The following is a 71,122-nucleotide window of genomic DNA, read 5'->3' on the forward strand; positions in this document are numbered from 1 at the left end:
GATCCTATGACGGATCTTCATTTTTTTTCTGTAAAGTGCACTTCTCGTTTTTTAAACCCATCTATTGACAAGGTCTCCATTGGATTGGATGACTTCCATCACGCCCCTCCCAGCTTCAGTCTCGCGGTGGCTGCTCACCTCCTTCATTTACGTAGCATCTCCTTAAATTTACTCATATCTTTATTATTTATACAACTACTTTAGCTTAATTACAAGCAACACTAGCAAGAACTTCAAGTTTTAAGATGCAAGTTACCTATCCTTTAAGGCTGCATTAAAGCATTATGTAAACATTAACGATGCTCTGGGCCACAGGGATCACTTTGCACACTGCAACTGTCACTCAGCTGATCCCTAGGAAACACTAACTGCCTTGTTGCTGTGTTTGGCGGTTTGTTTTTATGTTTTAGCATTCCATAACAGCTTTATCGGGGCACAATTCAATACAATAAAATCCACTCATTGTAAGTTTACAGCTCAATGATTTTTAGTCACTGTATACAGTTCTGCAACCATCACCACCACCCACTTTTAAAACAGTTCCTTTGCCAGAAAAATTTCCTGCATCCCCATCTGCAGCCAACCCTGGCTCTCAGCCTCCAACCTAGACAACCAGTGATCTGGTTTCTGTCTGTATTGATCTGCCTTTCCTGTAAATTTCATATAAATTCCATTCATATAAACGATATGAGTGGAATTGCTATGTTGTAAGTTTCACTTTGCTACACCAAAAGGTTAAGCATAGGGTTACTACACAACCCATCAACTCCAGTCCTCGGTATATACACAAGAGAACTGAAAACATGTTTATGTAAAGAACTGTACTCAAATGTTTACGGTATCATTGTTCATGATAGCCAAAAAGTGGAAACAACATAAATGTCCATCAATTGATGAATGGATAAACCAAATGTGTATTGAAGCAGCCTCACTGTCTGGGATAATACTCAAGGTTCGTTGTCTCATGGTCATGGAGATCAAGGATGTGAACACACAAAGAGTGAGATTAAAAGCAGAAGTTTTGTTTTGTTTTGTTTTTGAGATGGAGTCTCACCCTGTCGTGCAGGCTGGAATGCAGTGGTGCCATCTCAGCTCACTGCAACCTCTGCCTCCCAGGTTCAAGCAATTCTCCTGCCTCAGCCTCCCAAGTAACTGGGATTACAGGCGTGTGCCACCACCCCCGGCTAGTTTTTGTATTTCTAGTAGAGATGGAGTTTCACCATGTTGCTCAGGCTGGTCTCGAACTCCTGACCTCCTGCCCGCCTTGGCCTCCCAAAGTGCTGGGATTTCAAGTTTGAGCCACCACACCTGGCCAAGAGCAGAAGTTTAATAGGTGAAAGAAAGATAACCACTCTCTGCTACAGAGAGGGGTCTCAGAAAAATGGGCTGCTGGATCCACAGTGAAATGCAGGGGTGGTTACTGATGAGCTGGTGAGGAGGTGGTGTCTGATAAATATCGGGCAAGAAAAACTGGGTGGACCAGGCATGCCATTTGCATAGGCCACGAATCTCTGGTAGTCCCCACCCTAATCTTTTATTACGCAGATGGGTTCTCTGCCTGAGCTGCGCCATATTGCCCATTTCTTTTTTTTTTCTTTTTGCTAGTTTGTGTAATAATTTTACTGCATAAGAAATTACAGAGATTGCATAAATCATTAGGTCAACAGCATACAGAGAAGAACAAACAAAACATTGTTTGGATCAAATAAAAAACAGCAGGAACAACTCAATTCTTAAAAATACCATAAATGTGGCTCCATTTGAGAGAAAATTTTGCATTTTCTGGATAGAGTAATTTCTGTAGTTTCATTAAGCAAAACGGAAAACAGCTTTTCAGTTAAAAACACTCAAAAGCAACTTACACAGATGTGTTGCCCTCTTCACCTTGGATGTAACAAACATAAAGATGTGAGGCTGCCTGCCCTTGCCTAAAGCATGGCTTGAACTTTCTATTGATAGTAATCGATTATGTAAAATATTACATTACATAACCTCCTATGTATTGAAATTGCACAAGTCAGAGCATCCAAAACTACTGCAAGAGTCCATTTCTTCCTGTGGGGAAGAGCATGTAGATGTACTACACATTAAAATTTCCATTCCTCATTCGATTATTTGCCCTACTCCAAACATAAAAATACAAATAAATATTTTCTTACAAACGAAGCTCATAGTATATTGTTTTAAAAAAAGAGATTAAAAAAACAAGAATCTTAGTTTGCTTTGTCATTAAATAAGAATGCTAACATATAGACACGTTCAATATTGTAGGAGTCAGTCTATCCTTTCTTGGTCATAACTGAAGTTTAATAGTGCTAGTCCATACAGGACAAGGCTCAGATCCCAAATGTACATTCAATTCTACTAAAAGTTGCTCGAGATAATTTTTTCTCTTTTTCTGTTTAATTTAAAAAGACAGTTTTGGAATTTTAGAATTACCTTTGAGTTGTCTGAAAAAATACAGTTTCAATGAAAAATCATATCAAGCATTCAAGAGTATATTACTGGTGCTATCATCTTTTGCATGTCTTTGTTTTCATTGAAAAAATCAATAAAATAACATGTCTAAGACTTTTAAATGGTTAAATGTAACCACATACTATTAAAGATATGCCTTATGCACACACACACTCAAACTCAAAACATGAAGGAAAAAGGATCAGCGTCTTTCTTTTGCATTTGCGCTAGCTTTCTTCTTAGCAGGCCGTAATTCTCCTTAGTTCCTGATGCCGTGGGGTCAAGCTGCAAGGAGATTTCATAGCGTTTCTTGGCCAAGTCTAGATGTCCCCAGCGATGATAAAGCACAGCCAAATTACCACGGTAACCTGCAGCATTTGGATTTGCTTTAATTGCCTTGAGGAGTAAGGCTTCCGATTCCTTGTATTTCTGGGATTTCCCCAGCACGTTTGCCAACAAGAACGTGAGAGAGTGATCATTAGGTATTAATTCCAGTGCCTCTCTTCCACCTGCTTCGGCTTGGGCTACATTACCTGTGTCGTCGAGCAGAACAATCACGTTGTTCCAGGCCAGGCTGAGCGCTGGTTGCAGCTCCATGGCATTTTCCACGCATTCAAGGCATCCACGTGGCGATTGAGATCAGCATGCAGACGCCCGAGGTTGTAGTAACAATCTGGGTATTTCCTTCTGTTTAATCGCCGTCGGGTAACTTTGCTCGGCCGCTTCAAAGCGTTTCAGGCTCTTCTGCACTATGCCTAGATTCACCCACGCAGCAGCAAAGTCTGGCTGTATTTGAACAGCCAAAGACAGCAGCTCCTCAGCTTCCTGTAACTCATTCCTTTCTTTTAAGATATTTCCAAGATTATTCACGGCATGAACATACTTGGGATTTAAGCTTACAGCTTCCCGGTAGTATCTGATGGCGGCTGTCTGGTTGCCTTTACCAGCCAGGTTTTTGCCGATGTTGTAGTGAACCTCAGCATTGAGGCGACACACAGACACAGCGCCTCTGAAAAGCTGTCCCTCGCTCCGGCACTCGCCGCCGCGCACCACATCTCAGCATCTCAGCATCTCCGCATGTTGCTGAGTAGGATTCCCAGCACGCTGGCAGCAGCGATGCGCTTCTTTTTCTCGGTGTGTTTGCTCAGGCTCCGAAACCAAAAGCAGCAGCACACAGTACCCCACGCTGGGGACCACGAAGCCCACTCGGAAGAACAGGTTACTTGCGGGGAGAAACGGGATAACGAGCAATCCCAGGCCCAGAGTAAGGACCCTTCTCTGGTGGCCGTCTGCACAGCACAGGGCTTGGCGTATTAGGCCAGTTAGGCAGAACCAGAGCGCTGCAAATGCAATTACCCTCCAGTCGCTGACGGACTTCAGGAGCGGGCTGCAGGCACTGACCAATCAAAGCACAGCCACCAGGGACGCAGCAGCATCCAGGCATTCAACGAATAGCAGTAATTGTCGTTTACGGCCCTCGCCAGTACGCGGTCAGCAAAGGAGGCCGGGTTGTCCACCTCGGTGAAGGCCAGCGGGCCCGGACCTATGATCCTCCAGCGCACGGAGAGCATCCCAGCCCCTCCGGAGGTGAGCAGGGTCATTCTGAAGAGGAGGCCCCGGTTCCTGAGCATGCCAAGATTCTCTAATGACTTGTCCTTATGTGGTACCTTCTGGACAATTTCCAGAACATTGAATTTGCCTCTCACCAAGATGTCAAACACCACATTCAAACCCAGCACGGTGATCCCTTGCTCTTTGCGCAGCATGGCCACTGCTCCCAGAAAGATACTCAGCAGCACCCAGAAGGTGGAAGAATGTGCTCCCTCCTTGTTACTGTCTCTAAATGCTTTACAGTAGCCACGGAAGGATAACAAGAAGAACAGCGTGTTGCCCAGGTGGAAGAACGTGCTCCCTCCTTGTTACTGTCTCTAAATGCTTTACAGTAGCCACGGAAGGATAACAAGAAGAACAGCGTGTTGCCCAGGTGGAAGAACGTGCTCCCTCCTTGTTACTGTCTCTAAATGCTTTACAGTAGCCACGGAAGGATAACAAGAAGAACAGCGTGTTGCCCATTTCTTTATTACTGTACATGTGGTAACCAAAAAAGGGAGGATGGAGCCTCCGTGTGGGACACGTCTGGCCCTTTTCTACTGGCGCGGCTGCCAGCATTCCCCTGTGCAGGCTTCCAGCTGGCTTGTCTCTATGTTTCAAGCTCTATTTTTCAGGCTGCTCTTTGTTAGAAAAGAAATGATTTTGAAGGCTGCTTTTTGTTAGAAGGGAAATTCTGCCAAGGACTCTTTTGCCCTCACTATCTGCTTAAATAATTTCTTTCTACCTCCTATATCAGTATATTCACACGATGAAATTTTTTTTTTTTTCTTTTTGAGAGAAGGCCTCACTCTGTTGCCCAGGCTGGAATTCAGTGGTGGACTCACAGCTCACCACAACCTTAAACTCCTGGGCTCAATGTTCCTCCCACCTCAGCCTCCCAAGTAGCTGGGACCACAGGTGGGAGCCACCACACATGGCTATTTTTTTAATTTTTTCATAAATGCAGTGTCCCCCTACCAGCAGGCTTAGTGAAATAAGCCTCTCCAGTTCCCACCCATGAAGGGGTCAAAATCAAGGGAAAAATCTCGTCTCATCGGCAGGTCTGAGTTTTTTTCTCAGCTCCAAATTAAATCAGCCCCCTTTGCGGGTGAGACTACTGGTTTTCAAGGCCGGCCCAGCCTGGGATATCAGGGCAGGGTGCCAGAATGGCAGCAGCTCCAGGCAAGAAGGCTGCAAAGTCCTGCTGTTCTAACTAGAAGTTCTGGCAGCTTTTTATTATGAGTATATGTTTCTCCTTTTGATGATTTGCCTTTGGTCAATTTTGAGAGCTCTGAAATGATTGCTCTCAACAATTTTGTCCCATTTTATACTTTTGGGTGTGGGAACAGATTTGCCAGCTTCTGCCCTCTGCCATGCCTAGAGGCCCACACTTCACTTATTTTTGAGTGTATAACGTGGATAGAACATTTGCTGTGTACCCACACCCTAGTGATCACATTTGAATTGTTTCCTTCCAGGTTTTCTATACTACGGTGATGTAAGGAACAACCATACATTTCTTGGAGCATATATATAGATGTTTCTGCCATGAAAGCATAATCTTTGAAACATTAACAACACATATACATACCGTGTATCTCATCAATATGTCATGTACTTATACAGCAAACATACACAAAAGGGTATAGCTCATTGATGAGGGAATTGTCAGAATGGTGAGTCTGAGTCATGGGGAGTTAGAGAAGTGGGGTTATGCACTCAGGGAGGAAGAAGGATGGATATAACTGCTAAGTTTGATACAAAACAGGTTAATAAATTCCAAGGCAATAAACCTGTAGCTGCTGGGCTATCTTTTATACACAACAAGAATCATTTAGATCTCCACCACACAAGGCTACACCTTATCATCCAATGTCTCAGTGAATTTTAATAAGTAGTAAACAGCAAGTCACAGAAAGCTACCTTCCCCTGTGGCTGAGGTTCTGCATGCAGCAGCAGCATTTCCTGGGAACTTGTTAGAAATGAAAATTCCTGGACCCCAGCCCAGACCTAGTGAACAGACTCTGAGGGTGGAGCCCAGAGATAGGCATTTTTATTTATATTTTATTTTTTTGAGACAGGTTCTTGTCTGTGGCTCAGGCTGGAGTGCAGTGTCACAATCATAGCTCACTGCAGCTGTGGCTAAGTTTTTTTTTTTTTTTTTTTTTTTTTTTTTTTGTAGAGAGTAAGGTTTTCTCTTGTTTCCCAGGTGAGTCTTGAAATTCTGGCCTCAAGGGATCCTCTGGCCTGGACCTCCCAAAACGCTGGGATTACAGGCGTGAGCCACCGCACCTGGCCTGAGATTTTAAGTATCTTAACACACTCTCAGCCAGGTATATGGCTCATGCCTGTAATCCCAGCACTTTGGGAGGCTGAGGCAAGTGGATCACTTGAGCCCAGGAGTTCAAGACCCACCTGGGCAACATGGAGAGACCCCAGTCTCTACAAAAAATACAAAAATTAGCCAGGTGTGGTGGCAAGCAGCTGTGGTCTCAGCTACTGGGGAGGCTGAGGCAGGAGAATTGCTTGAGCCCAGGAGGTCAAGGCTGTAGTGAGCTGAGATGGCAACACTGCACTCCAGCCCGAGGAGAGCCCACTGCAGTAGGGAGGCGGCTGTTGCAGTAGGAGGTCCATCCTTTGACAGCAAGAACCCCTGTCCCAGGCTACAGAAAGGGCTTCACATTTGCAGGGAGGCGTCAGCAAGGCTAGAAAGACCGGGGCAGGTGGGGTGGGATGAGCAGTGACTGATGGGACATGCATCAGGGAGTGTTCTCCTGAAATTGAGATTCTGAGGAGGGGCTGTTAGAGGGGTTCCTATGCTGCTCAAGGTGGGCCGAGGTCACAGCCTGCGGGGAACCAGGAAGCCTGACTCAAGTATGGACAAGTCAACAGGCATTTTATCCAGATTGGTCAGTGCGGACAAACAGTTCAGCTAGTCACTCATGAGTTGAAGACTGGGAATTTGGAGGGTCTGGATCTGGCCTCATCGTTGGTCAACAGGGGTTCACCATCCTGCCTTATCCATGTGACAGGGGAAAGGCCTACAGAAGGGTGGGGCGTTTCTTCTATTTTCTTTTTAATAATTTCAACTTTCATTTCGGATTCAAGGGGTATATATGCAGGTTTGTTACCTGGGTATATCGTGTGGTGCTGAGGTTTGGGGTATGAATGATCCCCTCACCCAGGTACTGAGCATAGCACCCTATAGTTTTACAACCCTACCCTCCCCCTTCCTCCCTCCCCCCTAGTAGTCCCCAGCATCCCTTGTTGCCATCTTTATGTCCAGGACTACCCAGTGTTCAGCTCCCACTTATAAGTGAGAACATGCAGTATTTGATTTTCTGTTCCTTCATTAACTCACTTAGAATGATGGCCTCCACTGCATCCATGTTGCTGCAAAGGACATGATTTCGTTCTTTTTCACGGTTGTGTCGTATCCCGTGGTGTATATGTACCACATTTTATGCAATCCACCGTGGACGGGCACTGTGGCTTCGCTGTTGTGACTAGCACTGCGATGAAAATACAAGCGCCATGTGTCTTTTTGGTGAAACAATTATTTCTTTTGGATGTAAACCCAGTAATGAGATTACTGGGTCAAAGGGTAGTTCTAAGTTCCTTGAAAAATTTCCAAACTGCTTGAGAGGATGGAGGATTTCCTAATAGTCACTGTTTCCCAGGAGCTCAAGGCTCAGGTGGAAGTTTACTATTGTCAGCATCACACCTTGTTTATCCATTCTCCACAGATGAACACTGAGGAAGTTTCCAGTTTGGATTTCTATACAATAGAACAGTGCTGCTGGGAAGGTTCTTACACGGGTTCTTACACCCCACCATAGTGGGGTGGATGCTGTGACGCCCCATGCAGATCCCTCCACCCAGACCAGACGCGCCCCTCGATTGGGAGCACAGCCTGCACTGAACCCCTCTGTAGGCATTGCCCTGGGGGAAGGGAAATGCCTCACCCAGGGCCACGCCTCCTCCCTGGAAGCAGCCAGAACCCAAAGACTGATTGGAACCGGGCACAAAGGCCAGGCCCTTCCACCTCAGCGTCACCTCCACTGGACGTTCCTGCAGGCTCCTCCCAGTGGCCCTGGGGTGGGCTGAGGCCTCAGTGGTAACTGTCTTGCCGCTCATCTCCTCCCTCTGCCCAGTCACGCCTCCCTCCCTCCCTTGAAGATGCTGATCCCAACAGCACTCCCCCAAAACCTTCCTGCACATAAAGCTCTGCTTCAAGGCCGGGCACAATGGCCCTTGAATCCCACAACTTTGAGGGGCCAAGGCAGGTGAATCGCTTGAGCCCGGGAGTTCAAGACCAGCCTGCACAACATGACAAAACCCCTTATTTACAAAACAACAACAACAGGAAAAAAAAAAAAACACAGAAAAAAATATTAGCATGGCATGGTGGTGTGCGCCTATTGTCTCAGCTACTCGGAGGGCTGAGGTGGGAGGATCGCTTGAGTCTAGGAGGAGGAGGCTGCAGTGAGCTGTGATCGAGCCACTGCATTGCAGTCTGGACAACAGAGCAAAACCCTTCCAAAAAACACAAACAAACAAAACAAAAAAACCAAGTCTCTGCTTCAGAGTCATCTGCTGGGAGCCCAACCTAAGGGTCGGGCGTGAGTTTCCAGTGGGCATCATGCAAGTCATGGTGCTGGGGCATTGTTTGCGTGAGGTTCCCACTGTGGGTCGTTAGAGCCAGACCAGAACATGCGTCCAGGTCAGCCCCAGCACACCCGAGGAGCCTCGGTGTCTTCACCAGTAAACAAGACAACAGAACCTACCGTGCAATGACCACGAAGAGTCTAGGAGTTGGCACCTGCCGGCCCAGGGCACAGTAATTCAGGATTGCTGGGGTTAAGTAGCGACACTGTCTGGCAGAGGCAGGTGGGTGTGGCCACGAGGGGTGCCTGCGGGTGAGGGGCACTAGTACCTGAGGGTCTGTCTGGTGGGACCCTCCCACTTCCTACCCTGCCTGGTTTCCTCATCTGCAAATGAGCTGATCATAGAATCTTCTTTCTAGGTCTGGACTGAGGGCCAAGTGCATGGAGATTGTGAAGGAGTGTGCAGAACCGGGTGGGCCTACTGAGCGCTTGGAAAGGGCGGCTTCCTCCAGGGCAAGCCTGTCTCCCAGGGTCTGAAGGGCCTCAGGGCTGCAAACCACCCCCTCAAATCAGCCTCCTCTGATGGGCTCGGGAGGCACCTAGTGCTCCACCCAGACCCGGTCTTCTGGGAGAGGGGTGAAGGGGGTTGTTGGGACCCCATCTGCCAGTTGAAAAACTTGAAAAATATCAGCCTACAATGAAGTCTTTGGGGCTCAAACTCAGAAGAGATCATGTGGCTGGTGGAAGGCAGTTGAGTTTTGGAGTCGAGACACCTGCACTTGAATCCCACATGTATTTGTGTCACCTCTTAGCTGTGTGACTACAGGCAAGTTAAATGCCTCTATCAAGGGTACAAGGATAATGAAGCCTACCACATGGGGTTTAGTTAAGATTAGAGTTTGGAAGTTCACGGTGAATGCCTGGCGTGTAGCAGGTGCTTAAATAAGGAGCAGCTAGCGCTAACAAGCATCAGGATTTTTTTTTTATAGGATGTAAATTTTCAGATCCAAATGCCAGCACATTCATTCTGGCCAATGGAACAAAAGCAAAATATTTTGCATTGAGGCTATACTACGAAAGCCAGGACACAAGGTCACAGGGATCTGCCAGGGGCCACAACAACTTCTGAAAAAAATAAGTTTTTAAAGAGCAGCCCTTACATTTGGAAGCTGGCGTGGCGCTCACAGTCGCACCGTGCTGTTCTCCTGCTGGACATAAGCAGCCCCACAGAACGCCAGCCCCAGACAGAGCTACCTGGAGACAAAGATGAAAGGAGACCAAGCCAGGCCACTTCATCACCGCATCTAAGCACAGATGGGAGCAAGTTCACTGCACCACCCACAAAGCAGCAAACACCCACTCCCAGCCAAAACCTGTGGCTGTTACGTCTTTGCCAATTATAGCTTTATCTTTCCCCTAGTCTTCCCTTCTCATAGGTTAGATATCATTTACCGAGACACCCAGTCATGGAACCGCCCTCACTTTCTAACAGCATCCAGTTTAAAGCAAACTCAGACCCTGCCCGCAAATGCCCAGCTAAAGCCCAAATCCTATTAATACCTTCTAAGACCATCTTCCCGGGAGACACCCACAATTCCCTGAAGTGTGTGTTCTCCTTCACTGCAATGAGCAATAATCTTTACTTGTTCAACTGCCTGTGCGTCCCTGGTGGTCTTTGGCTGGAGGCTGCCTGTGCATCCCTGGTGGTCTTTGGCTGGAGGCTGCCTGTGCATCCCTGGTGGTCTTTGGCTGGAGGCTGCCTGTGCGTCCCTGGTGGTCTTTGGCTGGAGGCTGCCTGTGCGTCCCTGGTGGTCTTTGGCTGGAGGCAGCCTGTGCGTCCCTGGTGGTCTTTGGCTGGAGGGCATCGATAGTTTCTAAGCTTTGGGAAGTATTATATGTTCGCTGCTTTTGATATCCCTTATCTGTTACTCATTAATGATCAGTTGTTCAAAATGAAGTTCAAACAAGCCAGTGGGGTGGGGTGGCACATGCCTGTATTCCCAGTTACTGCTTGAGCCCAGGAGTTAGGGTACAGCCTGGGCAATGTGGCAAGACCCCATCTCTAATAATAAACCACAACCCCTCCTTACTCAGTGAAGTCCCATAGACTTGTCCAAGCACTGAAGAGGCTGTGTCCTCTCAGAAGGGTGGGCTGCAGCTTTAGAAAGAGACAGAAAGGAGGCGGAGCTCCTACAGACACCCATGGAGGCGGGCACAGCAGGGATGCCCCGGAAGCAACACCCAAGGAATCCTAAGGAAGGAATGACGGATCTGCTGCCCCTGCCTGGTTCCTTGCATGGTCTTCTTCATCACTGGACATTCCTGTGAAATTGCACCAAGTGACCCATCTAAAACTCGGTCACAGCCTGCGGCTTTTGTGGCAGCCATGATGAACGACAGGCAGGCTCTAGGGGTGCAGTGGTGAGCAGACAGGCCAGGTCCCTGTGGTCATAAGCTTACAGTCTAAGGGCAGGAGACAGTAATGAACCAAGTGTTACAGTTTAACTTTATCACTGTTAAAAATTAAGGGACGGCCAGGCGCAGTGGCTCACACCTGTAATACCAGAACTTTGGGAGGCCAAGGTGGGCAGATCACTTGAGGTCAGGAGTTCAAGACCAGCCAGCCAATATGGCGGAACACTGTCTCTACTAAAAATACAAAACTTAGCGAGACGTGGTGGTGTGCACCTGTAATCCCAGCTACTCAGGAAGCTAAGGCAGGAGAATCTATTGAACCTGGGAGACAGAGGTTGTAATGAGCTGAGATCACAGCACTGCACTCCAGCCTGGGTGACAGAGCGAGACCCTATCTCAAAAGAAAAATTAAGGGACAACCTCAGTGAAAATATTTGCAACATACATAATGATTAGGACATAATATACACATTACATATAAAATATAACAAATGTCTGGAATAAGTAAATATTTATATTTATATATTAAACACATGTAAAGAACTTCTAAAAATTGGTTAAACCATTAAAACCTCCATGGGGGAAAGTAGCAAAGGATATGAACCGGCAATTCACAGAACAAAATAAGTGGATGTATAAAAAATACACTCAATTAAAACAATAGTAAGACATTTCTTGCTTAGCCAATTGCCAATGTTGCAATGATTTATAGAATCCACCAAGGGTAAGGAATTGGGGGCCTAGCACCCTGCTTGTGGGAGCACAAGGGGCTCACCTGCTAGAGGGCAGTTTGGGAGGAATTATAGACATGAAAGAAATCTTCCTTTTACACCAGCCTTCCAGGGCAAGGAAAGTCTTCTGAAAATCCCGGTACAAAGAAATCTGCACAAAGATAAGCCTACATGTATTACTAACTGTAATGACTTTGGTCCTGGTGCAGGAAGAACCAAGAAGATTAATGGAGTGGAATCCACAGAAACCGCAAAGAGACCCAAATGTGTTTGGGAATTGAGCACATGGTAATGGTGGAGTTTCAGTGGAGAGAATAGAGTTACCTATGTAATACAAAACCAAGTCAAAAGGAAGAAAAATTAATGGTGAAGATAATTTTGTGGTTACAAAAAAAAAAAAAAAAAAAGGAAAGTGGAACTGACTGCATGGGACTGGAGGGAGAGGTGGGTTGGAGCACGTTTGTTTTTTTTCCCCCTTTCCCTTGGTCAGCAAACTACCCTCAGGCCAAATCCAGCCTGCAACCTATTTTTCTACTGCCCACTGAGCTAAGAACATTTTTACACTTTTTACTGGTTGAAAAAATTAAAAGAATAATATTTCATGACATGTGGAAATTAGATGAAATTTGAATGTTGGTGTCTGTGAGTCAAATCCCATTGGCACACACGTCCCACTGGCACACACGTCCCATTGGCACACAGCCCCTCCCTCTCGTTATGTGTCACTTTTACTGGCTTTGGCACCAAAAGGGCAGACGTGGGTACTTCCGACAAAACTGAAAAGATTCCGTACGTGGCCCTTGCGGAGAAAGCTTGCAGACCCATGCTTTAGAGAGAGGAGGTATGAGATTTTAGGCTTTGGTGTGGGTGGCTGGGGAGGTCCCCTGGTTCAGGAAATGGTGATTCCAAGGGCGGTTGCTGTCTGGGTGCCGGTGCTGTCCTCCTCCTCTGTCCACCCCATACCTAATGCATTCTGAGCGCTCGCTGGGCAGTCAGTGCAGGGCGGGACAACAGTCACGTGTTGCTTCCCAAGACATACAGTCACGGGCCCCTTAACAACAAGGATGTGTTCTGAGAAATGGTCATTAGGTGGTTCTTGGATGGTGAGCCTCATTTACCCCTAGGCTGGGTGGCATAGCCCATCGCTCCCATGAGTGATGTCTGTGCTACGACAGCACCACGGCTATGACATCACTAGGCCATAGGAGTTTTTCAGCTCCACCATAGTCATGGGACCACTGCCATGCATGTGTCCCTCCTTGCCTGGAAGGTCACTGTGCAGCGCATGACAGCACTCCCATGTCAGGGCGTGCCTTGCTGGACCATCTCCTGCCACTGCCTACTCTGTCTGCCACCTTCCAGCAGCTCCCTTCCCTAAAGCCATCCTGATGCTGTTTTTCCACCATTTCTTCCTCTGTGCACTACCCAAACTCTGCGGGGACTACCGCTCGCCCAGCATGCATTCTGGAACCTTCTGGGATCCTGTCCCAGTGCTCCTGAGCAGAGGTGGCAAGCAAGGGCCAACTCAGCCCAGGCGCTGTCTCTGTCCAGGCCCTCTGTCTAGGTCGACAGGCATCTTCCCCTCCCCAGGGGGAGTGCAGGCTCCAGATCAGTTTCTGTCTCCCCAGCTGAGAGCCTTTGTCTGGGTTCGGGTTGCTATAACACAACACCATATGCTGGGCTGCTCTAACAATGAACATTGATTTCTCACAGTTTTGCAGGCTGGAAGTCTAGATCAGGGTGCAGCACAGTGGAGTTCTTGGTGAGGCTCCTCTTCCTGATTTCCGCCCAGCTGCCTTCTCACTATATCCCCGCCAGAGAGGGAGAGGAACCAGCTCTCAGGCTCAGTTCTGTCTCCCCACGAATCTGAGAGTGCACTGAAGCTAGGAATCTTTGTCCCCAGGCGCAGCTACTCCAGAGGCTGAGGTGGGAGGACTGCTTAAGTGCAGGAGGTCGAGGCTGCAGTGAGCTGTGACTGCACTCCAGCCGGGGAGACAGAGCAAGACCCTGTCTCAAAAGAAAAGAAAGAAAGAAAGAAAAGAAAAGGAAACTTTCATGCCCGCTGCGGTAGCATAAGGGGGCACGGGAGACCGGACGAGAGGGTGTGGCAGCGACCGCAGGGAGAGGAGACGGCGGCAGCGGAGCTGTCCGGGGTTGACAGTGGGCTTGGGGGTGGAACAGCAGGGACGCGCTGGCACCGTTTTCTGAGAGGGGACATTCAGGAGAAGCTGCTCGGGGAACGGGAGGCCACGAGTTCGGGCGTGGAGATGGAGCTCCAGGGCCTGGAGAAATGGGAGTGGAAATGACAGAGGAAGTATCCGTATCGTATCCTCGGTTTGCCCAAGAGATGTCTGTGCCGCCACGTTTCCCGCAGCGCTGTTCACAATAGCCCAGATGTGCGAGCAAAGTCAGCGGCCGTCAGTGAAGGAGTGGGTGGAGCCAACGAGGTGGATGCGCACAACAGAGCACCACTCAGCAGCAAAAACAGGATAATCCTGTCATTAGTGACAACAGGGACGAGCCTGGGGGACATGTTAAGTGACATGCCCCACGACCTCACTCCTATGTGGACGCCAAAAAGTGTAACTCACAGAAGCAGAGAATAGAATGGTGGTTGCCAGAGGCTGGGTGGGGAGCGAGGGGTGGATCCGGGAGATGCTCAAAGGATACAATATTTCAGTTAGGAAGAAAAAGCTCAAGAGAGATCTATTGTGCAACATGGTGAGTATAATAAAAACATTGTATTCTTGAAAATTGCTAAGAGAGTAGATTTTAAGTGTTCTCACCACACATACAGACAAATAAATATGTGAGGGAAAGGAAGAAATAAAGAAGGAAAGGAGGGAGGAAGTCAAGTGACAGATGGGAGACGCATGGATAGTCTTTGCAGCCGTGGTGGTGGATGATGCCGCCCAGGGAGAGAGTGCGCGTGAGAACAGAGATCAGGTCCATGTCTGTGAAATTCCAACATTTAAGAAAGGTAGGCCGGGCGTGGTGGCTCACGCCTGTAATCCCAGCACTTTGGGAGGCCGAGGCGGGCGGATCACGAGGTCAGCAGATCGAGACCATCCTGGCCAACACGGTGAAACCCCGTCTCTACTAAAAATACAAAAAATTAGCTGGGCGTGGTGGTGGGTTCCTGTAGTCCCAGCTACTCGGGAGGCTGAGGCAGGAGAAGGGCGTGAACCCGGGAGGCAGAGCTTGCAGTGAGCTGAGATCACGCCACAGCACTCCAGCCTGGGTGACACAGCGAGACTCCGTCTCAAAAAAAAGAAAAGAAAAGAAAAGAAATACCGGAGGCTGTGTAATTGATAAGAAAAGAGGCTTAATTGGCTCCTGGCTCTGCAGGCTGTGCAGGAAGCATACCGCCAGCATCTGCTTCTGGCGAGGCTTCAGGAAGCTTCCAATCATGGCAGAAGGCAAAGAGGGAGCAGGCACATCACATGGCGAAGGTAGGAGCAAGAAGTGGGGGGGGGTGCCACACACTTTTTAAAACCGTATCAGGTGAGAACTCACAATAGGGAGGACAGCACCGAGGCCGTGGTGCTAAACCATTCATGAGAAATCCATCCTCATGATCCAATAACCTCCCACCAGGCCCCACCTCCAATATTGGGAATTACATTTCAACGTAAATTTTGACGAGGACATAAATACAAACTATATTACTACCCTTAAACAATTGGAAATTGCTTTGTTTTTGAGAAATAAAAGAAACTGCTGAATTCTATTGCTTTGGTTGTACACTTTAGTGAAAATTGAAAGGTTATGTTAATTTCTGAAGAATTATAATGATAAAAAATGGTGCAGATACAACCTTCACTTTGCAAGCATTGCAGAGTTAAGTTTTTTGGGGGAAACTATAAATAATTAAATCGTTTCCCAGTGAGCTCAGCCAGCCATTCAGGGCAGTCCCCAGACATATGCTTGTGGCAAACTCTAGCCAAGCAACTTACCTACAGGAGAAAAAAAGACTCACTGTTTCAAGATGAGCTGTGGTGCTTCTCTCCTTTCTCCTCTTTTTCTTTTATAAACTCTACATTCACCTGTATTCAAGAAAATCAGCCAACTAATTGGTTTCTATGTGTTTGCGTTCAAGTGAGCATCCACATTCACTCAGCTGTGCTGTGTCTCTGAGCTGCTCTCTGACTCTGCAACTCTCTCCTTTTAAATGGTTGCACTGGACTCTGTATTCTTTGGACTGGCTGCATATGGGTAAAGGCAAAAAGTGCAAGCTCAAAAATGAATTGGAGTGGATATTTTGTAATATATGATAATTTTAATGTGGCTGTGTAGGAAAAGGTATCTTATTATTATTACTATTATTTTTGAGACAGAGTCTCACTCTGTCCCCAGGCTGGAGTACAGTGGCATGATCTCAGCTCACTGCTACCTCCACCTCCCAGGTTTAAGTGATCCTCCTGCCTCAGCCTCCCAAGTAGCTTGGATTCAAGCATGCACCACCACACCTGGCTAACTTTTGTATTTTTAGTAGAGACAGGGTTTCACCACATTGGCCAGGCTGGTCTCCAACTCCTAACCTCAAGTGATCCGCCCACTTCGGCCTTCCAAAATGCTGAGATTACAGGTGTAAGCCACGGCACCCTGCCTGTATCATTTTTAAAGATGCTATACTGAAATATTTAGGGACGAAATTATATAATAATTATATTTATTTTTAAACATTTCAGCAAAAAATATACATGTAAAGCTAAATTCACAAGATTTTACTGATTGTGAAATATTGGTCATTCATTATACTAACCTCCATGTCACTGATATATTAAAAATATTTTAAAACTTTTATTTATTTATTTATTTATTTATTCATATATTTATTTTGGAGACATGGCCTCACTCTGTCACCCAGGTTGCAGTGCAGTGGTGCGATTACAGCTCACTGCAGCTTTAGACTCCTGGGCTCAAGCAATTCTTCTGCCTCTGCCTCCCGACTAGCTGGGACTACAAGCATGCATCAGCATGCCCAGCTAATTTTTTTTTCCTTTTTTTGTAGAGATGGGGTCTTGCTAGGTTGCCCAGGCTGGTCTCCAACTCCTGGCCTCAAGTGATTCTCCAGCCTCAGCCTACCAAAGCGCTGAGATTGCACAGGGGGGCCACCATGCCTGGTCTATTTGAATTATTTTAAAGGATAAACAACTTTTATTTAATTTCTAATTTAAGCTATGGTGTTTGAGGTCTCTTTGTAACAGCGGTTTAGTTTGTGCGGGAGTGCAGTGGCACCATCTTCCTCCCAGTCTGAAGCAACCTCTTCAGAGACTGCAACCTCTGCCTCCCGGTCTGAAGCGATCCTCCCACCCCAGCCTCCCAAGTAACCCGAGGATCTGGGGCCACAGGTGCACACTACCATGCCTGGCCAATTTTTTATATGTTTTGTCGAGATGGGTTTTTCTATACTGCCCAGGCTGGTCTTCAACTTGTGTGAGCTCAAGTGATCTGCCTGCTTCGGCCACCCAAAGTGCTGGGATTACAAGAGTGAGCCACCATGTCTGGCCTATTTGAAATTTTTAATTGAAAAGCAAAAATGAACAAAAAAATAATTTGGGCCCACATATACACAGTTATTTGATTTTCACCAAAAGCACCAAAACAATTCAATGTGGAAAGGAAAATCTTTGCAACAAATGGTTCGGAAACAACCGACTATCCATAGGGGAAAGAAATTAACATTAATCCCAACCTCACACCAAAACAAAAAATTAATATAAAATAGAATTTACACTAAAACATAGAAGCTAAAATTTAAAAGTTTCAGGGAAAAAAAAAACCAGAAGAGTGTCTTTTTTTTTTTTTTTTTTTTGAGACGGAATCCCACCCTGTCACCCAGGCTGGAGTACGATCTCAGCTCACTGTAACCTCTGCCTCCCAGGTTCAAGTGATTCTCCTGCCTCAGCCTCCCAAGTAGCGGGGACTACAGGCCCAGGCCATCACGCTCGGCTAATTTTTTGTTTTTATTTTTCATACAGATGGGGTATCACAGAACTCCTGAGTTCCAGGGATCTTCCCTGCCTCAGCTTCCCAAAGTGTTGAAATTATACAGTCTAAACCATTCAGTTCTCTGTGTGTGTGTGTGTGTGTGTGTGAGAGAGAGAGAGAGAGAGAGACAGGGTCTCACTCTGTCGCCCAGGCTGGAGTGCAGTGGTGCGAATCTGGCCCACTGCAACCTCTGCCTCCCAGGCTCAAGCAATCCTCCCACCTCAGCCTCCCCAGTAGAGTAGCTAGGACTACAGGTGGACTACCAGGTTTTGCCATGTTGCCCAAGCTGGTCTTGAACTCCTGAACTCAGGAGATCCGCCCACCTCAGCCTCCCAAAGTGCTGGGATTACAAACTGAGCCACTATCCAGGCCAGTTCTTTTACTGGGGGTGGGGGGGGGTTGTTTGTTTAATGGACAAAAGATTTGAAGAGATACTTCACAAAGGAAGATAAACAAATGGTCCATAAACACATGAAAACGTGCTCATCATCATCCCTCATCAGCTAAATGCAAATTTAAACCATAGAGAAACGCTACATACCTACAAAAATATCTAGAAGTTAAAAAAAATAATAATAAGTGGACAATACCAAATGTTCCCAAGAAGGTAGCAACCAGAAGACTTGGACATTGCTGATGGAGAAAAATAGTACAACCACTTTGGGCAAAAGTTTTTTTTTATCCAACTAAACATACACATCTTCTGCGACCAGCAGTTCTACTCCTAGGCATTTACCAAGAGCACATATCCATGAAGACTTGTGCACAAATGTTCATAACAGTATTATTCATAATTGCAAAAAAAAAATTAAAACCTGGAGCAAGCCCAAATATCTACCAACAAGAAATGAATGCAGCCTGGGGCCTGGGCAGTATGGTGAAACTCCATCTCTTAAAAAAAAATAAAATAAGAGAGAGTGGTCACCTGTAGTTTCAGCTAATCAGGAAGCTGAGATAGATCCCTTGAGCCCGGGAGGTCAACGCTGCAGGGAGCCTTGATCCTGGGCGCTGCACTCCAGCCTGTGTGACAGGGTGAGAACTGATCTCAAAACAAAAGAAAGAGAGAGAGAGACAGAAAGAGAAAGAAAAGAAAAGAAAAAGAAAAGGAGGGGCCGGGCGCGGTGGCTCACGCCTGTAATCCCAGCACTTTGGGAGGCCGAGGCGGGCGGATCACGCGGTCAGGAGATCGAGCCCATCCTGGCTAACACGGTGAAACCCCATCTCCACTAAAAAACACAAAAAATTAGCCGGGCGCGGTGGCGGGCGCCTGTAGTCCCGGCTACTCTGGAGGCTGAGGCAGGAGAATGTCGTGAACCCGGGAGGCGGAGGTTGCAGTGAGCCGAGATCGCACCACTGCACTCCAGCCTGGGCGACAGAGCGAGACTCCGTCTCAAAAATAAATAAATAAATAAATAAATAAATAAATAAATAAATAAAAATAAAAGGAGGGAAGGAAGGAAGGAAGGAAGGAATTGTGGGATACTATTCCGCAACTAAAAGGAACAAACTTAATCCCAGCTACTCGGGGAGGCTGAAACAGGAGAATCGATTGAACCCAGGAGACAGAGGTTGCAGTCGCTCCAGCCTGGGCGACAGAGTAAGACCCCATCTCAGAAAAAAAAGAAAAAAAAAAAGACGGTGGGGGCGGGGACAAACTGCTGGTAAACTCAACAACGTAGAGGAATCTCAAAAACATCACGTTGAGTGAATGAAGCCTTATGCCAGAATAAGTGGGAAGATAAATCACTATAAATTGGTAATACCTTTCTGGAGAGTAATTTGCTGATGTGTATCTTTAAAAGTTACAGAATTAAATTTTGACCCATTAATTCCACCAGACATTTCTCCTAAGGAAATCATTATGATGTTATACAGAGATTGAGCCACAAGGATAATCTTGCAATATTATTTACAATTGGGGAAAAAAAGAAAGAAAAAAAACCTGGTAACAATCCAAATGTCCCACAAGTGGCTGCTTAGATAGGTTAGAGTTCTTCCAAACAATAGAACAATAAAAATGGTGTTGTAGAATATTTCGTTTTTCATTTCCACTCCAATTTCTCCAGGCCCGCAAGCTCCGGCTCCACACCCGAACTCACGGAATCCCATTCCCCAAGCAGCTTCTCCTGCACGTCCCCTCTCAGAAAATGGTGCCAGCGCATCCCTGCTGTTCCACTCCCACGGCCACTGTCACGTCTCTCTCAGGTCGCCCCTACACCCTCTCTCGGGACTCCCACGTCCACTTATACCACCACATCCGGCGTGAACACTGCCTTTCCTTGTTTCTTTCTTTTCTGTCTTTCGACACAGCGTCTTGCTCTGTCTCCCAGGCTGGAATCCAGTGCTGCAATCATAGCTCAGTGCAGTCTCCACCTACAGGGCTCCAGCCATTCTCATGCCTCACTCAGCCTTCCAAGTGCTGAAACTTCCTTTTCTTGTGCGCTCATACCCATTGCCAAGCTCAAAGGGACCCACGGAAGAAGCTCAGAATTCTCATGAGAAATAAAATACCGCCGTGTGTCGTGACTAATTAAGATGGCAAACAAGAATCAAGCCGGTTTCCGTAGTGTAGTGGTTATCACGTTCGCCTCACACGCGAAAGGTCCCCGGTTCGAAACCGGGCGGAAACAGTTCTACTTTTCACTTCATTGCTTCAAATTTATTACACCGAAGACTAGCCTAGAACACCCCACCGCTGTCTCCACCTGGTTAAGGAGAAAAGGCTATCAAGGGTATTTATACCGTTGCCTTTCCGCCGCAATCATTGGCACCTGGCACTTGCTGTTGACACCAGCGCGACGAACTCCCCACAAAGCCCATCCAGTGGATGGATGCACAATGCCAAATGGAATTCCCGATGCCGAGAAAGCGTGGGGCCCAAGGCCCAAGGAGTTCCTCCTTTTGTAACCCATGAAGGGACAAAAATGGAAGAATCACAAGTTGGCAGCGGTGGGATTCGAACCCACGCCTCCGAAGAGACTGGAGCCTTAATCCAGCGCCTTAGACCGCTCGGCCACGCTACCTTCCTCCTGGGGTTCACCTACATCTTTTCCTTCCTTATAAAACATCCCCAGGGTCCCCGGGCCAACAAGGCGTTGGGGCGAATCCACAGGGCATCCCAGAACCACCGCCTTCCAGCAGGATCCGCTGGGCCACAGGCACCGGCTGGGAAACGGCTCCACCAGCGCCCTGGCAGAGAAGATTCTCAAGGCGCAGGCCTGGGGATGTGCTTTGGGGGCCACTCAGAAAGTCACCCACATTGGCCCTCTTGGGGGAGCCGGCGTGAGAGGAGGGGAAGCCTCCTACACTCTCACTTTAAAGAAAGATAAAAAGAAATAAACCAGGGCAGACCCCGTCAGTTCGGGGCCGCGTAGTCCTGCAGCCGCCGCGCCGCACTCCACAGGCAGCAGCGCAGAGGGCGCGACTCCGGGGACAGCCACGGCCCGTCCGTCCTTCCGTCCGCGGCCCCGTCCCCTGGAGCTTGGCGCCCGCTCTGCCCGGATCCGCCCCGGCCCGGGGCTCCGGCCCGCGGTCCAGTCCGCACCGCGGACCCCGAGCAGCCTCGCCGTGCACGGCCCCGCCGGGCTCAGTTCTGGGCTCGCGCTTCCCCTGCCCCCGCCTGGCTCCCAGTTTCTTTCTGTCTCCCGCGGAACCGACCTCGTCCCCCCGAATCTCCGCCAGCTCTTCTCCCCCTCCCGCTACGCCCCGTGCTTTGCTCTCCAGCTTCTCGCCTCGCCCACGGCTGGGGGAAGGGACTGGAGGGGAGGGGAGGAGGGGGGAGGGGAGGGGAGAGGGGAGGAGGGGGGAGGGGGGAGAGGAGGGGGGAGAGGACGGGGGAGGGGAGGGGGGAGGGGAGGGGAGGGGAGGGGAGAGGGGAGGAGGGGGGAGGGGAGGGGAGAGGAGAGGAAAGGAGGGGAAAGGAGGGGAAAGGAGGGGTCCCCAGGGCCGAAGCGCCCCGGGGGGCGGAGGTGGACCCGGATTTCCAGCCGCTGCCCGGGCGGGAGTTCCGCGGGTCCCACGCGGCCACCTCCAGCCCCGCCCGTCAGCGCCGACTTCATGAGCAACCCGAGCCTCCTGCAGGACAGCGAGGACTTCCGCGGACGCCGGGGGCTGTGCGGGGACTTCCAGGGCCCGAGGGGGGCGGCCTGCACTCGGCGCTAACGCAGCACCCGCCCGGGACCCCGCCTCCGCCGGGCCGCTCGCGGGGCAGCAGCGCAGGAGCAGCTCGTCCCATCGCAACGCGTGGCGCAACCTGTCCCACGCCGACCTCAGCACCAGGGCCGACGAGAACTCGGAGGAGCGGCTCGCGCTGTCGCAGATCTGCGAGTGGATGGTCAAGAGCGTGCCCTGCTGCAAGGATAAGGGCGACAGCAACAGCTCGGCGGGTTGCAGGAATTCACTTCACCATGATCTGTCCCTACACAGCAAGTTGATTCGCGCGCAGAATGAAGGGACTGGAAAAAGTGCTCGGTGGATGCTGGATCCAGAGGGCGGCAAGGATGGGAGATCTCTTAGGACAAGAGCTGCATCCATGGACAGCAGCAACAAATGCACTCGGAGCAAAGCCGAGATGCCACGAAAAAAGCATCCTGCAATCTAGCCAGGGGGGTGCTGGGGACAGCCCCGGACCCCAGTTTTCCAGATGGCCTGCAAGCCCTGGCTCTCACAGCAATGATGACTTTGATAGCTGGAGTCCATTTCGCCCTGGAACTAGCTCGAATGCTAGTACTATTACTGGGAGACTTTCACCCATTATAACCAAAGGAGACGATCTTGGAGATGGTGACGTGCATTCCGTGGGGTACCCGCCATGTGCGGCAAAGATGGCCCGTACTCCACCCAGTCTGAGTCAAGCAATCCTGAAACATGGAAAAGGTTTGAATAATCTCAACCTTCTGTGAGCACTGACATCATTAACTGTGTCCACCCAGTCCTCTCAGTTTTATCTCGTCACCAACATCATTAATTGTGTCCACCCAGTCCTCACCTGGCACCATGATGCAGCAGACGCCATGCTACTCCTTTGTGCCACCAAACACCAGTCTGAATCCGCCCAAACTACAAAAAATAGACGTAGGGCCAGTCCAACATGAGCCCTTTGCCCCAGATGCCTATGAAACACTCAAGGAGCACAAATCAAGTTACAGAGCTGCGAGTCTGTGTAACTGTGCAGCAGGACTCCTGGAGGAGCTGCTGACTTCTGGCTCTCCTCCCCATAATGACGTTATGACACCAGCTAATCCCAGGGTCAAATCCTCCATAATGGAGGAGACACCAGCTAATCCTGGGGTAGCCCCACCCAACAGCCAGGATCTGGGCCAGAACATCATGATAGGCCTTAATTCAGCCACATCAACCTGTGGCAACCAGGCATCTGGATACAAAATGAGGCCTCCCAGTTCCCATATCCACCCTGGGCATGCTCAGCAGAGGTATGCAGTTTACAGCCGTGCCCTGTTTCACACGGAAAACACCAAGCCCCACACCTCAGGTGTGAACCACCTGACCCCAGTGAAGACACCTTTACAAGTGTCTCTGCCCCACCCCATGCAGATGAGTGCCCTGGGGGGCTACTCCTGGGTGAGCTGCTGCAGTGGCTATGGCAGAATGGGCCTCCTCCACCAGGAGAGGCTCCCAAGTGACTCGGATGGCAAGATCGTTGAGCATTTGGACTGTGACATGGAATCCATCATTCTGAATGACCTCATGGATGGAGACATGCTGGATTTTTCCACCTTGACAATGTTTTGCCCAGCCAAAACTCCTCACACAGTGTCAAGACAAGGACACATAGCTGCGTGTCAGGCTGAGAACTGGTGAGCCCGCTACACTTAAAAGTACTTCATCAGCCGGGCACAGTGGCTCCCGCCTGTAATCCCAGCACTTTGGGAGGCTGAGGTGGGTGGATCACAAGGTCAGGAGATCGGGACCAACCTGACCAACATGGTGAAACCGTGTCTCTACAAAAAATACAGAAATTGCCTGAGTGTGGTGGCACGTGCCTGTAATCCCAGGTACTCTGGAGGCTGAGGCAGAAGAATCGCTTGAACCTGGGAGGCGGAGATTGCAGTGAGCCCAGATTGCACCACTGCACTCCAGCCTGGCAACAAAGCAAGACTCCGTCTCAAAGAAAAAAAATAAAACTTCAGATTGTCTGACAACAGGAACTGAGAGTAGTCGTCCAAAGATGTCCTTCACCAACTCCCTTTTAGTTTTCTTGTTACAAAAAAAAAATCATAACCTCCCTTTTTCCTTTCATTAGACTTGGCACCAAAGACATTCTTCCTGTACAGGATGTTTGCCCGATGCATGCAGGTTATGTGCTGCTGTAGATAAGGACTGAACCATTGGAAATTTCATTACGATGAAGTGCCAAACTCCCTACACCATATAACTGCAGCAAAGACTTTCAGGTCATGGTGTGCTTTCAAGTTTTGTGTATAATATAAGCAGTAAATACAAATTATGTGTGTTTTTGGTTTTTTTAAATATCCATTTGGTTTAAGGAAAGTTTATGCCGTTGTTGTAATATGGTGCTGGTCTCATCTTAATAAGTTACTTTTTGGCTGGGCACGGTGGCTCACGCCTGTAATCCCATAATCCCAGCACTTTGGGAGGCCAAGGCAAGCGGATCACAAGGTCAGGAGATCGAGACCATCCTGGCTGACATGGTGAAACCCCGTCTCTACTAAAAATACAAAAAATTAGCCAGGAGCGGTGGCGGGCGCCTGTGGTCCCACCACTGCACTCCAGCCTGGGCGACAGAGCGAGACTCCGTCTCAAAAAAAAAAAGTTACTTTTTTTTTTCACTACCTGTTTTCTGCAGAACTAACAGATCACAAAGAACCAAATCTCCGTTCTGCACCTCCACTGAACAGCTTTGGACCCGTTCACATTGCCACGGAATTCACATGAGGACCAAGTAGCCTGTTATCAATCTCCTCAATTAATGGACTTGTCAGACCTTTATAGTTATATGCAGAAGATTGAAGCTGGACCCATTTCTTGCACCATACACAAAAATCAACTCAGGATGGATTAAAGACTTAAATGTAAAACCCAAAACTGTAAAAACCCTGGAAGACAACCTAGGCAACGTCATCCTGGACACAGGGATGAGCCAAGATGTCATGACAAGACACTAAAAGCAATCGCGACAAAAGCAAACGTTGCCGAGTGGGATCTCATTAAACTAAAGAGCTTCTGTGCAGTAAAAGAAACTATCAACAGAGTAAACAGACAACCTACAGAATGAGAGAAAATATTTGCAAATTATGCATCTGACAAAGGTTTAATATCCAGCATCTATAAGGAAGTTAAACAAATTTACAAGAGAAAAACATACAACCCTATTAAAAAGTGGCCAAAGGACATGAACAGACATTTCTCAACAGAAGACATACATGTGGCCAGCAAGCAAATGAGAAAAAGGCCATCACTGATCATTAGAGAAATGCAAATGAAAACCACAATGAGATGCTACCTGACACCAGTCAGAATGGTGATTATTAAAAAGTCAAAAATAATGGATGGTGGCGAGGTTGTAAAGAAAAGGGAACACTTATACCCTGTTGGTGGGAGTGTAAATTAGTTCAACCGCTGTGGAAGACAGTGTGATTCCTCAAAGAGCTAAAAGCAAAACTATCCTTCGACCCATTGCAGCACGACTCACAATGGCAAAGACATGGAGTCAACCTAAATGCCCATCAATGACAGATTGGATAAAGAAGATGTGGTACATATACACCATGGAATACTATGCAGCCATAAAAAAGAATCAGATCATGTCTTTGGCGGGAACATGGATGGAACTGGAGGCTATTATCCTTAGCAAACTAATGCGAGAATGGAAAACCAAATACCACATGTTCTCACTTATAATTGAGTGCTAAATGATAAGAAGGAAACAACACACACTGAGGTTTACTTGAAGGTGGAGAGTGGGAGGAGGGAGAGGAGCAGAAAAGATATCTATTGGGTACTAGGCTTAATACCTGGGTGATGAAATAATCTATATGACAAATCCCTGTGACATGAGTTTACCTATGTAAAAAAAAAAAAAAACAAAAACCTGACATGTACCCTCAACCTAAAATAAATGTGAAAAAATATTAATATAAGGATGCATTGCTTCTGTAATATAGATGTATGAATATATTTAGGTAATAGATGTATTACTTGGAAAGTTCTGATTTGACAAACTGACAAAGTCTAAATTAATAAGCAAATGTTGCATCCCGGTGAGCAGTAAATCAGTGGAACATCATAGGAGGATAAGGACACTTGCAATGGAAACCATTCTCCAAAGGTACAACTTGGACTTGTTCAGCTGCTCGATAGATGCTACCAAAACCCCAGCCTCTCACCTGAAAATTCTTACATTCAGCCCCTAAGAGTTCTAATTTATAACTAATTTTAAATGAGACATTCCATTTGGCTTTAGTTTGGGAATAATCATTCAGTAAAAACTGCAATATGGTCTATGGAAACAGACCAGCCTGGCATTATACTTGGCCTCTCATTGAGGTGGGCACAGCCTGGCAGTGTAACCAGGGATGGCCGTGCCCTCCTGCATTCTGCCACTACAGTTTAGTAACAGTGTGGTTCCACGTTCCTGTTCCCATACTCTCTGAGAAGCACCTGATGATGCTGATGCACTTACAGACACAAGACCAATCTTTGCCATAACTGTTTCAAGCCATAAATGTACATAAATTATGGAACAGACAACAGACAGTAGACTGTGAGCATGTATTGATTTTCCCACCTTTTTCTGTTTTGTTTTCTTTTGTTTTTGTTTTAGCTTAATTTGAGCATACACTAGGAATCTCCCAATTAAAAAATAATAATAACCACGTAGTTTGGCAGAGGCACCAATCCTTTCAGAAACGTCTCTCAGTAACCACACTGGCAGGGTCCCCAGAGCCTCCTTCCACAGCACAGCTGCTGGAGCTTCCCCCTTTAAACGAGATTTGCTCAAGGGACCCCATTTGGAGAGAACATTCATCAAAACATGCTTGCTTGCACACTGTACAGAAATTTTTTTCCTGATTAGAAAAATGCATGTTTAAAAAAATAACAAAATTCAGGGGATTCTATAGAAATAAAACCTGAAAAAGCCACAACTCAGGGATAACCATCCATATTTGGTGAGCAAATCTCCAGTTTGTTTCCTGTTGAGCTTTCCCTGAGCCAATATGTCTATATCCTTAGTTGTGATTTTACTATAGAGGAACACTTGAATTATACTTTTACAACTTTGATTCTGTGTCATGAAATTGGGTAGTTTTTTTGTTGTTGAATTGTAGGAGGATTTTTAAAAATATATTCTAGATATTAGTCAATTATCAGACATGTGATTTGCTAACAGTTTCTTGCATTATGTGGGTTGCCTTTTTACCCTGTTGATAGTATCCTTTGATGTATCAGTTTATTAAATTTTTTAATCATGAGAAGGTGTTGAATTTTGTCCAATACTTTTTCTGCATCAATTGAGTTAATCACACAGTTTCCCACCCTCCCTTTATTCTGTTAATAAGGAGGATTTTTTTCTCAATGCTGTTTTGATAATTCTTTATATATTCCAGCTACAAGTCCTTTCTCAAGTATGTACTTTGCAAATATTTTCTTCCCAAGTAGTTTGTGACAAAGGTGCAAAAGCAATCCAACGGAGAAAGGATCGCCTTTGCCACAAACAGTGCTGGAGCAGCCACAGGCAAAGGATGTGGGTCCCTCAACAAAGTAATGAATTTAAACTAAAACCTCACAGCTGAGACAAAAATGAACCCAAAGGAGATCATGGGCTTTCATGACAGATTTAAAACTATAAAACTTCAAAAAGACATAGGAAAAAATCTAGACTTAGAGCTGGGTGAAGAAAAAAAAAATGATAAATTGGACCGCGCCACAAGTAAAATCTTCTCCTGTGTGAAAACTGTTAAGAGAATTAAAAGATGTTTTTCAAGTAAAAATAAAAGACCTGGATAATCATGAATAATTTTGCAAAAACAGTGCTCTTTAGCAATATACCTGAAGATCCTGGTGTCAGAGCTTAACATCTACTAAGGAACACATCTGGGCCCGCTTCCCCTGCATTTCCTCCCTCCACAGCAGAGTTTATATGCGAGGACAAGGCAGGTGTTTGGTGTCCAAATCCTGGGTACACTGAACTTATACCCTGCCCTGTGACAGAGCAATTTCCCAGAAACACATGCAGAAAAGATGAGAGTCATGAGCAGAAACATTCCTCACGCTTTATTCATAATAACTCACATCTGGAAACAGTCCAAATGTCCACCATCTTTATACAGGATGAATAAAATTGTATATAGTTTTATATAGAATAATTACAACAATGATAATGAGTTAACTGCTACAAACAGCATGGATGGATTTTACCAACATCAATATTGAGCAAATGCAGCCAGACACAAAGAATCTGCATTTTATTGATTACACGTATGACACTCACACATGAACAAAACTAATCATGGTAACAGAAGTTAAAAATTCTGTCTGTCACCTGGGAGAAGGAGGCACAGATATTGACTTGGAAGGGACATGAGGAAACTTTTGTGATGTTGGAAATGTTCTGTTTGATTTGGGTGAGGGTACACACGTGTGTGTGTGTGTGTCTATGTTCACAAGTGTCAGTGTATTCACTTCAATGTGCACTTAAGATCTCTGCACATATAACATCTTTACACAATAATAATATCTTGGCATAAAAATTGTTTCTTAAAATATGACTTTCTTAGTTGGAAAGGCTATTGTATTAGATTTTTACTGTTGCATAGCAAATTACCACAAATTTAGTGTCTTAAGACAGCACAGATTTATTATCTCGCTTTCTGTGGGACAGAAGATGGGGTACAGATTAGCAAGGTCTTCTACTGGTACCACAGCAAGTGACATCACAGTGTTGGCCACTGCTGCAGCCTCATCTGAGGCAAGGGGTTCACTTCCAGCCTCCCTGATGGTTGGCAGAATGTGTTTCTTTGTGGCTGTGGGACTGAAATCCCCATTTGCTTTCTGGATGTCAGCTGAGGGCCACTCTCAGCAACAAGAAGCCCCTTGGTTTTTTTGTTTTGTTTTGTTTTTGTTTTGTTGTTGTGTTTGTTGTTTTTAGACAGAGTCTTGCTCTGTCACCCAGGCTGGAGTGCCATGGTGTGATCTCAGCTCACTGCAACCTCCACCTCCAAAGTTCAGCGATTCTTCTGCCGCAGCCTCCCAAGTAGCTGGGATTACAGGTGCACACCACCACACCTGGCTAATTTTTGTATTTGTAGTAGACGTGGGTTTTCACCATGTTGGCCAGGCTGGTCTTGAACTCCTGACCTCAAGCCATCTGCATGCCTCAGCCTCCCAAAGTGCTGGGATTACAGGTATGAGGCACCATGCTTGGCCAGAGGCCCCTTTCCTTGAGGCCAGCGGTGCACAGTGTTTCTGGAGCTCCACCTTCTTTTAAAGGGCTCACCTGATTAAGTCAGGCCCACCCAGGATAATCTCCCTTTTGATTTATCAAAATCAACTGACCAGGAACCTCACTCACAGCTGAGCAACCCTTTGTTCCGTAAAATGTGGCATGGTTGTGGGAGTGACATGCCATCACGTTCTCTCAGAGGCACGTGGTCTACAGGGCGTGTGCGCCGGGCGGGAATCTTGGGGGCCACCTTTGAGTTCTCCCTATGACAGTTTCAGGCCTGAGAGCCAAATATGAGAGAGTCTCCCAGCAGAACAGGCTTTCCAAGTTCCTTACGTGTCTGTTTTTGTAACTTGTTCAAAGAAGCTCCTGGGATGGGATGAGGGGGGTCCTGTCCTTCCTCCTTGCTGTGTGGCCACGCTGGCTTCCTGTGTCCACTTGGCATCCTCAGGCTAGGTGGGCACACCAGTTGTGTTGCACCAGGGTGAGTGGGAGACAGAGGCCGCCTCTACCAGCGCTCAGCCCTGGCAGTGCTCCTGGCGCAGGTGCCAAGCTCTGTTCTGTTCCTCCAGCCTGCTCTTTCAGTTCCTGAGGATTTCCTATTTGTATGTTTAGACACTAAAAGTTTCTGTTAACATGTGCTCACTATGGAAAAATTAGACACACTTGAGAAGAAAAATTAGCATAAACGAGCTGAAAGAAGAAGAAAAGCACCCTCAACTATGCCATGCGTGTTGCTAATATTTTGTTTCAGAGCTTTCGAGACTCTTTCCATGGATATGTTGTCTTATTTTTATTTTTTTGAGGCGGGGGTCTATGCTATTTTGCCCAAACTGGGCTCCAATACCTGGGCTTAAGCTATCCTCACACCTCGGTCTCCTGCATAGCTGGGATTACAGGCGTGCGCCGTCCCACTCAGCTATAGGAGCTATGTTTTAATAAGAATATTTGCATTATGTTTTGTAACATATCTTTTCAAAAACACTCAGCTTGGCTAGAAAGATTCTATAGTAAAAAGAAAAGAAAAAAAACTCAACAAATGTACTTTAATGCCAATGCATTCATTTCTACATCTTTTTCTTTTTCAATTTTATGAAATTGTAAACAAAGAGCCATAGGCCACGCTGGGGTAGGGGAGGGGTCGCCCTTCAGAATGCAACCAGTGGACCCTATGGCCGTGTTTTTTGTTAATCGTTCACAGCTCCCTCCAAGAACCTTCAGATGCTCTATGAGGAGTGCAGTTTTCCACGACTCTTTCAAATTCTTGGGTCGCTGCCGCACACGTGACCACTTGGGGGCGCTCAGGACTCCACCGCGGCGCGGCTCTGGTCCTGGCGAGTGCGCGATGCAGGCTTGGCGCCCTGCGGATCGCGCTGCCCAGTGTCCCTCGCCCCGGGATCTCAGCGCCAGGCACAGCGGAGCCCGGGCCCAGGGCTGCAGGAGGAGTGGGGACCTGAGCCCGCCGGACACCTCAGGCTGGTCCCCGAGGAGCGAGGGTAGCTTTAGCACACGCTTTGCCTCCCTGTGTCCCACTGAGAGGTGACAGCGTGCTGGCAGCCCTCGCAGCCCTCGCTCGCTCTCAGCGCCTCCCCAGCCTTGGCGCCCACTCTGGCCCTTGAAGAGCCCTTCAGACCACGGCTGCACTGTGGGAGCCCCTTTCTGAGCTGGCCAAGGCAGAGCCAGCTCCCTCAGCTTTCGGAGAGGTGTGGAGGGAGAGGCGCGGGTGGGAACCGGGGCTGCGCGCAGTGCTTGCGGGCCAGCGCGAGTTCGAGGTGGGGGCGGGCTCGGCGGGCCCCGCACTCGGAGCCGCCGGCCGACCCGCAAGCCCCAGGCAGTGAGGGGCTTAGCACCTGGGCCAGCAGCTGCTGTGCTCCCTTTCTCCCCGGGCCTTAGCTGCCTCCCCGCGGGGCAGGGCTGGGGACCTGCAGCCCGCCATGCCTGAGCCCCTGCCCCCTGCCCCCCGCCCCCCGCCCCCCGCCGTGGGCTTCTGCGCGGCCCGAGCCTCCCCGACAAGCGCCGCTCCCTGCTCCACAGCGCCCAGTCCCATTGACAGCCCAAGGGCTGAGGAATGCAGGCGCACCGGCGGGACTGGCAGGCAGCTCCACCTGCGGCCTGGTGGGGGATCCACGGGATGAAGCCGGCTGGGCTCCTGAGTCTGGTGGACTTGGAGAATCTTTATGTCTGGCTAAGGGATTGTAAATACACCAATCAGCACTCTGTATCTAGCTCAAGGTTTGTAAACACACCAATCAGCAAGCACCCTGTGTCTAGCTCAGGGTTTGTGAATACACCAATGGACACTCTGTATCTAGTTAATCTGGTGGGGACTTGGAGAACCTTTGTGTCTAGCTAAGGGATTGTGAATGCATCAATCGGCACTCTGTATCTAGCTCAAGATTTGTAAATACACCAATCAGCACTCTGTGTCTAGCTCAGGGTTTGTAAATACACCAAGGGACACTCTGTATCTAGCTAATCTAGTGGGGACGTGGAGAACGTTTGTGTCTAGCTCAGGGATTGTAAACACACCAATCAGCACCCTGTCAAAATGGACCAATCAGCTCTCTGTAAAACAGACCACTCGGCTCTCTGTAAAATGGACCAATCAGCAGGATGTGGGTGGGGCCAGATAAGAGAATAAAAGCAGGCTGCCCCAGCCACCAGTGGCAACCTCTGTGGAAGATTTGTTCTTTTGCTGTTTGCAATAAATCTTGCGGCTGCTCATTTTTTGGGTGCATGCTGCCTTTAAGAGCTGTAACAGTTATCTAGAATGTCTGCAGCTTCACTCCTGACGCCAGCGAGACCACGAACCCATCAGAAGAAAGAAACTCTGAACACATCGGAACATCAGAAGGAACAAACTCTGAACACGCCACCTTTAAGAACTAACACTCACCTCGAGGGTCCGTGGCTTCGTTATTGAAGTCAGTGAGACCAAGAACCCACCAAATCCGGACACACCAGGACCAGCCCCAGGGCAGGCCTGCTCTCAGTGGGGAGAAAAAAACAGCGCACACCACCTTTATTGTTTCATTGTTTGGACGAACTCTAGATTATAGTAGTCCGAGCGGGCAGATTGCTTGAGCCTAGCAGTTTGAGGCCAGCTTGAGAAACATGGGGAGACCCCCAACTGTTTATTATAATTTTTAATAAATAAGAGAGACACTTGCCACGGGGGACAGGCGACCAGGGGAAAAGCAGAGGAGAATGTGGAGTCCCAGCATCCACTATCCTGAGAGCCTGAGGGCCTCCTCCAGGAACTGCACCTTTGCAAGGACCCGGCACTTCGGACTCTGCCCCCGACCCCTGCGGGCGGATGCGTGCACAGACTTAAGGCCTCCAAACCCTCCTTTAGTGGAGGCTGTGGATGATTTCCCATTTTAGTGCACACTCTTTCATAAAACACCCGCTCACTTAGATGATGTTCTTAGTTATGCTTGTAGCACGGTCATGCCCATCTCATGCAAGTCACATCCACAGACTTAGTCCCTGCTTGCACGTCTACCTATGCTGCCACTTGACCTAATTACAGGCCACAGTCAGAAGGAAACTTTTGCTGAAGGCCGTCTCCTGCCTGTAGGTGGAGGTGAAGGCCTAGCCCCGAGAAGGCCAGAAGATTCCCTTTCCTAGATGGCGGGGATAACAGGAGGTCTGTGAACCTGGGTGGGAATAATAGCAGAACTTATATTTTTCCTAATCACTAACTGAAATAGGGTTTTCCATTCTCAAAGGAGGCTACAATCCACAGTGGAATTAACAGGACCTTTATTGCTAATGGAAATCACAGATGCGGCTGAGGCGGGAGGATCTCAGGAGCCCCAGAGGTGGAGGCTGCAGTGAGCCAAGGTTGTGCCACTGCGCTCCAGCCTGGACAGCAGAGGCAGACTCTGTCTCAAAAACCAACAAAACACAAAGAAATCACAGATCCTTTCGTATCACATATCAAATCATAGTTCTTGTAAAACCAAACACTGCGTGTTCTCACTTGTAAGTGGGAGTTGAACAATGAGAACACGTGGACACAGGGAGGGGAATATCACACACCGGGGCCTGTCAGGGGTTAGGGGGCAAGGGGAGGGACAGCATTAGGACAAACACCTAATGCATGCAGGGCTTAAAACCTAGATGATGGGTTGACAGGTGCAGCAAACCACCATGGCACATGTATACCTAGGTAAGAAACTTACACGTTTTGCACGTGTAGCCCAGAACTTAAAGTAAAATTTTTTTAAAAAATCACTTATGCTCATTAGTACTTAAAAATCTTGATAATTGGCCTGACGGTGGCTCACGATTGTAATTCCAGCACTTTGGAAGGACGAGGTAGGTGCATCACTTGAGGCCAGGAGTTTGACACAAGCCTGGGCAACAAAACAAGACCCTGTCTGTACAAAAATTAGAAACAATTAACCAGGCATGGGAGCATGCACCTGTAGTCTCAGCTACTTGGGAGGCGGAGGTGGGGGGGATTGCTTGAGCCCAGGAGGTCTAGGCTGCAGTGAGCTGTAATCACACCACTGCACTCTGGGCTGGGCAACACAGCAAGACTCTGTCTCGAAAAAAACAAGTAATAAAAAATATATATATATAAAAGCATTATTCCAGGCCAGGTGTGTTGGCTTATGCCTGTATTCCCAGCACTTTGGGAGGCTGAGGCAGGCTTATCACGAGGTCAGGAGTTCAAGACCAGCATGGCCAATATGGTGAAACTCCATCTCTACTAAAAATACACAAAAATTAGCCAGGCATGGTGGCACACACCTGTAGTCCCAGCTACTCGGGAGGCTGAGGCAGAAGAATTGGTTGGACCCAGGAAGCAGAGGTTGCAGTGAGCCGAGATCGAGCTACTGCACTCCAGCGTGGGCAACAGAGCGAGATTCCATCTCAGGAAAAAAAAAAAAGGCATTATTCTAAGAAAGAGTTCATAACTTTTACCAGACTGGTGGTCCACGGCCACCCGTATTCAAAAGTCTTCAGACACTTGCAAATAGTGCAAAAGAGTTTTGAACCAGCTCGTGGTTTTCTGAAAGTCACCCCTTTACCAACTACCCAATTAAAAAAATGGGCAAAAGACTTAATAACTTGAATAGACGTTTCTGCAAAGAAGACATAGAAGTGGGATATGCATGTGAAAAGATGTTCAACATCACTAATCACTAGGGAAATGCAAATCAAATCCACAAGAAGATACCACTTCACATCCATTAACAAGAGGATTTTCAGAAAAACAGAAAACAACCAAGTGTTGGTGAGAATGTGGACAAATTGGAACCCTTGTGAACTGCTGATAGGAATGTAAAATAATACAGCCACTGTAGAAAATAGTATTGTGGGTCCTCGAAACATTAAACAGAATTACCATATGATCCGGAAATTCCACTTCTGGGTATAAACACAAAAAGATTAAAAGCAGAGAGTGGAAAAGACATTTGTACAGCAGTGTTCATAGCAGCATTATTCACAACAGCCAAAAGGTGAAAACCACCAAAATGTCCATTGAAGAAAGAGTAGATAAACAAAATGTGGTCTGTACACGTGATGGGCTATTATTCCACCTTAAAAGGAATGAAGTCCTGACACACGTTACAATATGCATGAACATTTAGTACCTTGTGCCAAGTGAAATAAGTCAGACACAAACCCCAAATATGGTATGATTCCACTTATGAGGAATAGTTTGGTCAGATTCATAGGGACAGAAGAATAGGAGTTACTGGGACTGGGTGGAGGAAGGAACAAGGAGTTATTGTTTAATGATTGTACTGTTTCTGTATGGGATGATTAAAACATTGAGGCTAGTGGTGATGATTGCACAAGAATGTGAATGTACTTAATGCCACTGACATGTACACTTTAAACTGTTGAAATGGCAAATTTTATGTTATGTATATTTTGTTACAATTTCTAAAAAAAGAAAGAAAAAGAAAAAACAATCCATTTAGAAAGTGGCAAAAAATGTGAAGAGATATTTCATGGAGGAGGAAATAAAGGTAGCAAATAAGTAAATAAGATGTTCAATAGCACTAGCCATTCAGGAAATGCAAATTAAGATGAAGGGGAAATATCACTGTATACCTATTGTAACAGCTAAAATTAAAAAAACAGCCAGGCATAGTCACGCAAGCCTGTCGTCCCAGCCGTCCCAGAGGCTGAGGAGGGAGGATCGCTTGAGCCCAGGAGTTTGAGACCAGGCTGGAAAGCACAGGGAGACCCTCCCCTTACCCCCGCCCTGGCAGTCCCCCTACTCCTACTCCCCACCCCTGCAGCCCCCTGCCAGTGTCTCAAAAAAATGAGATAACATCTATGCTAGCAAGAGTGCAGAGAAGCCAAATCTCATGCCAGGCTGGTGGAAATGTGAAACGATACAGCCACTCTGGAAAACAGTTTGGTTGTTTCTTCAGAAACTAAAAATTCACGTAGCCTATGACGTAGCAATTGCATTCAACCCTTTATCCCAGAGAAATGCAACAGAATGGCCAAACTGGAAAAAGCGCAAACTTTCAACGGGTGAGCGTTTAAAGGGACTGTGGTATATTTATAGCTTGAAATGCTACTCATCAAAAGAAAGAAATGAACTACTGTATTGATACAACTGGGATGGACCCTAAGGGAATTGTGCTAAATGAGAAAAAGCCAGGCGCTAGGGGCCATATGCTGTAATCATTCCGTTTATGTAACATTCTTAACATAACAAATTTGTAGAGACACAGAACAGGTTAGTGGTTGTCAGGGGCTAGGGACTGGAAGACAAAGGAAGTTGGAGAGGTTGTGTGTGGCTCTAAGAGTGTAGCACTGTGATGATGATGGAGCAGTTCTGATTCTTGATTGTGGTGATAGTCACAAGAAAATACACGTGATAAAATTGCTGCAGAGAACCACGCACACACACAGAAATTAATGCATGTGTAACTGGAGAAGTCCCAATAAGCTCTGTGGATTGTACCAATATCAATTCCCTGGTTTTGTTACTGTGCTATAATTAAGCAAGATGTCATCATTGAGGAAGGCAGGTACAAGGGATGTCCCTTTAATTTTCTTTTGGTTTTTGCTTTTTGAGACAGAGTCTTGCTCTGTCACACAGGCTAGAGTGCAGTTTCATGATCTCAGCTTACTGCAATCTCTGCCTCCTGGGTTCAGCGATTCTCATGCCTCATCCTCCAGAGTAGCTGGGATTATGGGCACGCACCACCACGCCCGGTAATTTTTTGTATTTTTTAGGAGATACGGCATTTTGCCATGTTGGCCAGGCTGCTCTCCAAGCCCTGACCTCAAGTAATTCACCCACCTCGGCCTCCCAAAGCGCTGGGATTACTGGGATTACATTTTTTACTTTATGAAACCAATACATGAGCCATCATGCCCAGCCCCTTTAATTTTCTTTGCTACTTTCTATGAATCTAAAATTGTTTCAAAACAAAAAGATGGTTTGCTTTTTTAAGTTTTAAAGATCCCAGATTCCAAATTGGTGTACTCTTGTAAGAAGTTAATAATCCTCTTTGGTGAGATGGGAAGATGCTAGGAGCCCTCCTAATGATGGGGATTGTGGTCCACTCATAAATCTGTGTGATTTTACAGACTCATTTCCTAGACCACACTGGAGGGCTCACTGTGGGGTGGAGAGGGTAGTGACTGAGTGGAAGGTCATATTATAAAAACACTTGGCTGAGACCACCTCTGCATGCTCACGAGGCCTGTAAAACACACACGGGCTTAGGAGCAAAGAGACAGCTGTATACACTCGTGAGATGCGCACTGTACTCTTTACCATAATGAATGAAATATCTGCACTGGGATGCAGCAACAATCCCAGTTTATTTCACTCCAGCACTGCTTATCCTCCCCTATGGAATCTCCCAACATCAGGGCCCCCAACATGAGGTCTGGGAAGATTTCATGACACAGAATCAAAGTTGTAAAAGTATAAGTGTTTATCTATAGTAAAATCACAACTAAGGATATAGACATATTGACTCAGGGAAAACTCAACAGAAAACAAAGGAGATTTGTGCACTAAATATGGATGTTTACCTCTGAGTGGTGGGGTTTAAGGTGTTTTTTATTTTGATAGGTTTTCTTAGATTTAGCTATTTTTTTAAAATGCATTTTTCTAATCAGGAAAAAAAAAAGTTTCTTGTACAGTGTGTGAGCAAGCGTGTTTTGATGAAAGTTCTCTCCAAAGAGGGTCCCTTGAGCAAATGTGGTTTAAAGGCGGAAAGCTCCAGCAGCAGCACTGAGGGAAGGATACCTTGGAGATCTGGGCCAGCGTGGTTACTGGGAGACATTTCTGAAAGTACAGGTGCCACTGCCAAACTAGGTTATGATTTTTTTTTAATTAGGAAATTCTCAGGGTATGCTCAAATTAAGCAAAAATAAAGAATAAAAAGGGGTTGCTCAGAGAATGGATGTGCAGATTTTCCCTCTCCTTTTTTACTTTATGAAACCAACACATGCTAACAGTTTGTTGCCTTTTTTCATGATTTATGTACACTTATGGCTTGAAGCAATTATAGCAAAGATTGTTCTCTTGTCTGTAAGTACATCAGCATCATCAAGTGCTTCTCAGAGAGTATGGGAACAGGAACGTGGAATCGCACTGTTACTAAACTGTGGTGGCAGAATGCAGGAGGGCAGGACCATCCCTGGCCACACAGGCAGGCTGTGCCCACCTCGAGGAGAGGCCAAGTATAATGCCACGATTGTTCATTTCCATAAACCACATCGCAGCTTTTACTGAATGACTACTCCCAGTCTAAACCCACAAAATAAACTTCTCGTTTAAAATTATTTATAAATTGGCTGAGTGTGCTGTCTCCCATCTGTAATCCCAGCACTTTGGGAAGCCGAGGTGGGTGGATCACTTGAGGCTACGAGTTCGAGACCAGCCTAGCCAACATAGTGAAACCCCGTGTCTACTAAAAATACAAAAAATTAGGTGGGTGTAATCCCAACTATTCTGGAGGCTGAGGCAGGAGAATCACTTGAACCCTGGAGGCAGAGGTTGCAGTGAGCCATGATAGATACTATTGGTATCTACTGCTTATATACAAAACTAGACAGCATACCAGGATCTGCGTCTTTTCTGCAGTTAACTCTGTTGTGAGTTTGGCACTTTATCGTAAAGCAATTTCCAGTGGCTCAGTCCTTATCTACAGCAGCACATAACTTGCACATCTGGCAAACATCTTGTACCGGAAAAACGTCTTTGCTGCCAAGTCTGACAAAAGGAAAAAAATGGAGGTTATTATAAAAAAAGAAAGAAAAGAAGGAAAAGAAGAAGGAGGAGGAGGAGGAAAAAGGAGAGAGAGAGAGGAAGGAAGGAAGAAAGGAAGGAAGGAAGGAAGGAAAAGAAAAAGAAAGAAAAAGAAAGAAAGAAAGAGAAAGGAAGGAAGGAAAAGAAAGAGGCTGGGCATGGTGGCTCACGCCTGTAATCCCAGCACTTTGGGAGGCAGAGGCAGGCTGGTCACCAGGTCAGGAGTTCAAAACCAGCCTGACCAATATGGTGAAACGCCATCTCTACTGAAAATAGAAAAATTCGCCAGGCATGGTGGCGTACGCCTGTAATCCCAGCTACTAGAGAGGCTGAAGCAGGAGAATCGCTTGAAGTCAGGAGGCGGAGGTTGGAGTGAGCCAAGATGGCACCACTGCACTCCAGCCTGGGTGACAGAGTGAGACTCCATCAAGAAAGGAAGGAAGGAAGGGAAAGAAAGAAAGAAAAAAAGAAAGAGAGAGAGAAAAAGGAAGGAAGGAAAAGAAAGAAAGAAAGAAAGAAAAAGAAAGGAAGGAAGGAAGAAAGCAAGCAAGCAAGCAAACAAGCAAGCATCGTGGTGCCAGGTGAGGACTGGGTGGACACAGTTAATGATGTTGGTGACGAGACAAGACTGAGATCACCCAAAAAGCTTTCCATGTTTCAGGATTATTTGTCTCAGACTGGGTGGAGTAGGGGCATCTTTGCCGCAGATGGCGGGTACCTCACAGAATGCACGTCCCCATCTCTAAGATCGTCTCCTTTGGTTATAATGGGTGAAAGCCTCCCAGTAACAGTACTAGCATTCGAGCTAGTTCCAGGGCGAAATGGACTCCAGCTATCAAAGTCATCATTGCTGTGAGAGCCAGGGCTTGCGGGCCGTCTGGAAAATTGGGGTCCGGGGCTGTCCCCAGCACCCCCCTGGCTAGATTGCAGGATGCTTTTTTCGTGGCATCTCGGCTTTGCTCCGAGTGCATTTGTTGCTGCTGTCCATGGATGCAGCTCTTGTCCTAAGAGATCTCCCACCCTTGCCGCCCTCTGGATCCAGCATCCACCGAGCACTTTTTCCAGTCCCTTCATTCTGCGCGCGAATCAACTTGCTGTGTAGGGACAGATCATGGTGAAGTGAATTCCTACAACCCGCCGAGCTGTTGCTGTCGCCCTTATCCCTGAAGTAGGGCACGCTCTTGACCATCCACTCGCAGATCTGCGACAGCGCGAGCCGCTCCTCCGAGTTCTCGTCGGCGCTGGTGCTGAGGTCGGCGTGGGACAGGTTGCGCCACGCGTTGCGATGGGACGAGCTGCTCCTGCGCTGCTGCCCCGCGAGCGGCCCGGCGGAGGCGGGGTCCCGGGCGGGTGCTGCGTTAGCGCCGAGTGCAGGCCGCCCCCCTCGGGCCCTGGAAGTCCCCGCACAGCCCCCGGCGTCCGCGGAAATCCTCGCTGTCCTGCAGGAGGCTCGGGTTGCTCATGAAGTCGGCGCTGACGGGCGGGGCTGGAGGTGGCCGCGTGGGACCCGCGGAACTCCCGCCCGGGCAGCGGCTGGAAATCCGGGTCCACCTCCGCCCCCCGGGGCGCTTCGGCCCTGGGGACCCCTCCTTTCCCCTCCTTTCCCCTCCTTTCCCCTCCTTTCCCCTCCTTTCCCCTCCCGTCCCCTCCCCTCCCCTCCCGTCCCCTCTCCCCTCCCCTCCCCCTCCCCCTCCCCTCCCCCTCCCCCCTCCCCTCCCCTCCCCTCCCCTCCCGTGCCCCAGCCGTGGGCGAGCCAAGAAGCGGGAGAGCAAAGCACCGGGCGGAGGGGAGGGGGCGCGAGGAAGAGGCGGAGATTCGGGGGGACGAGGTCGGTTCCGCGGGAGACAGAAAGAAACTGGGAGCCAGGCGGGGGCGGGGGCGGTGGAAGCGCGAGCCCAGAACTGAGCCCGGCGGGGCCGTGCACGGCGAGGCTGCTCGGGGTCCGCGGTGCGGACTGGACCGCGGGCCGGAGCCCCGGGCCGGGGCGGATCCGGGCAGAGCGGGCGCCAAGCTCCAGGGGACGGGGCCGCGGACGGAAGGACGGACGGGCCGTGGCTGTCCCCGGAGTCGCGCCCTCTGCGCTGCCGCCTGTGGAGTGCGGCGCGGCGGCTGCAGGACTACGCGGCCCCGAACTGACGGGGTCTGCCCTGGTTTATTTCTTTTTATCTTTCTTTAAAGTGAGAGTGTAGGAGGCTTCCCCTCCTCTCACGCCGCCTCCCCAAAGAGGGCCAATGTGGGTGACTTTCTGAGTGGCCCCCAAAGCACATCCCGAGGCCTGCGCTTCGCGAATCTTCTCTGCCAGGGCGCTGGTGGAGCCGTTTCCCAGCCAGTGCCTCTGGCCCAGCGGATCCTGCTGGAACGCGGTGGTTCTGGGATGCCCTGTGGATTCGCCCCAACGCCTTGTTGGCTGAGGGACCCCGGGGATGTTGTATAACGAAGGAAAACGTGTAAATCCTTTCCAGCAGAAAGGTAGCGTGGCCGAGCGGTCTAAGGCGCTGGATTAAGGCTCCAGTCTCTTCGGGGGCGTGGGTTCGAATCCCACCGCTGCCAGCTTGTTGTGATTTCTTCATTTTGTCCCCTCATGAGTTACAAAAGGAGGATTCGTTGGAACTCGCCTTGGGCCACACCCTGGATTGGGGATTCCATTTGGCAGCGCGCAGGCGTCCAATGGACGAGCTTTGTGCGGACTTTGTGGGAGCCGGCTCCCTTGTCCACAGCAAGTGAGGTGGGTTCAGTTCTCCCTAGGTGCCAATGGTTGAGGCGGAAAGGCAACGGAATAGATACCCTCTTTCTCCTCAACAAGTTGGAGATAGCGGTGGAGTGTTTTAGGCTAGTCTTCAGTGTAATAAATTTGAAGCAATGAGGTGAAAAGTAGAAGTTGCTTCCGCCCGGTTTCGAACCGGGGACCTTTCGCGTGTGAGGCGAACGTGATAACCACTACACTACGGAAGCTTTCTTGGGTCCTTTGTGCCATCACGATGAGCCACCACACAAGGCCGCATTTTATTTCTCATGGTAACTGAGCTTCCTCCGTGCGTCCCTTCGAGCTTGGCTAATGGGCATGAGCACACAAGAAAAGGACCTGTCAGCACTTGGAAGGCTGAGACGGATGGACGGCTGGAGCCCAGGAGGTCGAGGCTGCACTAAGCTATGTTTGCGCCGCTGCACTCTAGCCTGGAAGACAGAGCAAGACCCTGTCTGGAAAGAAAGGAAAGACAGAAAAGAAGAGAGAGAGAAACAAGAAAAGCAAGTTTTCATGCCCGATGTGGTGGCAGAAGTGGGCATGGGAGTCCTGAGAGAGGATGTGGCGGCGACCTCAGAGAGAGGTGATGGTGGCAGTCTCGCTGTCTGGGTTCACAGTGGGCTTGGGGGTTGGACAGCAGGGGAGCGCTGGCAGCGTTTTCTGAGAGAGGGGACATTCGGGAGAAGATGGAGGCCATGAGTTTGGGTGTGGGACTGGAGCTTGTGGGCCTGGAGAAATTGGAATGGAAATGCCAGAGTAAGTCATCTCTTTCATTAGATAAAACACCATTTTTATTGTTCCATTATTTGCAAGAACTCTAGATTATCTAAACAGCCACTGCTATTGGACATTTAGATTATTTGCCTCCCATCAACATTGTGCAAGCCGTATGGGAGCTACGTTTCTGGCAATGTTTGGTACTGTCCACTTATTAATTTTTTTAACTTCTAGCCATTCTTGTGGCTCTTATGGTTTAAATTTGCATTTAGCTGATGAGGAGTGATCTTGAGCATGTGTTTAGGGACCATTTGTTTATCTTCTTTTGTGAAGTATATCTTTAAATATATTGTCTATTAAAAACAAGCACAAACAAACAAAAAACAAACAAACAAAAAAATGCAAAAGAACTGGCCTGCAGCAGTGACTCACACCTGTAATCCCAGCACTTTGAGGGCCGAGGCCAGCAGATCACTTGAGCCCATGAGTTTGAGACCAGCCTGGGCAACATGATGAAACCCCATCTCTACAAAAAAAATACAAAAATCAGTCTGGTGTTGTGGTTCACAGCTATAGTCCCAGTTACTCGGAAGGCTGAGGTGGGAGGATTGCTTGAGCCCAGGAGATTGACTCTGCAGTAAGCAGAGACCTCGCTACTGCGCTCCAGCCCGGGCAACAGAGCAAGACCCTGTTTTTAAAAAAAAGTGAAAAAAGCCCAAGTGCGGTGGCTCAAGCTGCAATCCCAGCAGTTTGGGAGGCTGAGGCGGGTGTGCGGTGGCTCACGCCTGCAATCCCAGCAGTTTGGCAAAAACTAGTTGGGCTTGGTGGCACGGGCCTGTGGTCTCAGCTACTTGGGAGGCTGAGGCAGGAGAATTGCTTGAACCAGAGAGATAGAGGTTGCAGTGAGAGCCGAGATCGCGCCACTGCACTCCAGCCTGGGCGACAGAGCAAGACTCCGTCTCAAAAAAAAAAAAAAAAAAAAAAATTCTAAGGCGAGAAAAGCTTCTGTTGACGAGCGCTCGGGGCTGCAGGAGGATCTTGGCGTTGAATGGGCTGGTCTTCTGCAGGGTGCGCCTGGTCGGGTCAGCTCCTGCGCTGGCTGTCAAGGTGCGAGTTACACAAGCCTTGGAGGTGGCAGTTCCTCGTCTGTAAAATGGGGTGAGAGCAGCGCCTTTCTTACAGGTGTGTGACCAGGGTTAGAGCAATTAACACACGCACTAGCACTAGGTAAGACTGAAGAAACACTCACTGAATCTACAGCTGCGCCAAGGCAGCTCAGGTCCAGGCCCAGGGGACACGGCACGAAGGAAACAGAACGGACGGATCCTGCTCCCCAGAGGGGAAGGGTGGGGGTGAGGAACAAGGGAAGACCGAGGCCACACAGGCGGACAACGGTGGACGGCACTGCGCGATGGAGAGGGGCCTCCGCCCAGGGAGATGCGAAAGAGGCGGCGCGAGGGCACACGGAGCTGCAAGGGAAGGGCGGGTGCGGGGCCTGCAGGGGCCGAGCAGGGGGCTGGGGCGACGCCCTTACGTACCCGCAGCAGCGGCAGGAAGGAGACAACCCTGGATAATGGGCCCGTTTTCCGCAGCCTCGGCTTCTGGTTTGTGTTCAGGAAGAGCCCGCGCTCAGCCCCATCTCAGCGACTCCCAGGAGCGAGCGCAGGTCGCGCTGGACCCTCTCCTAGTCCTTGGCTCCCGCCTTTGGAGCAGCGGCCTCGGCCCGCCTTCCCAGGGCCCGCTCCTCCCTCCAGGGCTCGTTAACGGGAAAGTTTCCAACAGACGTTCAAGGAACCGCCTCTGGGCTGCAGCGGAGCGGGGAACATCCCTTGGGAACCGCAGGGCGTCCCCTGGTCGCTCCCAGGAACTTCCCGAGCCTGTGAATCCGCTCGTGGGGGTCTCCCAGGCCGACGCCGCCCCAGCTCACTCGCAGCTCGCCCGGGTAGAGGACTTGGAGCCTCGGCTGCTGGCCGGAAGCCAGGAGTCCCCTGCACCTTCTTGCAATGGCTCCATGGATACCCGCTAGGCGCCCCTGAGCGCAGAGCGGCGCCGCTGTCACCTCGCAGGAGTGGGAACTGTCTCTTTCTGCTGGACCTCTCCTTTGCCAGGGGTGGCGGTGGTACCGTCGCCCTAGTAGCCCCCACACAACCCTAAGCCCCACCTCCCTGGATGGGCCAGCTATTGGGGAGCATCATCTCAGGACTGGTCTGAGCACAGAGACAGCCTGCGTGCTCCTTGGTTTCCCAAAACCCACGTGAATGTAACTCTGTGTCCTGGATAGGGTGAGACTGGAGCTTAGAGAGGGACAGAGGTGCTGAAGAGTTGCTGTGGCGGCATCTTCCCTCAGGCAGGCTTTCTGGAGAAGGCGGCCTCTGAGCAGATGGGGCTTCAGACCCAGCTCCCTGTGAGCTGTAAGCCTGAGTGGGCAGCAGCCAGCCAGGCACCCCTTCACCTGTGTCTGGGAGGTCGCTCTGGGCTTGGGTTTCCTTGAGGTTTCACCCTGGGCATGGGCCTGGGAGTGCCAGGGCCGTCTGTGAAAACGTCTGTAGGAGTTTCCTAGCGCTGCCAGAACAAAATAGCACAGCCTGGGGCTTCAACTACAGATGGTCATTTTCTCCCAGGTCTGAGGCTGCGAGTCCGAGATCAAGTCACGCGGAGGCTTGTTTCTGCGGGGGCTTCTCTTTTTGGCTTTCAGGTGGCCGCCTTCTCTCTGTGTCCACACACGGTCTTTCGTCTGTGCACATGCACCCGTGATGGCCCTGTGTGTCCACACTCCTCCTCTTACAAGGACACCTGTCAGATTGGATTGGGGTCCACCCTAGTGACCTCATTTTAGTGTAATCGCCTCTTTCAAGGTTCTGTCTCCATATACAGTGGCATTTTGACGTCCTGAGGGTTGGAGTTCTGAGATATGAATTTTTGGGGGACACAGTTCAGCCCTAGCAAGGTCTTAAGGCAGAGTCAAAACTGCAAAGGGAGGCTCTGGAGGCTTTCACAAGTGGGGCCATCCTGTGTCACCTTAGGCTAGAGGAAGGAAGTGATCTGGGGCTACTCGGCTGGTTGTTCTGATGCATCCAGGAGGAGTAATCAGGTTAGCTCCGCCTTTGCCAACTTGGAAATCCATTCGGACTCAGTTGCACTGCTGCACAGACCTGGAGGTTGTCCCAACCTGGACCCTGGACAGTTTGGGGACCTGCTGTGTGACCACAGGCCAGCCACCCCCATCTCTGAACCTCTTTTCACATCAACAAGATGACAGGGTGAATGAAATGATCTCAAAGGTCCCTGCTGGATCCAAACTCCCAGCTTTCCTGTCACTGAGATTTGGCATGTTTCTTTTTCTTTTTCTTTTCTTTTTTTTTTTTTTTTTAGATAGATTCTCACTCTGTCACCCAGGGTGGGGTGCAGTGGCACAATCTCAGGTCACTGCAACCTCCACCTCTATGGGTCAATCAATTCCCATGCCACAACCACCAGAGTAGCTGGGATTACAGCCATGCACCTCCATGCATGGCTAATTTTTATTAGGTTGGTGCAAAAGTAATTGCAGTTTTGACCATTACTTTAAATTATTTAGTAGAGATGGGGTTTCACCATGTTGGTCCTGAATTCCTGGCCTCATGTAATCTACCCGACTTGGCCTCCCAAAGTCCTGGGATTATAGGAGTGAGCCATCGCACCTGGCTTCAGATTCATCCTGTTTCTAAGATCTCTGCTGAATATCCTGCCCTTCAGCAGGGCGAGTTAAGGCCAAGATAAAGAGCCCATTTTCTGGGCTGCCCTTCAGTACAGGTGGAGAAGGTGGCCCATGTGACTGAGATGGGGCACTCACCCCCAAATGCCTCCCCAGCATCCCGCCTGGCATGGCTCTTCTTCCTACCTCTTTACCCCCTGGAGCCCTGGGCCTGGGCTGCACCAGAGGGTGGCACCCCACCCTCCACACATGCAGAGTGAAATGATAGCACCCTGGCCATGACAGCACATGCTCACAGCCCCACCAGGACAGAATTGCTGGGAGCAGGGAGGGGTTGGCATGGACCAAGTCTTTGGCCTGTGCCAGGCCCTGAGCTCAGAAAGGTGAAGGAGTACATAGCTGTCTGTCATTAGAGTCATTCCGCCACTGGCTCAGCTGCTCTGGGCTGGGCAAAGGCGGCCACTGTCTCAGAAGGACCCATATGTTGTCCCAGAAGACAGGGAGAGCCCTGGGTAGACTGGGCCCTGCTCACTCCCCTCAGGACAGAGTCTGGGTAAGTTGCCAGAAAAGCCATTGTCATCATTTGAGCTGCCCTCAAAGGCAAGAGCTCAAGGAGCAAAAGTGCAGATTGGTATAAATTGTCACAGTGTCCTGGAGGGGGCCTTTGAGGTCACTTGGACAAACGCCCACAGTGTCTTCTGGGGAAACCAGGACTTGAAGGCTGTGCTGTCTGTGGGCCTCCCCCTCTGCTCTGGTCTCTGCGGAGAGGAGGGGGTGAGGAGGTTCCTAATCTGGGTCCTATCTGGAACCTCTTTCCTCCTGATCACCTAACTCTAGGTCCTGAGTTTTCCCATCCAGGAAGAGGCCAACAAGACTCCTGCATTCATTTCTGCTCAGGATTGGTCTGCACAAGGCCCTTCTTTAGTCTTTAAACTTATCCATGCCATTAAGCTCATTTATCTGTTCCCTGCTGTGCATATACTCAGTCATGCCACCACCCCCGCCATGTCTGCCATGTTAGCAGGGCTGTGCTTGCCAGGGCACCTGGGTCTGTGAGGGTGTAGGTGCCTCTAGATCATCAGTCTCAGCCAGGTCTCCCTTTTCCCCACTGGGCTCATCCACATGGCCGCCCACCCCCAATGAGGTTGCACGCCCTGTCCCCACCCCCAATGACGATGCTAGTCCTGGCCCCACCCCCAATGAGGTTGCACGCCCTGTCCCCACCCCCAATGACGATGCTTGTACTGGCCCCACCCCCAATGACGATGCTCTCCTGGCCCCACCCCCAATGACGATGCTCGTCCTGGCCCCACCCCCAATGACGATGCTTGTACTGGCCCCACCCCCAATGACGATGCTCGTCCTGTCCCCACCCCCAATGACGATGCTTGTACTGGCCCCACCCCCAATGACGATGCTCGCCCTGTCCCCACCCCCAATGAGGTTGCACTCCCTGTCCCCACCCCCCAATGAGGTTGCACGCCCTGTCCCCACCCCCAATGACGATGCTTGCACTGGCCCCAACCCCAATGACGATGCTCGTCCTGGCCCCACCCCCAATGAGGTTGCACGCCCTGTCCCCACCCCCAATGACGATGCTTGTACTGGCCCCACCCCCAATGAGGTTGCACGCCCTGTCCCCACCCCCAATGACGATGCTTGTACTGGCCCCACCCCCAATGAGGTTGCACGCCCTGTCCCCACCCCCAATGACGATGCTTGTACTGGCCCCACCCCCAATGAGGTTGCACGCCCTGTCCCCACCCCCAATGACGATGCTCGTCCTGGCCCCACCCCCAATGACGATGCACGACCTGGCCCCACCCCCAATGAGGTTGCACGCCCTGTCCCCACCCCCAATGACGATGCTTGTACTGGCCCCACCCCCAATGAGGTTGCACGCCCTGTCCCCACCCCCAATGACGATGCTCGTCCTGGCCCCACCCCCAATGAGGTTGCACGCCCTGTCCCCACCCCCAGTGACGATGCTTGCACTGGCCCCACCCCCAATGACGATGCTCGTCCTGGCCCCACCCCCAATGACGATGTTTGTACTGGCCCCACCCCCAATGACGATGCTTGTCCTGGCCCCACCCCCAGTGACAATGCACGACCTGGCCCCACCCCTGGGGTTTTCTTGGGGACATCCTAGATGTGATCTCACTGGATCTGGGCTGCCCCCTCCTCACCGCCTCCTAGGAAGCCCCAGCCCCTGCTCACTTTTCAGTCAGCAGGCTCTGGCTGCGTCTCCCACACATTCGGAACCGGTCTCTCCCCTCACCGCCCGGGGCCCTTCCTCCTCCTTCTGAAACAGCCTCCCCAGCGCTGCACCTAGTTAGCGTTTGGGCAAAGTCCCTGCATCCTTCTGAGCTCAGGGCCTGCCACAGGCCAAAGCCTTGGCCACCCCGACGCTGCCCCCTGCTCCCTGCATTTCTGTGCCGGTGGGGCTGTGAGCGTGCGCTACCATGGCCAGGGTGCCATCATTTCACTCTGCCATGTGTGGAGGGTGGGGTGTCATCCTCAGGTGTCAGCTCAGGACCACACAGGCCCTGAGACAGGGATGATGGGAGCATGGTTGCCTGCTCCAGAGAGGTCCAGACCTGCCTGCCTGGGTCACCCTCATGCAGGTCCCAGTCTGTCAGTGACCACAGTGGGTCTTCGGGAGACAGGCAGACCTCTCACACCCCTGAAAGTTGGGCCTGGGGGTGGCTGTGGGTTAGAGAGGAGGGCCTCGCCCACAGGGACCTCAGGCTGTGGACACTTCTCCGCTGCAGCGCTCCCTGGAGGGCGCCTGGGTGTGGCTTTTGAGGTCCCTAGAATCGCAGCCATCCTCTGTGTGCAGGTGTTTCCCACCACCCTCCCACGAGCCCCTTCCCCGCACCTCCCCCAACGCCGTCCTCAGCGGGGCCTCTGCTAATCTTCTCCGCAGTCAGTAGGAGCTCCCACGGGGTCCTCCTGGGCCGACCTGTGCTGCCGCCACGCACCTCACTCTCTTTACTGTCGCCAGCCCCCTGCAGTCCATACTGTTATTATCCCTACGTGACAGATGAGGACACCGACGCACGGAGAGGCTGGCAGCCTTGCCAAGGGCAGCAGGAGGGAGGCTGGAGTAGCCTGGACCCCACTCTGCTCTTTCCTCCGCCTGCACTTGATCCGTCTCTATGGCCACATCCCTGGCTATTTCAGACCAGTACGATGGCACAGGTCACTTAAATAAAAAAGAAAACAAATGTAAACACCTGCGCTCGCCCCATGGGCCCGTGCTTTCGCCTCTGGTTGGGATCGTGGCTCTCTGCTGCCCTCCAGTGGCCGCTGGTTTTGCTGGGTGGAGACGGGTGCTGGCCTCATTCACGGCGGCAGATACTCTCCAGGGTGTTGGAGGGTCAGACTACGGGGCACAACGGGATCAGGACAGATCTGAGCCCTGTGATTATGGAGATGCCAGCTCAGCTTTCATACGTGACGCAAACACACGCACAGTCTTTCCAGATAGAGGTGTAGAGCAATTTTTAAATTTAAAATTCATATTTTATTTGTATTTGTTCTAGAGACAGGATTTTGCCATGTTGCCCAGGCTGGTCTCAAACTCCTGGGCTCAAGTGATCCTCCTGCCTTGACCTTCCAAAGTGCTGGGATTACAGACATGAGAAGCCCTGTCCAGCTGAAATGGAACATTTCTAATCTGTAGAGACAGGATCTCTCTGAGTTGCCCTCGCTGGGGTGCAGTGACACTGCAGCGTCAGACTCCCAGGCTCAACTGATCCTCACACCTTGGCCTTCCCATTATCAGCTGGGATTATAGGAATGAGCCACCACGCCTGGCTTCAAACAATTTTTCATATTCACACACACACAAAACATTGACCTAACTGATTGCAATGAAGATTTTTCACATCCGTGCCCCCAAAATCACCCAATAAGCTGAATGGAATATTTGATGGGAAAGGATTTGGTAAGGTAGTTGGCAAAAAAAAAAATTGGCCTTGAGCATTTTAAACTATCAGTTATAAAAAATGTCAGGCATACACAAAGGTGAAGCAAGAAACAAAACTCCCACGTCCCCTGGCAAGATTCTTGTTTCTTCTATTCTCCTGTGCTCTCATGTGTATTTTCTTTTTATTTTTTGTTTTTTTTTTTTGAGACAGGCTCCTGCTCTGTCACCCAGGCTGGAGTGCAGTGGCGCAATCACGGGTGTGTGCCACCACACCAGGCTGATTTTTGTATTTTTTGTAGAAATGGGGTTTTGCCATGTCGCTCAGGCTGGTCTCCAACTGCCAGGCTCAAGCAATCCACCCACCTTGGCCTCCCAAAGTGGTGGGATTACAGGTGTGAGCTACCGCACCTGCCCTCTCCACACATATTTTCTCTATATATATTATTTCCTTACAAATCTCTAACAATTGCACATCTCTAAGTTTGCAGTTTCTCACACTGAGACTAGTTATGCAACTCTTGTTTCATAAGGAGCATTGATTAGTGAACTGAATTGTGTGCCTGGACATGAGAGGACCCTGTGGAACCTTTTTGTGACATAGAACTTACCACATTTCTGGGTGCTGGTAGGCGTTCAGTAGATATTTTTCAACTGAATACCTGGTCCTTGTGCAGGAAGTGAATTAAGGACACCAAATCAATGCCAATGAAATGCAAGTAAAATGAAGTAGGAATTATCCCATCATGGGGCTGGTTAAGGCAAAGGCTGGTAAAACTTTTGCTTTGGTGATTGTAGCTCAAGTTTGCTATAAATTTTCTTCCAGTCTAGAGGTTCAGTGGTTATAGATAAACAGTTCTGGTTGAAACGCTCAAGGTACTCATGGGTTGCAGGGTGCAAAATCCTAGAGAAATCTGAGTGGGCCTGAGGTTAATCAGGGATACTTCCTGGAAGAGGAGAATTTGGGGCAAATAGAAACGTGTACAAGGCAAAAAGATATGATGAGAATGAGGAGAATACACAGAAAGATATTTAATATTATAGAGCTTATGGCCAGGCATGGTGGCTCATGCCTTTAATCTCAGCACTTTGGGAGGCCAAGGCCGGCAGATCACCTAAGGTCAGGAATTCAAGACCAGCCTGGCCAACATGTGAAAACCCGTTTCTACTAAAAATACGAAAATTAGCCGGGTGTGGTGGTGGGCGCCTGTAATCCCAGCTACTTGGGAGGCTGAGGCAGGAGAATCACTTGAACCCCAGAGGCAGAGGTTGCAGTGAGCCAAAATCATGCCACTGCACTCCAGCCAGGTGAAAAGAGTGAAACTCTGTCTCGAAAAAAAAAAATTATAGAGCTTAAAGTAATTTGGTAGGTTGGGCATTACCTAAGTGATATCAGCAAGTGGTCATGGAATACACTGAGAAGCATCTACACAATGGAAAATCTTGCAGCCCCGTGACTAAGGAAAGTTACTTCTATTTTCACCAGTCCTTGGAGACACCTGCTCTGGCAGTTAAACCCCCAAGGGAAGGAGCCTCCTGCGAAGTTGTTTGCTTGTCTCAGCTACACCGACAAACCAGTCTTTCCCATGGGGAGGTGAAGAGGAAAACTGGACGATGAGGCAGGAACTTACTGATTTGAGCCCTTGCTTCCTCTCCTGTAAAATGGGCATAATATTTTCATCACAGAATGTTTCCTGTCAGAATTAAGCTGAGTGGACAATCTAAAATCATCCACGGTAGGCCCTGGGTGCCACCTCCCTCCACCTCTCCAAAGCCTGAAGCCCAGCAAACACCTCCCTGGGGTTTAGTCTAATCCTCAGGCCCAGTTCTGGCCTCTTTTCTGTCTGCCTTCGATGGAGATAATTTTTTTCTGTGAAAAGAGAATTCTACTGCAAATATGTACAAAGGGCAGGTACAGAGCTTAGAAGGATGGATACAAGTCCTGCAAATAGTTCAAACGAAATACTGAAAATAAGTTTTCAAATAGCAGATGAAATTCTGTCGCCACGCTCCAGTCTTCATTCCCCGAAGGGGAAGCAGTTCAGCCAATTTTCTCCTTACAGAAGCTGAGCTGACACAGAGCGGCACACACTGCTAGGGTGTGGTGAGGAGACAGCAGGCTTGGGGGATTTCCACTCAATACACAAGCAAGCAAATCTCTACCCTGTCCCTCATCATCTCAAAGACAACTCGTATGCTCTGAATACGTCTTTACGAAGTCTCCAGTTACACAGTGTGAGGGGTGGACACTCTCCAAAGAGAACTATAAAGGCTTACTTTCGGTCATCTGTAAGTTGTTCATCTAAGACCTTAGTGTTGGGCTATAACTGGTGTGACACATCATATAAACAGGTGTCATGATCCTAATCATTAATGAGAAAACCAGGACTGAAAATGAGCAAATTATTCACCTGACATCCCAGAGCCAAAAGATGGCAGAGCCAGGCACTGGATGCCCTGGGTTCAGTGCTGGCTGCCAATCCTGCAGCGGTCCAGCCCCTTCCTCAGTGCCCCCATCACCTCCCGGTTCCTCAAGCTGTAAATGAGGGGGTTGAGCACGGGAGTAAGGACTGTGTAGAAAACGGAGGCCGCCTTGTCATGGCTGGGGGCCCGGTAGCGCCTAGGCCTCAGGTAGATGAACATGGCTGCCCCATAGAAGAGGGTGACAGCTGTCAGGTGGGAGGAGCAGGTGGCCAGAGCCTTTTTCCAGGCCTGAGCAGAGCGTATTCGGAGCACAGCCCCTAGGATGCAAGCATAGGAGGCCACGATGATGGAGAAGGGAAGGAGAAGCATGAAGACACAGCAAGCAAAGAGGAGGGTGTCAAAAAGAGAAGTGTCTGCACAGGCCAGCTTCAATAAAGCTGGCACCTCACAGAAGAAGTGATCCACGCTCCTCGAGCCACAGTAAGGTAAGCTCATGGCTGCCACCATCTGAATCACTCCATCTGTTATCCCAAAGGCCCAGGAGCTCCCAGTAATCTGGAGACAGACCTTCTGATTCATGAGGATGGGATAGTGAAGTGGGTGGCTAATGGCCACGTAGCAGTCATAAGCCATGAGTCCCAGCAAGAGCCCCTCACATCCCACAACAGAGACAAAAAAAAAGCCAATTTGTATGCCACAGCCCACAAAGGAGATGGACTTCCTGCCAGACAGGAAGTTGGCTGCCATCTTTGGCACAATGTTACAGACTAACATGAGGTCCATGAGGGAGAGCTGGCTGAGGAAGAAGTACATGGGGGTGTGAAGTCCAGCGTCCATGTAGATGAGGAAGATGAGGAGGACATTCCCACAGAGGGCCACTGTGAAGACCGCCATAACCACGGAGAAGAGGACAAGGTCAGTCTGGCTATGGGAAAAGATGCCCAAGAGGAAGAAGCCATCTGTGTAGGACTGGTTCATCCATCTTCCCATGGCTTAGTCATTCACTGTCACCTGAGAACATAAGAGAAATTATAAGATTGAGTGACATGTCTCTATTGTGCTCCAAATTCTTCAGTTCAACAGCGTATGCTCTGAGACATGCAGGGGGACACTCTCGTATTCCTGTGACACAGATGACAGGACCTCTGCCAGCTCTGGAATTGGACTACACATCTGTATTCGTGCATATCCATACCCAGAGAGTGGAAATAGGATCATTTCATGTGCTCCAGGACTGTTGGACAATTCTCCTTCGGCCAGCAAAGCCCAGGCTTTCCACATGGCACTGCCTCTTAGCTGGGGTCACATGGATTTGGTCAACTGTCTCTAACAGGCCTTGGTCTATTTCATGCCCAAGAGATCATTTACATGTGTTACAAAAAGGAAAAATCAAGCTGGGCATGGTGGCTCACGCCTGTAATCCCAGCACTTTGGGATGCTGAGGCGGGTGGATCACCTGAGGTCGGGGGTTCAAGACCAGCCTGACCAACATGGAGAAACCCTGTCTCTACTAAAAATACAAAATTAGCCGGGCGTGGTGGCGCATGACTGTAATCCCAGCTACTCGGGAGGCTGAGGCAGGAGAATCACTTGAACCCAAGAAGTGGAGGTTGTGGTGAGCGGAGATTGTGCCATTGCATTCCAGCTTGGGCAACAAGAGCGAAACTCCATTTCAATAAAAAAAAAAAAAGGAAAAAAAAGGAAAGATCATGGCAACGTGAGATGTTCTTCAGTCTTTACTTTGTTTAGGTCAAAAATCCTGGGACCATTTTCAACTTCTCCATTTCTTTAATTCCCTAGGTCCAAACCATCAGAAAAGCCCCTTGGCTGTACCCTCAGTGTTTCTCAGAATCTAATTCGCTCTTCCCACCTCCATCAAAACTACCCTGGTCCCAGCCACCCTCCTCTCTCTGATGGGTTCTTGTAGCCTCTTCCCTGGTCTCCCAGCTTCTACCTTGAACTCCTGAGTCTATTGTCATAGCATTTGCAGAGAGTCTGCTAAAATGTAAGGCATTTGTGTAACCTCCTAGTGAAAGTATGTAAATGACATCCCAAATTACTCCAAATAAAGCCCAATGCTTACAGTGGCAAGCAAAGCCCTATATCACACACACACACTCACACACACAGAGACACACACAGACACACACACACATAGATACACATAGACACACAGACACATGGAAATATACACACACATAGACACACAGACACAGATATACACACAGACATACACAGACACATGGAAATACACATACACACAGACAGACAGACACGCACACACAGACACATGAAAATATACATGCAGAAATACACAAACACACAGACACACACATAGACACATGGAAATACACACAGACACACACACACAGACACACACAAACACAGACTTAGACACACAGACAGACACATGGAAATACGCACACACCCCGCACGTCCCTCTGAGGTCCCCTCGGGCCCCTCCCTTGCTCATAGAGCTTCTGGGGGGTCTCCTGGGCCTGGTGCCCGCACCTCCGCCCTTTGCTCGTTTTCCTCGGTGGAATGCTCTTCCCCAGGTCTCCCTCCCTCCCTGCTTCCTGTCTTTCCTCAAATGCCGGTCTTCACAGAGAGGTGTTCCGTGGAAGCCGGATGAAAAAGCTGAATGTCTCGCTCTCCCAGGCCCCTTCCTGCTGCCGTTTCTCCACGGCACTGGCGCCATCTGACACGCACAGGCTCCCGTATTTGGACTGTCCCTGTCTGTGAGATCCGCCAGAATGAAAGCATGTTTCTGTTCACCATGACATTGGCAGCCCCCAGAATGGTGCCTGGCTCATAGCGGGACCTCAACCCAGACGTGGTGACTGAATAAAGTAATAGGTGATGGAGTGACATGTGGCTGCAATTTCCATTTTCTGCAGAAAGGCTCCTGCTTCATTGGCCTTGGTCTGAGTGTCACAGGAGTTTGCTGTATGATTTGTTTCTACCAGGGACAGTGAGTGAAAATGGAAGAAACATCTTCAGATGCTTACAAAGACGAGGACCTGCTCCACACACGGGCGGCCGTTTATCTGTGAGGCCTCTGGGTGCTGGTGCATTCATGTCCACCTTACCTCACTGCAAGGCTAAATGAGGCTGCTCCACGGGACACCACGCTCTCTGTGCCAAGACCCCGGGGAATTTCCTAAACTGGGATGGGCCTGCCCAGGTCCAGGACCCTGGAGCTGGCTGCTTGATCTGTGTCCCTAGGTCAGGGAGCTTGTCCTGGTTCGTGTCCAGGAGGGAGTTCCCAGGGGTCCTTGCCACTGATGACCCCTGGAGTGACGTGGATGGTATTTCTACAGGAGAGATCTGTTCCCACAGCGACCAAGCACCATCTCAGCCATACCAGCCGCAGGTTCCACCAAGCAGCGAAACAAACCAGGTCCCCCCAGATCCCCCAGCAGAAGAAGGGATGCCCAGCCAGCCCTACCACCGTGTCCAGAGGCACCAGCCACAGCCACCTCCCAGGACATGCACTCCCCACTCCCCCCAGCCCAGTCTCTTAAACTACGATACAGCATGGTTGACTGATGCCATTTCTCCCTCCATCCTGCGTGGTTCCCTTGCACTCAGACTCTTACACCCACTGTGCACTCAACGTCTCCCCTCAGCTGTCTCACGGGCTTGTTCCACCCGAAGTGGCCAAACAGACCACCTACTCTCCCCTGGAGAAACGCCTGTTCTCCCCCTCTCAGCTCAGTGAGTGGCAGATCTGTCCAGATTCACAGGTCACAACACTTGCGTCATCCTGGACTCCTGTCCTCTCCACACACACGTCCCAAACATCAGAAACCCCTGCTGGCTCCCCTTGGAAAACATACCTCCCTGCAAGCACGCATCCCTGCCAGCTCCCACCTGGCCACACCACCTCTAGAGTGTCCCTGGAGGATGGCAACGGCCCTGACTGCATTTGCCTCCCAGTCTACCCTGGCACACCCCAGCCCAACCTGGTCTATTTGTCACATAGCCCTGGGGCGGACCCATCTCTGCAAGAATAAAGCCAAAGTACTTCCAGAGGAAATGCAAGACTCATCAGCAGCCCTCCACCACCACCCACGCCTTTCCTTCCACCCTCCCGGGATGCCCTCCATGCCGGTCTCCCCGCCTCCTGGAGCTGCTCCCACACAGCAGGACAAGGCCAGCTCCAGGGGGCCTGGACACTTTCTCTCACCTCCGTGCAGAAGGCTCTTCCCAGACTGGCCCTGCCTTGCTCCCTCACCTCCTCCTTGCCTTCTCAGCAAAGCCTTCCCTCAGCACCCATTTAGAGTTGAAATCCTTCTTCCTCTGCCTCCCTTCCCTGCCTTGGTTCCCACAGCAGGCAAATATGCAAGGCGGGCCCCAGGCTGCTCACGTGGGTGTCTGTTCTCTGCTTTCCCAACTAGAACCCATGTTCCCTGGTGCCACGGGTGCTCGTGGTGGGATCCCTGGCTCCCGGAACAGTGTCTGGGACTGAGTCACTGTCTCGCTCTGTCGCCCAGGCTGGAGTGGAGTGGCGCCATCTCAGTTCACTGCAACCTCCATCTCCTGGATTCAAGTGATTCTCGTGCCTCAACCTCCTGATTAGCTGGGATTACAGGCCTGTGCCACCATACCTGGCTAATTTTTATATTTTTAGTAGAGATGGGGTTTTGCCATGTTGGTGAGGCTGGTCTCAAACTCCTGGCCTCAAGTGATCTGCCCCCCTCCGCCTGCCAACGTGCTGGAATTAGAGGCGTGAGCCACCATGCACAGCCACGCTCAGTCAATATTTGTTGAATGAATAATAAGCGTATTGGCTGGGTACTGTGGTTCATGCCTGTAATCCCAGCAGTTTAGGAAGCCGAGGCAGCAGGACCACTTGAGGTCAGGAGTTTGAGACCAACCTGAGCAACATAGCAAGTCCCTGTCTCTATTGTAAAAATAGAAATGATTATCTGGGCATGGCGATGCACACCTGTAGTCACAGCTACTCGGGAGGCTGAGGCAGGAGGATCACTTGAGCCCAGAAGTTCAAGGCTACACTGAGCAATGATCATGCCACTGCACTCCAGCCTGGCTGGCAGAGCAATATCATGTCTCGAAAAAAAATGTTCTATGAAATACAACTGAATTTATTCTTGCATCTCACTGGCTCATTTTTCTGCTCTCTAATTTCAGACCATTCCGTTGGGTGTTTAGTTAATGGCTTCACTTTTCTTTCTAGAAACCACAACACAGAAGAAGCCAGCGTGTCTGCAATATTCTCCCCGGGACAGGAGGACCCCATCCCACATCAGCCCCCTCCTTCCTGCTCCTTCACCTTCGCACTCCCCACACATCTGTCCTTGTCTTCCTGTTGTGGACCACCCTCCACCCCAGAGACCCAGAGCCCAGTCTCCAACCCAGACAGAGGGAGGGGGACAGGAAAAGGGGAGTAAGACACCAAGGAAAGAGAGAGAGAGAAGTGGGTCAAAGGAACAAGACGAGAAGAAAGAGTAAGGAGAGACACCACACCAGAAGACAGATGCCCCTCCAAAAACCCACACAAAACAGTTACACCCTGATGGAGGCAGACAGTAGGAGGAAGAGCAAGTGCTGATGAACAAGACAAATGGGGACGTGAACCAGCAACAGGAGCAGGAGCTGCAGGGAAGAGAGAGGAGGCGACAGGACAAGACCCTCACTCACCTGTGGGTGGGTCCCCTGCAGGGGAGCAAACTCAGCAGAGTCGCCTGAGGAGGAGTTCCTAGCATCAGAACCACGCACTCATCCTCCTGTGTTTGCTCCCACTGGGTCGGGGGACAGGAGGAGCCCCAGCCCCAACCTCCTTCCTCAGCCCCCACCGACTCATCATCAGGCTGTGGAGCCCACGGCACCCTCGGCCTCCGGTGGCCCCTCAGGCTCGGAGAGTGAGGCTCACACAGACCACAGCCTCCTCTCAGAGGGAGAAACAGGCTCAGGGAAGGAGCTGGTGCTGGGGAGGAGAGGTGGAGCCAGCAGCGGTGTCCTGAGCCCACCCAGGATGCCCACCCGCCTCCAGGACACCCTGGCTCTGGCCAGGTGGCAGAACCGCCTCCCACTGCCCACACAGGTACTGAACCCAGACACGGGGTGAGGAGGGGAAGCTGACTTCAGACCTCAGCTCCCAGGGGACCCCAGAGACTCCAGCCCTGGAAGAGGCGCTCCCAAGATTACAATTAAAAAGACCCACAGAGGGACCTGGGGACAGGAAGAGGAGCAGGGCCAGTGGGGACAGCGTGAGGAAACCCAGCTGGTGGAGGAGGAGCGCAGGGCACAGGAATACAGGAATGCGGAGGACATTCTTGGTGCCCTACATTGTCCCCCCACACACACATCAGCACTTCCCAGCGACCTCCGGCGCCCTCATGGGGTCTCCACATCACAGCTGTCCCTTGGGCCCTCGCTGCACCCCACAGCCCACACCTGTCCTTCACCTGCCCCCATTAAGTCAGCCTACATCACCCATGACATGCAAAGCACTGGGTGGGGGGCTCTGGACACAGTCCTTGGTCAAGGGGTTTACAGCCTCGTGGGAGGGAAAGAACAGCCCCACCTTCACGAGAGTCGGGTGGAGCCTGGGGGCCTGGCTGGGGTCCTCATAAACCTGACAGGCGTTTCTGCAGGGTCAGTGTCTTCCTGGGCTGCTGGGGATGGGGCTGAAGTCCACGGTTCTGATGCTGCCACGCAAGCAGGCATGGGCGGCACTGCCTTTTACTCTCAAGAGCATTTCACATCGGAGGATGCATTTTACAGTCACTCTGTGGCTTTATGTCCCATGGAAGCAGGCCATTTTCTCAGGGGCCAATGTGCTTGAAATCCCCCTGCCACATGGTTCAGACACCAGAGGCGTTTGTTCCTTCTGAATCTCGACTTCCTTGTGTGACTTTGCTACCACACTTTTGGTGTGTGCCCTCTCCCCGATCCAGCTTCCAGCTATGGCAGAATGAGGAACATGCAGGCGAGGAGGCTGTGAGGGAGACGCAGGAAGACCGGGGCAGAGAGAGGTAGACTAGGGAGGAAGGGAATGGCCACCTCGCAGCTGGAGTGGGGCAGGCTGGCTTTTGAGGACTGGAGCTGAGCATCTCCCACTCCTCTCCCACACTGGCCTTCTCCTCTATCCTCCTATGCACCCAACGCTTTCCACACTCACACTTTTTCTCCAGCCACTTCTCCCCACCGGCACTTCCTCTGTCTTCTTCCTCTGTTACTCTTCAGCCTTATCTAATTCCCCAAGACCCAGCTCAAGCCCACCTCCCTTCACATTCCTCCGGAACTCAATCCACCATGACCTCCGCCAGCCATGGCTTCCTGTTTACACTCTGGCAGCGTATGGCCGTGGCCTGCTGACAGCTCTTGTATTGCCTTTTATCATATTATTCAGGGGGAAGGTTTGATCATGTGCAAACAAGGAAACCCTTTTATTTTTGTACAGCCACTGCTTTTAAATAAGACATCACAATTCATTCTCCACATCTTCGTGACATCTCATGCAGATCAAGAGTTTTCTGGTGACTTTGGGTGGTAAGACGAAGGCTCATTTATATATTCTAAAATCCAGTCCATTGAAAATCAAAATTTGAATCTCACATTCAATTCAGTGTTGGTCCCCTTGACACAGCCTAAATCAAGACTAACTTGGGGCTTGGAGTCCCACAGTAGAGAAGGGAGAAGAGTCTGCTAACAGCAATCATATTATGTATCCTTTCAGATTTTAAGGGAGGTGAGGATACTCTTTGAAATGTCCGTTTTTCTCAAATAAGTTACTAGGATGTCTGAACTGACTTATTTGGAGAATTGCCTTGCATAAATAGAAGCACTCTCTTTTACCTGAGTAGCTTAATTTAAAAATGTTTAATCTGGCATGGTGGTGCGTGTCTGTGGTCCCAGCTACTCCAGAGGCTGAGGAGGGAGGATCATTTAAGCCCATGAGGTCAAGGCTGCAGTGAGCTGAGATCACACCGCTGCACTCCAGCCTGGGCGACAGAGCCAGACCCTGTCTCAAAAAAAAAAGTATTGTCTAGGACATTCAAATTTTCAGCCTCCCCTAATTTTTGTACTAAAATGAAAGCAGCAGCTGTCACATAAATGTCCAGGAGATGTCATTATTCATGTTTCTCTGTTAAGAATTCTTCTTAAATGCTCATCCTATTACTATGTTTTATTCTTGATATTTTAGAGAAACACAGTGATGTATTTACTGAGGAAACTATGTGATTTCTGAAATTTATTTGTAGATAATCCAGTTGTGAAGGGAAGAGGGAGAGGTGGGTGGGGAGTAGATGGAACGGTGTTGACCCTGAGCTGCCAATTGCCAGCACCAGGTGATGAGTGCAGAGAAGTTTATTATATGATACTTCCAGGTTTTCGATGCGTCTAAAATGCTCTATAACAAGAACCTGGAAGGTCACTCCACACTGGTTGAGTAAACTGTAATGTATCCACATAACAGAGTGCCGTACAGCTATAAAAAGGACATCAAGTGTTTCTTCTTCTACACTGGAGGGATCTTCAGGAGGTAAGGAGGGAAAAAGCATGGTGCAGAACAGAACACAGCCTGCTGCCTCTGCCGTGAGAAAGGAGGGAATCTATGGACAAGGTTGTTTTTTACATTTTCAAAATCAACCATAAAAGGATAATTGCAAACTAATAAATACGGTTCCACATAGCAGGAGGGAAGAAATGTGTGTATGAGACAGAGACAGAAACTAGGTTTTTTTTTTCTTTTAAGAGACAGGGTCTTGCTCTGTGGCCCGGGCTGGAGTGCAGCAGTGCTAACATGGCTCACTGCAGCCTCCAACTCCTGAGGCAAGGGTACTCTCCTGAGCTCCAGAGATCCTCCTGCCTCAGCCCCTGAGTAGCTAGGACCACAGAAGCATGCCACCACACCTGGGTGATTCTTTAATGTTTTGTAGAGATGAGTCTTGCTATGTTGCCCAGGCTGGTCTCAAACTTCTGGCTTCAAGCAGTCATCCTCTTCAGCCTCCCAAAGTGCTGGGATTACAGGCAAGAGCCACCACTCCTCGCTAAAACTACACATCTGTAAGTGTGCTTTATTTTATAATTGGACTTCAGCACGTTTCATACAATTGAAAATCAAAATTAAATCAAAAAGTAAAAAAATTTCAGCCACTGTGGACTAGTTTGTATGAGAACAACTTTCATGATAAGAACAATTGGAGAAGTTGGATAAAATCTGAACATGAAATATTTTATAAGTGATTATAAAGATGCTGAAACAGCCATGGCTCAAGGGTCTGAGACCTGGGGACGTGTTCTCGGCTGAGCTGGACATTGTGTGGTGCTTTTCCTCTCAAGGCATTTGCTGTCTCATCCCTGGCACAGGGCCCAGAGCCTGGGAAGCTGAGCGAAGGCTCTTGTCATCTCACAGATCTGGGAGGGCAAAAATTGGGTTTAGAGACCTCAAAAACACCCAGACCTCCAGCTGGGACCCCAGGAACACTATACATTAAGAGTAATTATTAATCAGAAATAGACAATTCTCACAAAGACTGAACCCAGCTTCACGCGGATCAGCCACAGCTTCACTCAGATCAGCCACAGCTTCACTCAGATCAGCCACAGGTTTACACGCCACAGGCTGGCTTAAGGAAACCAGCTGCTCATCTAGCTGCTCCACATAAGGAAAGGTAAATCTTCTCTAGAAGAAAAGGGTATTACCCACAGCTTCAGATTATTTGCATCATTTGTCTGCCATTCAAGAAAAAGTTACCAGGCTTTCTAGGGACAGGATAAAATGATCAAATTCAAAAAGAAAAAAAAGGAACAAGCTTAAAGGAGATCCAGACTGGCATTGCCATTCATGAGTTTTAAATTAACTGTTGTCATGATGCTCGAGAGAAAAAAACCAAGACGGATAATTTCACCAGACACCTGTAACTTTTGAAAAGAATAAAATGAAACTCTAGAACTGAAAGTATCAAAAACTAAATAAACAACTCAATAGATGGATTTGGCAATAGTTTAGACACAGATAGTTAGTGAGCTGAGTAAGAGGTCAACAGACAAAACCAAGGCTGAAACACAGAGAAAAAAGAATACAAACCAGGGAAGGGAGGGTGAGAAACACACAGGCATAGCAAGGTCTCACTTCGATGTTGCTGGAGTCCCAAAAATAGAGGGGCAGGAAAGAATAGGATGGAAACAATATTTTTTAAAAATATAGGTGGAAGCCGAGGGGTGGTAAAAGCCAGGCCTCATGGCTGATGCCTGTAATCTCAGCACTTTGGGAGGCCAAGGCATGAGGATCTCTTGAGGCCAGGAGTTGGAGACCAGCCTGGGCAAAATAGAGAGACCCCATCTCTACAAAAAATTTAAAAATTAGCCAGGTGCCGTGGTGGGCACCTGTGGACCCAGCTACTTGGGAGACTGAGGCAGGAGGATCACTTAAACACAGGAGGTTGAGGCTGCAGTGAGCCAAGATTGTGTCACTGCACTCCAGCCTGGGCAAAAGAGTGAGACTCTGTCTCAATTAAAAAAAAAAAAAAAAGAAAGAAAAAAATATGGGTGGAGCAATTTTTTTAAAGTGATGAAAGACATCAAGTCACAGATTAAGAAACTCTGTTAACCAATAGCAAGAAGAATACAAAGAAGTCCAAGCTAGGCTCACCATAGCATTACAGCTGATAAGCAAAACAAAAAGAAAAGTGTTAGCAGTATCCAGAAGAAAAAACAAATTACATTAAAAAGTGCAACAAGAAGACTAACAGCAGGCTTTTCAACACACACACACACCAGTGATGAAAGCTAAAATGGTGCCTTTAAAGTCTTGGAATAAAATTACTGCCCACATAGAATTATAGTTCCAACAGAAATATTATTTTAAGATGAAGGCAAATAAAGATGAATTCATGCAAAGAAAAACTTTTAGAGTATTTTCTGTCAGAAGATTTGCACCAAAACAAAACAAAACCACAAAAATGAAAAAATGAACCAAAACAAAAAGCAAAATACAAAACCCTAAAAGGAATTCTACAAGCAGAAGCAGAAGGAAAATGATCCCAGAGGATGGACATGCAAAGAGGGGTCTGGAGAACAATAGAAAGGGTAAATGTGTGAATCCACCTACATATTGACAATATCAAATCAGGTTAGTGAGGCTGCATGGGGTTTAAGATACGTGTAGAATCTAACTGCATAAAAACAATGACAAAGAAGGCAGAGTGGTGGGGAAATAATGCGTTCTAAGGCCCTCATGAAAGCCAGGAAGCAGCAAAAATACATCTTTATATGAGACACTAGTAAGTGAGGTATGAGGGTTGTAATTTCCAGGTCACCACTTAAAGAATAAAGGAAATAACTAAGTTATCAGAGAAAGAAGAAATAAATGGTAAAAACCACTTTTTTTCTTTGAGACAGAGTCTCGCTCTGTCACCCAGGCTGGAGTGAGTGCAGTGGTACAATCTCGGCTCACTGCAACCTCCACCTCCTGGACTCAAGTGATTCTCCCGCCTCAGCTTCCTGAGTAGCTGGGATTATAGGCCTGCATCACTGCCCAGCTAATTTTTGTATTTTAAGTAGAGAGGGGGTTTCACCATGTTAACCAAGCTGGTCTCAAACTCCTAGCGTCAAGTCATTCTTCTGCTTCGACCTTCCAAAGTGCTGAGATTACAGGCATGAGCCACCTGCACCTGGACAAATATCACTTTCTTAGTTCCTCTCCTAAGTGCCCCCAAGAAAGGCAGGGAGAGAAAGATAAGCAAAGTAGGACAAGTAAAAATCAAATAGTAAGATTATGGATTTAAACCTAAATATATCAGATATTTGTATGAGCTTAATTGTATCCCTCAGAATTTATACGTTGAAGCCCTAATCCTCAGTACCTCCAAATGTGACTATATTTGGTGATGGGTGTAATGGAGGTGATTAAATTAAAATGAGCCTCTTAGGGTGGGCCCCAATCCAAACTAACTTGTTTCCTTGTGAGAAAATAAATTTCTATTGTTTAAGCCACTTCATCTGTGGTACTATGATAAGTTAGCCCTGGCAAACTGATCCAGACATTATATATACATTAAATGTAAATGGACTAAATACATCAAATAAGAGATGAAGATATCAGGCTCAATTTTTTTAAAAAGCATAAACTGCATACAAAAATTGCTCTTAAAATTTAGGGTATTAACAGGTATAAAACAAAAGGAGGGACAAATACATACCCTGCTAACAATAACAACAAATGTAATGAAGTCAATGCTAAATTCGGGCAAAGCAGACGTAAAAGCATTAAGCTAAACTGGAAATAAAGGTATTTCACAAAAGGATCACCCCTCCAAGAAGATACAGCAAAAATATGTATATACACACGTACATATATAACCTCAAATATACAAAGGGAAACTTGACAGAAGTAAAAGTGGAAATAGGCTGGGCACTGGGGCTCACGCCTGTAATCCCAGCACCAAGGTGGGCGGATCGCTTGAGGTCAAGAGTTTGAGACCAGCCTGGCCAACATGGTGAAATCTCATCTCTACTAAAAATACAAAAGTTAACCAGGTGTGGTGGCTCAAGCCTGTAATTCTGGCTACTCGGGAGGCTGAGGCAGGAGAATCACTTTAACCTGGGAGGTGGAGGTTGCAGTGAGCCAAGATCACACCATTTCACTCCAGCTTGTGCGACAGAAACTCCATCTCAAAAAAAAAAAAAAAAAAAAAAAAAAAGGCCAGGCGCGGTGGCTCATGCCTGTAATCCCAGCACTTTGGGAGGCCGAGGTGAGCAGATCACGAGGTCACGAGATCGAGACCATCCTGGCTAACACGGTGAAACCCTGTCTCTACTAAAAATACAAAAAATTAGCCTGGTGTGGTGGCAGGCGCCTGTAGTCCCAGCTACTCGGGAGGCTGAGGCAGGAGAATGGCGTGAACCTGAGAGGTGGAGCTTGCAGTAAGCCAAGATCGCGCCACTGCACCCCAGCCTGGTGACAGAGCAAGACTTCATCTCAAAAAAAAAAAAAAAAAAGTGGAAATAGATAAGTTCACAAAAATAATGTGAGATTTTAGCACAATTGTCTTAGTTATTTTAGAACAAAGTAACTAAAATATCAGTAAGGATATAGAAAATTTGAAGAATTTGAGTAGCAAATTGATCTGTGGACATCTGTAGAAGACTGCACCCAACTACTAAAAACACACATTTTCTCCGAGCACACACAGAACAGGTGCCAAAACTGATCACACACTGGGCCATAAATCAAGTCCCAAAATATTTTAGAATCTGAAATCTGATCAGGTTCTGATTAAGCTAGGAGTTAATTAACGAAGAGAATAATTAGGAAACACATACACCCAGAAATGAGGTAATAATCTTCTAGATAACCCAGGAGTTAAATAAGAAACCACAACGAAAATTTTAACATATTTTGAAAAAAAGAGAAAACAAAGATGCGACAGGTCAGAATTAGTGCAATACAGCTGAGACTTGTAGAACCTGGACTTCCTGAGGTGAGGTGTCAGGCAGTGCGTCCCACACACTCTGAGGCCTGTGGAGGGGCCTTGGGAATTAGGAGGGGTCACGGGAACCGCTCCCCGACGCTTGCTCAGGGAGGCCTGAGTGTGAGAGGGGGGCTGGAGCTGTCTGGATGGTGAAGGGAAAGAGGAGCCCACGGAGGGACGTGGGCGGTGCTTCCTGAGAGCTAAGTGGCCACCCCAGATGCTGGCTGGGCTTAAGCCATCTTGAAAGAGAGCTTGAACCTACCGTGTACAACAGTCACAGAAATAAGAATCTACAAAAAAAATAGCACATAATGAAGCTGGCTTTTAAATATGATACATAGTGGGGTAGAGTTTCTTAGTAAATGATACAGGCGTAATTGATCAAATCTTTCGGGCTGGTGGTCCGAGAGTCCAGGCTGGCCAGCCCAGCAGGGCCATTGCAAAGCTGCGGGCCCTCCACCTTGTGGGGATGGTGCGTGGGAGATGGGGGCTGGGGAGAGCTCACACACAGAGTCTTTGGGAGGAACACCAACATTTGGTTGGGCAACTCAAAAGACCCAAGGGCGTCAGCCCCATGAGACTCTTCATTTCCCTCTGCTTGCTCTCCTCCCTGCTGTGCCCAGCCCTGAGGTTGCAAATCCTGAAGTAGCAGCTGGGAACCAGCAGAGGGTGAGACTCAGGGCTGGCCCATCTCCTTCCCCTAGGCTGGTCTGTGACCTGTGCACATCTCCTGTCTTGCTGTGGGTCTGTCTCTGAGATAACACTCGCTGCTGCTGCTCTCAGCCCCACTGGATGTTGATCCTAATGAGTCACCCTTGGGGATGCTCTTGAGGTACAGTTCTCCGGAGGTTCCCTCACCAGCCTCTTCCTAGCACATTAATGACCCCATTTTATTTTCTTTGTTTTGTTTTTTAAGTAAACGCTCCTCAAGTAAAATGTTTTGTTTTCTTCATAGCACTTGTCAGTATCTGAAATTGCTAACCATTAGCTCTCCAGTCAGACTACCTAGATGTGAACTGCAGCTCCACCACTGGCAGCTGTGTGGCCAAGCAAACCGCTTTATCTACTTGCCCTTCTGTGCCTCTGGCCCAGAAAGTGGGGTCTGTTAAGTGAGGATAGTAGTACATAGATAGCAGTCTGTTAATAGTAGTATATAGTTACTATATAGATGGTAGTCTGTTCATAGCAGTATATAGTTACTATATAGATAGTAGTCTGTTAAGTGGGGATAGTAGTATATAGATAGCAGTCTGTTAATAGTTGTATATAGTTACTATATAGATAGTAGTCTGTTAATAGCAGTATATAGTTACTATATAGATAGTAGTCTGTTAACAGCAGTATATAGTTACTATATAGATAGTAGTCTATTAAGTGGGCATAGTAGTATATAGATAGTAGTCTGTTAATTGTAGCATGTAGTTACTATATAGATAGTAGTCTGTTCAGTGGGGTAGTCTGTTAAGTGATCTGTTAAGTGGGGATTGCAATGGCCCTGTCACGGCTGGGGGAGTGCATGAGATGACCACGCAGCTCTCTTATCACAGTGTCCGGCATGGTGCTGAAAGAGTCCTTGGCGATGGTCACTATTATTTCTAACTAGTTTGGCTTCAAGCTGGTTGCTTTTTGACTCTCTTTTCTTTCTTTTTTTCTTTTATTTTGTTTAATCAGGCAATACTTTGTTCTGTAAAATAGAACATGTGTTCCTAGACTCTTTTTTCTATTTTGTCTACTGCCTATCTTTGTGGCAATACCAACTCTCTTAAATGCTGTGTTTTAAAAATAAATCTTACTATCTGGTAACTTCTATTTTCTTTAAGATCATCTTGACTATACCTGGCTATTTACATTTTCATATAGTTTTCAGAATCAGCAATTTCTACAGAATTTCTGCAGGGATTTTGACTGCAGTTGCATTGGACCCACGGACCGTTTTGGTGGGAACAGACATTCCTACAACGTGGAGTGTCGAAACCCGTGGATACGATCTATCCCTCCATTGAGCTTCTATCATTTCCCTCAGCAATGTTTCGTGGCATAGGCTCTTTGCACATCTTTATGAGGCTTATTCTAGATGCATAAGCAACTTTAAACATTTATTAAGGAAAATCTCAAGTGTACACAATAGTACAGGCAGTGGAAAATAGAAGTTGTTTTCCATCCCTAGCTTGCTATAAGCTTAATTGTGAATGGGTGTTGAACGTCACTAAATGGCATTTCTGCATCCTTTGAGATGATCATGTTTTCCCCCTTTCTACTGCTCATATTTTGCTTTACTGTGTTAATCATGCTTTTTTGTTTTCTGCATTTGGTGCCTGGACACACTGGGGCCTTGCTGATCCTGAAAGGACCGCCCCTCCCAGGCTGGCTCATTCTTAGACACAGTCACAGATGCTCTCGAGCTCACCTTTCCTCTGCAGACCAACCAACCCAGATCCCAGGCCCCAGCTGCCTCCTTACTGGGCTCTCGTACTCTGGACCCTGTGCACCTGCCCTACTCACCCCAGGGCAGGTACCAACAGTGAGGAACTGCCCCTTTGTCCCTGAGCCCACAGAAATTACTCAGACTGGCAGGTCCTAACCCTTCTTGCCCTGCCTTGCCCATTCCTCCCCACAGAAACCACAATACAGGCTCAGCCCATGTTTCCCAGCTCCCTCTGCCTCCTAGAGGACCCTGCTACATCCCCATGTGGCCGTGCATGGGGTGCCTTACTCCTGTTTCTGGGGAATCTGTGAGTGTGCAAACGTCTTCCTCCATGACAAGCACTTATGTGTCTGTGCATCTAACCACACCTGATTCACACAAATCCCGGCCGTGCTTACAACATGTACACGGATTGGTTTTTTAATATTAAACCACCATAACATTCATGGATTAATGCAACTTTTGCTGTGTAATATTCTCTTTATATATCCCTGTAGTCGATTGGCTAATATTTTGCTGCTTAAGATTTTTGTATCTATATTCATGAGACAGAATGGCCTGTAACTTTCCCTTCTTGTAACATCCTTCCCATGTGTTGGGTAAAAAGTTATGCTGTCCTCATAGAATGAGTGGGAAGAGTCGTGGGAAGAGTCTCCACTCCCTTTTTAAAATATCCCTGGAAGACTGTTATTGTTTCCTCCCTAAATTTATGGTATAATGTATCACTGAAGCCATCTGGTCTTGGACTTTCTTTTGGGAGGATATTTTAAAATTATTCATACCAAACTGAACTGGGGTCCTGGTACACTAAGGCCGACAGCCACATCTAATGATGAGAACATCAGGAATCTACTTTCTTAGCAATTTCAAAGCATACAATACATTATTATTAACTATAGTCACAGTGCTGTGCGATAGATCTCAAAAATTTATTCCTCCTAACTGAAACTGTATACTCTTTGACCAAAATCTCCCCAGGCCCCCTAGCCCCAGCCTGTGATCCACCTATGCTCTGCCTCCATGAGTGTGTTTTAGATTCTAGATACGAGTGAGATGTGTGGAATTTATCCTTCTGGGCCTGGCTTATTTCACTGAGCGTAGAGTCCTCCAGGCTTGTCTGTGTTGTCATGGAGGAGCTCACAGCAGAGGAGGGGCTGTGGATGGAGTCTTTGTAAGGTCAGAAGAGTAAAGGGGAGCTTTAGATGTTTCTCTATAGAGTGGTTAAGTTTCAGTAGGAGGAGACAGAGAGGCAAAGTAAGTTCCCAGGGGAGAACAGCTTGATCGAAAGTGTGGAGGGGAACCACCAGGCCCCTGCACAGACCCAGGGCAGAGCAGCTGGCTGTGGAGGGATGGCCCAGAGGGAGGCTGGGACAGAGGGAGGCTGGCACTGTAGGGAGATTCTGTAAAGCCTGCTTTGCTGTCCCTGGAACCAGCATGACCAAGGCCTGTTTTCCTAGGTCCTCAGCATCCACTCCCTACACTGGCTCCTCTCCCCGCAATCCATCTCCCCTCAGCCCTCTGATCTGACTGAGGTTCTCTGTGGTTTTGCCTCCAGCTGAAGCCCCCAGTAGCTTTGAATGGCAGGTGAAACACGCTTTATTGCTGTTGTGAAAATAAAAGGAAACCAGTAAAATAAAACCAAACAGTTAAAAGGAACAGATAAGTTGGTGATGCTACCATTGAGTTTCCAATGAATTTGCCATTTTGGAAAGAGATCTGTTTCCATGAGACATAAAGCCAAGCACAGAGTGATCTTTACAGTCACTCTTGAGAGTGAAAGGCAGTGCAGCCTGTGCCTGCACGGGTGGCAGCATCGGAACTGTGTACCTCAGCCCTGTCCCCAGCAACCCATGAAGGCACTGGCCCTGCAGAAATGCCTGTCAGGGTTTGTGATGACCGAGGGCCACATGCCTCCACCCGACTCCTCTGAATGTGGTGCTGTTTTTTCCCTCCCATGAGGTATGAGATGGAGACCCCATGAGGGCGCTGGGGCTCACTGGGAAGTGCTGAATGTGGGGATCCTGTAGAACACCAAGAATATCCTCTGCATTCCTGTGTGAAAGGAGAATGAATCCTGGGGCCTTAAGATCACTAAGCTAAAGGGAAAAGTCAAGCTAGGAACTGCTTAGGGCAAACCTGCCTCCCATTCTATTCAAAGTCATCCCTCTGAGTCATATTCTGAGTGCCTCCTTTGGAGAGGCTCATCAGGAACTCAAAAAAATGCAACTATTTGTCTCTTATTTACCCATGACCTGGAAGCCCCCTCCCCACTTCGAGTTGTCCCACCTTTGCTTCGAGTCACCCTGCCTCTCCAGACCAAGCCAATGTTCATTTTTTACATATGCTGATTGATGTCTCATGTCTTCTAAAATGCATAAAATCAAACTGTTCCCTGACCACCTTGGCCACATGTCAGGACCTCCTGAGGCTGTATCACAGGTGCACGTCCTCAATCTTGGCAAAATAAACTTTCTAAATTAACCAAGATTGTCTCAGATATTTGGGGTTCACATTTTGGTAACCATGGGGGTATTCTGAGTGGAGATGCCCCTGATCTTTGACAGATCTATTGGTGCTTGGGACCCACATGAGCCAACTTTATGGCTCAAACCAATAGGACAACTTGCTGAGGTCTGGGAGCACCTCCTCCAGAGAATCCCTGATCTCCCAAAATTTGGTCAAGATCTAAAGTTTATTTTCCTGAACAACTCCCCTTTGTTGGAGTTTCACTTGCTTCCAACCAGGAAGGCACAATCTCCTGCTTCCCTGACGACAGAAGGCAGGTAACTCCTTTATGGAGTTTGAGCTCACTCCCAGCAGGGAAGATGAGTTCCAGTTGTTTTTCCTGCTTCTAGGGTGGTAGAAAGCAGTCTACAGCCTCAGACCCATCCCTAGGTAAGTAGCTGAATAGTTTTGTCTTGGCTAACGTTTAATGACCAGCTGGTCTGAATTTCTTCTTCCCATTACAGCACTGAGTGATCATATTGCTGAGATTTGTTGTTGTCGTTGTTTGTTCTGGTCTTTCTCCCATCAGATTTGACCAACTCTACCTGACTTGGTCAAATCCGAGTGAGAATTCCAAATTATGGTTGGTAACAAAACCTCTCTAATTTGGCTAAAATTCCTTGCAGCTGCAAAAGAGGAAAAAGCAAAGCAAAAACAAAACAAAACAAAAATGAGCTTGGTTTCTGTGTTTGCTTTCTGTCTTAAAAAAAAAATGTTCTTGGCCGGGCACACTGGCTCACGCCTGTAATCCCAGCACTTTGGGAGGCCAAGG

At 48.7% G+C, this 71,122-nt stretch overlaps 2 protein-coding genes, 4 non-coding genes and 2 pseudogenes across 6 annotated transcripts; 3 read left to right on the forward strand and 5 right to left on the reverse strand.

Annotated features, from left to right (window-relative positions):
- Positions 1-2,637: 2,637 nt before the first annotated feature.
- On the reverse strand, positions 2,638-4,345 carry LOC100437385 (protein O-mannosyl-transferase TMTC4-like; annotated as a pseudogene).
- A 16,006-nt stretch (positions 4,346-20,351) lies between these two features.
- On the forward strand, positions 20,352-20,424 carry TRNAV-CAC (transfer RNA valine (anticodon CAC)). Its single transcript has one exon. It is a non-coding gene; the product is annotated as a tRNA-Val (tRNA).
- Positions 20,425-20,625: 201 nt separating this feature from the next.
- LOC112128520 (forkhead box protein O1-like) lies at positions 20,626-23,604 on the forward strand. The gene is given in 9 exon segments (XM_063724595.1): positions 20,626-21,043; positions 21,198-21,501; positions 21,738-21,967; positions 21,970-22,378; positions 22,380-22,691; positions 22,735-22,842; positions 22,844-22,905; positions 22,908-23,521; positions 23,524-23,604. Coding segments are annotated over 9 exon segments (2,538 nt in total).
- On the reverse strand, positions 20,736-20,817 carry TRNAL-AAG (transfer RNA leucine (anticodon AAG)). The gene has a single exon. It is a non-coding gene; the product is annotated as a tRNA-Leu (tRNA).
- Positions 23,605-38,362: 14,758 nt separating the features above from the next.
- On the reverse strand, positions 38,363-41,036 carry LOC134761508 (forkhead box protein O1-like; annotated as a pseudogene).
- On the forward strand, positions 40,935-41,016 carry TRNAL-AAG (transfer RNA leucine (anticodon AAG)). The gene has a single exon. It is a non-coding gene; the product is annotated as a tRNA-Leu (tRNA).
- A 309-nt stretch (positions 41,037-41,345) lies between the features above and the next one.
- TRNAV-CAC (transfer RNA valine (anticodon CAC)) lies at positions 41,346-41,418 on the reverse strand. The gene has a single exon. It is a non-coding gene; the product is annotated as a tRNA-Val (tRNA).
- Positions 41,419-52,014: 10,596 nt separating this feature from the next.
- On the reverse strand, positions 52,015-52,986 carry LOC100450629 (olfactory receptor 2V1-like). Its single transcript, XM_024247717.3, has one exon. The coding sequence runs from the start codon at positions 52,963-52,965 to the stop codon at positions 52,015-52,017; it is 951 nt and encodes a 316-aa protein (XP_024103485.3). The 5' UTR covers positions 52,966-52,986.
- Positions 52,987-71,122: the final 18,136 nt, after the last annotated feature.

The sequence above is a fragment of the Pongo abelii genome, chromosome 4, assembly GCF_028885655.2.
Source record: "Pongo abelii isolate AG06213 chromosome 4, NHGRI_mPonAbe1-v2.0_pri, whole genome shotgun sequence".
Taxonomy (NCBI): domain Eukaryota; kingdom Metazoa; phylum Chordata; class Mammalia; order Primates; family Hominidae; genus Pongo; species Pongo abelii.

Bases quoted from the DNA above. Each gene is read 5' to 3' on its own strand.
- LOC100450629 (XM_024247717.3), bottom strand. From the start codon at position 52,965: ATGGGAAGATGGATGAACCAGTCCTACACAGATGGCTTCTTCCTCTTG.